Source organism: Nicotiana tabacum, chromosome 7, assembly GCF_000715075.1.
Source record: "Nicotiana tabacum cultivar K326 chromosome 7, ASM71507v2, whole genome shotgun sequence".
Classification (NCBI taxonomy): domain Eukaryota; kingdom Viridiplantae; phylum Streptophyta; class Magnoliopsida; order Solanales; family Solanaceae; genus Nicotiana; species Nicotiana tabacum.
In genome coordinates, this window is record NC_134086.1 from 17,725,152 (window position 1) to 17,797,240 (window position 72,089).

At 39.4% G+C, this 72,089-nt stretch overlaps 1 protein-coding gene and 1 non-coding gene across 9 annotated transcripts; both read right to left on the minus strand.

The window, feature by feature from the left end:
- Positions 1-20,627: 20,627 nt before the first annotated feature.
- On the minus strand, positions 20,628-20,754 carry LOC142162491 (U11 spliceosomal RNA). The gene has a single exon (XR_012693752.1). It is a non-coding gene; the product is annotated as a U11 spliceosomal RNA (small nuclear RNA).
- An 852-nt stretch (positions 20,755-21,606) lies between these two features.
- On the minus strand, positions 21,607-39,156 carry LOC107788453 (actin-related protein 9). 8 transcript variants are annotated; one of them, XR_012711511.1, is made up of 22 exons: positions 39,003-39,156; positions 38,849-38,921; positions 38,633-38,742; positions 38,147-38,206; positions 37,974-38,039; positions 37,646-37,748; positions 36,617-36,825; positions 36,228-36,348; positions 31,303-31,367; positions 29,615-29,704; positions 28,697-28,747; positions 26,641-26,772; positions 26,266-26,355; positions 25,721-25,791; positions 25,485-25,648; positions 25,363-25,406; positions 25,240-25,289; positions 24,910-24,955; positions 23,944-23,994; positions 22,834-22,980; positions 22,630-22,759; positions 21,607-22,020 (listed from the first exon to the last, which is right to left on the minus strand). XR_012711511.1 is itself a non-coding variant. In XM_075256981.1 (21 exons), the coding sequence occupies exons 1-20, from the start codon at positions 39,003-39,005 to the stop codon at positions 22,837-22,839; spliced, it is 1,743 nt and encodes a 580-aa protein (XP_075113082.1). In that variant the 5' UTR covers positions 39,006-39,156; the 3' UTR covers positions 21,607-22,020; positions 22,834-22,836. The 8 variants fall into 8 exon arrangements, 4 of the variants coding, with proteins under 4 accessions (XP_075113082.1, XP_075113081.1, XP_075113080.1 ...); XR_012711510.1 differs by having other exon boundaries at positions 36,617-36,828; XR_001648627.2 differs by having other exon boundaries at positions 36,617-36,837.
- Positions 39,157-72,089: the final 32,933 nt, after the last annotated feature.

A 72,089-nucleotide genomic window follows, 5' to 3' on the forward strand; every position in this document is an offset into this window, starting at 1 on the left:
TTAGAAGGAAAGAAAAATTGGGACTCGCTGTACAGGCGTCTATCTTGCACTAAAGCCATAAACAGTTGAAATAAAGGTGAAGTACAAGGCAAATAACGAAGAAAAGACTCAGTGTCATTGTGTGGGCTATCGCCGCTTACATATGGCCTAAGCCAATGATCACTGCCAACTCAATGCTACACTAAGGTAGGAAGAGCGGGTCGCAATAACTTTTACCCGATATGAAGGTCGGGATCGAATTCCTCAGGGAGCTAGTAGTGGAGTTGGATTGTCTGTCTATCCTAGAGATGTGTTTGTACTCCTAATGTCACTTCAAACATTTTTGGGTTTTCAAATTATAACTATTTTTGTAAAACTATTGATTAACACTAAATTATGCTACGAGAATATTGCTAAGTTGTATCTAATGGGAAGAAGGGCACTAGGGTCGTGACACTACTTAGGTGGCTAATTGACGGGTAGATGTTACTAAGGTTTGATTGACATACTTGGGGCTTATGTTATAACCGTTGCACAATTTTACCCACTCTCACACCTCTCGGTAGAGAAAGTGACTTTGCCCAATTAACTTTCTCGAGACCAAATGGGTAGGCAAATTAGACCAAGCAACTAGGATTCAAGTAGGGTAATTACTCTCTCGAGGTTTAACCCGTTAATTGGGACTATCATTTCTCATGAGTACATTCCAATTCCTTGTTGGGTCAATTTTGGGGTTGTAGACTCTCTTTCTCAAGAAGAGTTAAACCCACAAAGCTTGAATCAATGTTTGCAACCACCAATTCTAGATTAAAACATAAAATCAACCCAAATAGCAAACACCCATAGTCAATCTAACACTAGATGGCAACACCCATCAATTACCCACACTAGGGTTGAGCCACAACCCTAGCGAATGGGTTTAGCTACTTATGCTAGATAAAGAAATTGAAGAAATAGACGAAGAACTAAGCATATTAATTAATTTCTAAAATTAAATTGCAAGAATTTATCGTAAATGTAAAGTAAAAGTGCCAAAAAATGGCTACAAAATACGTTCTCACGAGTGCAGCTCTCTACTGATGTATCTGATTACCTAAAAAATGGTAAAATGTTCTATTTATACTAGGCTGGAAAAACTGGACAAAAATACCCCTGCGGGGTAAGTGCGGACCGCATTAAATGGATCGCGGCCGCACTGGGCTTACTTCTGCTTCTCTGAACTTGGACTCCGCATACCGCGTAGATCGGACCGCGGCCACGGAGGGAGCTGGCGCGGTTCGCGCAACCACGACTGCGGACTGCATGGCACTGGCTTTGCAAACTTCATCTCTCTGAATCTCATGACCGCGGACCGCACAAAAGAGTAGTGCGGCTGCGGAGCCTTCACCGCAGTCCGCGAGATGTGTACCGCGGCCGCGCTTCTTCTAGCCTGATTCACCAACTCTCTGAACCACCTAGTGCGGCGGCATTCCACTTTATGCGGTCCGCACTAGGCCTTCTTTTCTTAAATTTCTTGGTCTTTGATACTTGAGCAGGTTTCACTCCTTTTTGAGCCGATCTTTGACATTTCGTCACTTTGTTGATCAAACCTGCGATCAAGCACAACTTGTGATCCTTTTAGGACTATTTTGTAACAATATATGATCAAAGCATAGGCAAGAGGGGCATAAAACATGTTAAAATCCTAACTTATCAACTCCCCCAAACTTAAACCTTTGCTTGTCCTCAAGCAAACAAAATAAGACCCATCCCTTAAAGGAAAATCCAAGTAATTCCAGCTATTCTAAAGTAACCTCAATAAGCATCAATTGGGACTAACAATTGCCCTCAATACGAATAGATCATTAACAAAATTTAAATTTTGAAAAACTATGGATCAAGAGTGACACAAGAGCATCAAGAATTGACTCATTACATCAAAGAACTCTATCAATTACTTTGGTCGCTGTGGACCCCAAACTCACACATCCTCAACTCTCCCTAAGCAAACCTTACCTTTTTAGAGTATAAGCACGCAAACCAAGGTTAATGGGAAGTCACTCGTCTCTCCCAAGGAAAGGTCACAAGTCCGGCTCTAAGTACCATATACTTGACCCTCATGTAAGTATCCACTAATGCGAGCATCATCCAACTTAAGATCATATAGGGCTTTTGTGGAGTCAATGTGAAGGCTTTTGGTTCAAGGTAGGAAAAGTTGTTGGTCTATATGGGTTCCATCTTCCCTTAAGCACTTCTTTTGATTCATTCTGGCACAATTCTCTTTGACTCTTTGAGTATTTCACTTCTTTTCAAGGGGTTAGAGAGACACATTGTCACTCTTTCTTATGCAATTCAAAGCATTTCTCCCTTTTCTAATTTTTTCCACACCTTTTCACTTTTGTTTTTCTTGAATCCCGTTTTATTCTTTGCACATTGGGCTTTTTTTTATCTTTCTTTTTCATCGCCTTCCCTTCCTTTTGCTTTTGTTCTTTTTGCCCCTTTGTTTCCTTTCTTGTCTCTCCCCCCAAATTGGGTATGAAAAACAAAATGAAATTATAATATAAAACAAAGAAAGATGATGAAATGTTACCAGATTGTGATGATGAGATGCAATTGATCAGGCTAAACAAGAATTACTATCAGAAGAGAGAGTGAACAGTAGCTTTCAGGGGTCTGAGTGTTAAAATTTCGAAAAGTGAAAGTTGTGACCCTTGGGCTCATTTTATAGAAAAACAGTGGGACCCAGCCTTACCTACTAGCGCGGCTGCACAAAACCGACCTCAGACCGCGCTGGGTTTGTTCAGAATGAAGCTTGAGCAGACAACTTCCGCGATCCACACAAAATAGACCGCAGCCGCGGAGGTCCACCATGGTCCGCACTAAATGGAATGCGACCGCAGTGGCAAACTTCAGAGAGTACCACTTTTCACCATCACCAGTGCGGACCGCACAAAAGCAACCTTGGTCGCACTGGCAATCTTCAGAGACTGTTCAACTCTTTTTTTCAAACTATTTTGCACTGCATCAACTCAATCCCTGCAACATCTCACAATTAGTTAGCTCAAAATTCAAACCTACACTACCAAGAAAACACAGAAAACAAAAAAAAGGAAAAAAAGACATGGGTTGTCTCCCAAGCAGCGCCTGATTTAACGTCGCGGCACGACACATGTTACCAACACATCACTTTAGATGGAGAAGTGCCACCACGTGGCTATCATCAAATTTCCCCAGATAATGCTTGACCCGATGTCCATTGACTCTGAATACTTCATAATTCTTGTTCCTTAGATCAAGAGCACCAAATGGGGTCACGAACACAACTTCGAACGGCCCACTCCACTTTGACTTGAGCTTACCCGGAAACAGACGTAATTGGGAACTGAAAAAGAGAACCATATCTGCAACCTTGAACTCCTTGCCCTGAGCATATTTGTCGTGAAGGTACTTCATTTTGTCCTTGCACAAGGACGAGCTGGAGTAGCCATGGAATCTAAACTCATCAAGCTCATTAAGTTGTTCAACCCGCAGATTTGCCGCAACATCCCATTCTAAGTTCAACTTCCTCAAAGCCCACATGGCCTTGTGCTCTAATTCCACCGGAAGATGACAAGCTATCCCAAACACCAACTGATACGGTGACATACCAAACAGAGTTTTGTAAGCCGTCCGATAAGCCCAAAGAGCGTCATCCAACCTTTTCGACCAATCGGTCCTATTAGCATTGACAGTTTTAGACAAGATACTCTTAATTTCTCTGTTGGAGACTTCCACTTTTCCACTAGCTTGAGGATGATAGGGTGTCGAAACCTTATGATTGACACCGTACTTAGAAAGCAATGTGTCGAAAGCCTTGTTGCAAAAGTGAGACCCCCATCACTAATGATAGCACGAGGAGTGCCAAACCTTGTGAAGATACTCTTTTTCAAAAATGCCACAACACTCCGGGCTTCATTGATGGGCAAAGCCACGGCTTCAACCCATTTTGAGACATAGTCCACTGCCACGAGAATGTAAGTGTTCCCACAAGAGCTCACAAAAGGACCCATGAAATCGATGCCCCAAACATAAAAAATATCCACTTCGAGAATTTTATTGAGGGGCATCTCATCCCTTTTAGAAATTTCGCTGGCTCTTTGGCACTCATCATATCTCTTCACCAAATCGCCCACATCTTTAAACAAGGTAGGCCAGTAAAATCCGCAACTAAGCACTTTAGAAGTCGTTCTCCCCCCGCCATGATGGCCATCGTAGGGAGAGGAATGGCAAGCCTCCAAAATACCCAATTGTTCCTCCTCCGGGACACATCGTCGAATCACACCATCTGTACAAATCTTGAACAAGTATGGCTCATCCCAATAGAAATCCAAACTATCCCGCTTGAGCTTCTTCCTTTGGTTAGAAGAGAGCTCGCACAGGATTATTCTGGTCACAAGGTAATTGGAAACATCGGCAAACCATGGCATATCCTTCATTGACACCGCAAGGAGTTGTTCGTCGGGAAATGAATCATTGATCTCAAGGCCATCACACGGGCTCCCCTCCTCCTCCAAACGGGACAAGTGGTCCGCCACTTGATTCTCACTACCCTTCCGGTCAACAATTTCTAGATCAAACTCTTGAAGAAGTAACACCCATCTCATCAATCTCGCCTTGGAGTCTTTCTTGGTCATCAAATACCTAAGGGCGGTGTGATCGTTGTGCACTATAACTTTGGCCCCCATAAGTTAAGGTCGAAACTTTTCCATAGCAAACACAATAGCCAACAATTCTTTCTCGGTGACTGTATAATTTCTTTGAGCCTCATTCATGGTCTTGCTTGCGTAGTACACTGGATGAAATATCTTGTTGATTCTTTGGCCCAAAACAGCCCCAACCGCACGTCACTAGCATCACACATGAGCTCAAAAGGCAAGCTCCAATTTGGTGCGGTAATGATGGGGGTAGAAATCAACTTGAGCTTAAGAAGCTCGAATGCGTGCATACAACTCTCATTGAACAAGAACTTTGCATCTTTCTCTAGCAACTTGCACAACGGATGTACCACTTTAGAAAAATCGTTTATGAACCTCCGGTAGAAACCCGCGTGCCCAAGGAAACTCCTCACCCCTTTGACAGAAGTAGGGGGAGGGAGCCTCGAAATAACCTCAATCTTGGCCTTATCAACTTCAATTCCTCGCTTAGAGATCTTGTGACCTAACAGTATACCTTCTTCTACCATAAAATGGCATTTTTCCCAATTGAGAACAAGGTTGGTGTCTTCGCATCGGGCCAACACTCTATCCAAGTTTACCAAGAACTCCTCAAAAGAATCCCCAACCACGCTGAAATCATCCATGAAGACCTCCAAGATATCCTCCACCATGTCGGTGAAAATAGCCATCATGCAACGTTGGAAGATCGTCGGAGCATTACACAATCCAAATGGCATTCTAGAGAAAGCGAATGTGCCATAAGGACATGTAAAGTTTGTCTTCTCTTGGTCCTCCGTGGCAATTAGAATTTGATTGTACCCCGAGTAACCATCCAGAAAACAATAGAAAGCCCGGCCCGCAAGACGATCAAGCATTTGGTCAAGGAATGGCAATGTGAAATGATCTTTTCTAGTCACTTTGTTCAGCTTCCGGTAATCCATACAAACTCTCCACCCGGTGACCGTTCTAGTGGGAATGAGCTCATTATTGTCATTGGTCGCCACGGTCATACCACCCTCTTTTGGCATACATTGCACCGGAGAAGTCCACGAACTGTCAGAAATAGGATAAACCACCCCAACATCTAACCACTTGATAACCTCTTTCTTCGCCACCTCTTTCATCGCCTCATTTAGTCTTCTTTGATGCTCCAAGGAAGGCTTTGCATCCTCCTCTAAGATGATTTTGCGCATGCAAAATGCGGGGCTTATTCCCCGAATATCAGCTAGAGTCCATCCGATTGCTCATTTCCGCTTTTGAAGAACTGTCAAGGTGGCCTCAACCTGCATGTTAGTAAGGCAAGAAGAAAGAATAACAGGTAAAGTAGAATTTGAACCCAAGAATTCATACCTGAGGTGCGGAGGAAGTGGCTTCAACTCCAATACCGGTGGCTCCTCAATCGATGGCTTTGTTGGTGGATTTATGCGGTTTTCAAGATCCAAGGATAGCCTCCTAGGCTCATATAAATATGAACCCATACCATGCAATGCATTCACGCACTCCACTCTACTAGCATCATCATTGATATCCATATTAAGAAGCACGACCTCAAGGGGATCTTCAACATGGATCATGGAACTTGTGTCATCCACTATCATAGCTATGACAATGTCTACAAATGAACACACCTCCATGCTATTAGGTTGTCTCATTGATTTGCAAACATAGAATACCACCTTGTCATCCCCCACTCGGAACGTCAACTCACCTGCTTCAATATCAACCAATGCCTTCCCCGTATCTAGGAAAGGCCTACCAAGAATAATCGGCACTTTAAAGTCCACCTCATAATCCAATATGACAAAGTCGGCTGGCAGTATAAACTTATCCACCTGGACAAGTACATCATCGATTATGACCAAAGGTCGCTTCATCGATCGATCCGCCATTTGAATTCTCATTGAAGTGGGTCGAGGTTGTCCAATTCCCAAAGTCTTGAAGACCGAGTACGGCAGCAAATTTATGCTAGCCCCCAAGTCACAAAGGGCCTTGACAAAATTTGCACTTCCGATAGTACAAGGGATTAGTAACAGCTATGGGATCCTCAAGCTTGGGTGCCATTGAATGCACTATGGCACTCACTTTATGAGTCATTTTAATTGTTTCACACTCCATCGACCTCTTCTTTGTTACCAAATCTTTCATAAACTTAGCGTACCCCGGCATTTGCTCAAGCGCCTCCACCAAAGGCACATTGATTGTAAGGCTCTTCATCATGTCAATGAACTTTTTGAATTGATTGTCACTATTTTGCTTTGCTAACTGTTGAGGATAAGGTGGAGGTGGCCTAGGCAAAGGTGCCTTGGCCTTTTGTACAACCAGCGCGGGCATGTCAATCAGGTGTTCCTTATACGGGTTCATGGCATCTTGAGTCTCTACCTCGGCTTCATCATCAATATCAAACCGCACATCGTTGTTCACATTTTGATTAACCACATCATCAACAATCAAAGGTACATCATCATCCCGTAATTTAACATCTTCTTCCATAATTTGCTTTTGCTTTGAGGCATTCACATCACCGCCTCTCGCACTTCTTGTTGTAACCGCCATCACATGAGTATTATTCCCACCCTTCGGGTTCACTACCGTATCACTTGGTAGCGCACCCTTGGGACTAGTATTCAACGCTTGAGAGATTTGGCCTAATTGCACCTCCAAGTTCCGGATAGATGTATTATGAGAAGCTAATTGGGCATCAGAATCTTGGTTCTTTTTCATCATTTGCTTGAACATGCTTTCAATTCGCCCCATATCACTCCCGTAAGAATTAGTACCTTGAGAAGAAAAGGGGGTGGATTGTTCGGTTGTTGGTACATGGGGGCCTTTGAAAGCCTTGCCCCCGGTTTCCTTGGTTCCCGCTATTGTTCCACCCTCCTTGATTGTTGTTGTTAGCCCAATTATTGTTATTACCATTCCAATTCCCTTGGTTGCTTTGATTATCCCAATTGTTGATTTGGTTGTTATTATTCCAATTGCCACCATCTTGTTGTTGATTGTTGTTATTCCAATTACCTCTGCCTTGTTGTTGATTGCCCCAATTTCCTTGAGGACGCCATTGTTGATTCGAAGAGTTGTCTCTATTCCCTTGGTAGTTATTGACATACTGGACCTCTTCGCTTTGGTCATCATAGCACTCATTTGAATAACCACCACCATCATTGTTGTTGTCATATTGTTCAAAATTACCTTGAGGATGTTGCCCTCTTTGCCTCCTTTTCAACATAGAAACACCTTCCATTGCATTGACTTGGCGCAGGTTTTGGACTTGTTGCAATTGCACCTTTGCCAATTGATTCATAGTTGTTGTAAGCTCGGAAATAGCTTGGCCATGATCGTGCAATTCCTTGTACAAATAGATAACCGTAGGGTCACCTTGGGGCACATTTGCTCGATTTTGCCATGCCGAAGAGGTGTCGGCCATTTCATCAAGTACATCGCATGCCTCTTGGTAAGAAAGTTTCATAAAGTTCCCTCCAGTCAATTGGTTCATAATGCATTGATTCGTGGTGTTGATGCTCCGATAAAAGGTTTGTTGAATCATAACCTCGGTCATGTCATTATTAGGGCACTCTTTCACCATTGTTCTATATTTTTCCCATATCTCGTGCAAAGATTCCGTTGGCTCTTGCTTGAAGGCTAGAATTTCATCTCGAAGAGCTGCCATGGAGAAAAGAACTTGGCAATAAATTTATCCGCCAATTCATCCCTTGTTGTAATAGAATGATTGGGGAGCCTTTCTAACCAATCCAATGCTTTACCCCGAAGAGAGAACGGGAAAAGCCTCAATCTCAACGCATCCTCGGACACATTTATTCTCTTACTACCCCAGCATGTATCCACGAACCCCTTCAAGTGCTTGCAGGTATTTTGATCAGAGGCGTCCGTGAAATACTCTCTTTGCTCGAGCAAGGTCAACATAACATTTGTGATTTGAAAGTTCCCCGCCCGGATTCGGGGAGGTACAATAGCACTGGCGTATCCTTGATTTGGTAAAACTCTGGGAGCCACTCTTGGCAGTTGCGGAGGAGGGTCTGGAATATTGTTGTTCTCATTTGCATTTATATTGGCATTTCGGCCCCTCCATGGAACTTGATGTAAGACCTCATCTTGTTTTAGATCCTCTACCTCCTCCCCCACTATCACGTTGCCGAGAGGGTCATTTGCATTAAGAGCCATTTGTACCTGATTGATCGACACAAACAGAATTAGTAAACAAGAAGGAAAGAGAAGCCAAACACAAAACTAACTAAACAGATAGTCAACACAGTAAGCTCCCCGGCAATGGCACCAAAACGTGATCACTACCAACTCAACGCTACACTAAGGTAGGAAGAGCGGGTCGCAATAGCTTTTACTCGATATGAAGGTCGGGATCGAATTCCTCAGAGAGCTAGTAGTGGAGTTGGATTTTTTGTCTATCCTAGAGATGTGTTTGTACTCCTAATATCACTTCAAACATTTTTGGGTTTTCAAATTATAACTATTTTTGTAAAACTATTGATTAACACTAAATTATACTACGAGAATATTGCTAAGTTGTATCTAATGGGAAGAAGGGAACTAGGGTCATGACACTACCTAGGTGGCTAATTGACGGGTAGATGTTACTAAGGTTTGATTGACATAATTAGGGCTTATGCTATAACCGTTGCACAATTTTACCCACTCTTACACCTCTCGGTAGAGAAAGTGACTTTGCCTAATTGACTCTCTTGAAACCAAATGGATAGGCAAATTAGACCAAGAAACTAGGGTTCAAGTAGGGTAATTACTCTCTCGAGATTTAACCCGTTAATTGGGACTATCATTCTTCATGAGTCCATCCCAATTCCTTGTTGAGTCAATTTTAGGGTTGTAGACTCTCTTTCTCAAGAAGAGTTAAACCCACAAAGCTTGAATCAGTGTTTGCAACCACGAATTCTAGATTAAAACATAAAATCAACCCAAATAGCAAACACCCATAGTCAATCTAACACTAGATGGCAACACCCATCAATTACCCACACTAGGGTTGAGCCACAACCCTAGCTAATGGGTTTAGCTACTCATGCTAGATAAAGAAATTGAAGAAATAGATGAAGAACTAAGCATATTAATTAATTGCTAAAATTAAATTGCAAGAATTTATCGTAAATGTAAAGCAAAAGTGCCAAAAATGGCTACAACATACGTTCTCACGAGCGCAGCTCTCTACTGATGTATCTCCTTCCCTAAAAAATGGTAAAATATTTTATTTATACTAGGCTAGAAAAATTGGACAAAAATACCCCTGCGGGGTCAGTGCGGGCCGCATTAAATAGACCGCGGCCGCACTGGGCTTACTTCTACTTCTCTGAACTTGGACTCCGCGGACCGCGTAGAACGGACCCCAACCGCGGAGAGAGCTGGCGCAGTCCGCGCAACCATGACCGCGGACCGCATGGTACTGGCTTTGCAAACTTCATCTCTCTGAATCTCATGAATGTGAACCGCACAAAAGAGTAGTGCGGTCGCGGAGCCTTCACCGCGGTCCGCGAGATGTGTACCGCGGCCGCACTTCTTCTAGCCTGATTAACCAACTCTCTGAACCACCTAGTGCGGCCTCATTCCACTTTGCACAGTCCGCACTATGCCTTCTTTTCTTAAATTTCTTGGTCTTTGATACTTGAGCAGGTTTCACTCCTTTTTGAGCCGATCTTTGACATTTCATCACTTTGTCGATCAAACCTGCGATCAAGCACAACTTGTGAGCCTTTTAAGACTATTTTGTAACAATATATGATCAAAGCATAGGCAAGTAGGGGCATAAAACATGTTAAAATCCTAACTTATCAGCCAACCATAAAAAAAACGAACGCAAATCGAAAAACAACTGAAATAAAAAACAGACAAGGATAACATTCTTCATTCAGCGTCATCATCACCATCGCCAGCACCATCACCATCACCATCACCATCACCGTCTCCAAAAGGCTCTTCATTACCATCATCCGCACCCTCATTAGCTTCAGGCGTCACCGCGTCTTACCCACAAGTGATGCGGGCTTCCCGCGCTTTCGCTCGCGCTACTTTATAAGCAGCCTCAGTCACGGTACCCGCCTCCCACAAACTCTTATATATTTCCCGCTGGGCTTCGGCATAAACCCAGAGCTCGTGCATATGGAAGGGGACGGCAGTGGAGGATGACTCAACCTGAGCCAATAATCGCTCATTTTCTGCCTCTAGAGCCGCGACCCGATCTCCCAGAACCGATGCCTCTTAATCAATCATGCTGATGCGCTCCTCGAGCCTTACCTCCTTGAGGGTAGTTGTCGCTCTCTCCAACTCCTGTTCGGATTGGAGGACGCGGATGGTGTTCTCCAGGGCCGCCGCCCTCGCCGAAGCCTCAAACTAGGCACTCTCAATGCTCTCCAACCCAGTGACTTTGCTCTCCAGCGCAATCAATTTTCTCATCCACTCCACACTCATCGCCTCGACCTTGACCAAGTTCTAATCCATCTCCGACTGCATCGACCTCAACCTACCATGCAGATGCTCACATTCTGCGGCGACCCCCTTACCCAACTCGAGCTCCTCGTCCTTAATTCGAAGTTTCTCCTCGAGCACACTCTTGCTGTCGGTAGTTTGCATCAATTGCTGGTCCCTTTTCTCCAACTCCTCAACAAGAGCCCGATTACTGGGGTTTGTCCTCTGCCGCTCATGCATCTCGCAACACCTATCGCGGTATCGACGATACTTCTCCAGCATTTTCAAGAAAATTTTGGCCCGAATGTTGGCCCTGCGAATGCTTTCCACTTCTACCATATACGTCTAGAAAACGCAAAGAAAAGGTTAGACTAGTACTTTTGAGAAGGGCGAAGGAAGAAAGCAAAAGTAAAATGCAATATACCCTTAAGCCCATAGCGGCCACCTCGTCCATCAAGTCAGCATCGGGAACAAACCAAAGGGCCTCCTTTTTGGCTTCAAAGCATAGCAAGCTGAATTGCGGCACCAGATCCTCCCCTTACCCCTAGATATTGACGTCGGAAGGGATCTGAAGAATATGGGTCGAGCCCTCCGCATGAACCACCGAATGAGTAAGGCATTCTTCAAACATCCTGAAATCATCGGGGTCCAGGTCTGACTCAGATTCATAGTCATCAACCACCACGCTCTTTCCCCTTTCTGCTACTGAAGAGGAAGTACGACCCACTGCAGAAGATGAGGGCACATCTGAAATCATGACGGCGGCCCCAGAAGTTTGATTCTCCACCATGACAGGTTGTTGTTCACCAATAATGGTAGGGATTTCTAATTGTTGATCATAGACACCGACAATTTCGATGGTCTGTTTCGTCCCTACGGGGGGAGCCGCAACAAAGCCCTCTCTAGAGCCCGTCGGGGGAGAGTCGTCCAGATGAATTACTGTTGGGGGCGCCGTCTCAAACTCCACTCTCCATCTCTTCGACCGCCCCTCCTCTTCCCCAGTAGACGGTGATTCACCCGTTGGGCGAACGAAATCGGTCGGAACCTCGTCTGAGAAGCGGCCCTCACAGGAGTAACCAAGGCTGCAGACTCAACTGAAGCAGCCCTCAATGAAGGTCGGGTAATAGGTACCGTAATAGGGTAAGCAAATGCGGCTGGTTGACGAAAAGCTAACGGAGGGGCCCTTGCTCTCCGCACTCTCCCTAACAATGACAAACGATGCATAAAAGGCTAAGCAAAAAGAGAGAGAACAGTAGACAAAGACGTCATCTCACCTGTAAGGGGCCTGCGTAACCTCTCATGAAAGGTCAACCATGTGCGAATCCCCACTGTATGGGGAAGTATGGCATCCACCCATTCACGGAACCTTCGACAGGCGGAGAGGGCAATCTCTTAGCTGCAAAGACTTGATAAAGTCTGGTACCCACAGAAAATGGTCGAGCATTTCACCGACTAAAAGTACAAACTTACGCGCAAAGTTCCACTTATCAGGGAATCCCGTTGGGTCCGCTACAATATGCTCAGTCCGCACAAAAAAGTAATTCTCGTAGAAATGACAGTTGGTCCTATCGTCCATCTTCACCACCAGACTCCTCGACCTCCAAGGACGCATGTGAATCATCGAACAGCGAATAAGTTGAGGAGAAAAGATGCTGAGCATATGATCTAAAGTGACCTCGCGATCGGCGAGTTCCTCATACTTGAGCAACATAACGAATAACTTGTACAAATATGGCGAAAGTTGGGCGGGGCAAACTTCGTAGAAATGGTAAAAGCCCACCACCAACAGAGAAAGAGGAAGTGTGTACCCTACAATGAAGGGGTAGGCGTAGAACAAACAGTACTCGGGGCGGTCAAAATGAACTATGTCATTTCCCACTGCCGGCCGCATATCAATGTAACCAGGGATCCCCCACCTTTTTTTCAACTCTGCAATATCCCTCTCCCTCATAATAGAGTGAACAAGTTCTGGTTCAACCCCGGCGGGAGCATTGAAGTCAGTCGGCTCTCTCCTAGGGCGGGGCAAGATCTCAATCGCTAATGGGACCTCCTAATCCTCCACCGCATCTACCCCTCCGGTGACTTGGGCAGAACTTTTCGGTACCGGATTAGCAGCAGGGAGATTGTCACGAGAAGAATCACCAGCCATTCTTGTCAGAAAATACGCCAAAGAAATAACAGAAAGAAGAGATGAAAGTTTTCAATAAACAAAGGGGCACGCAGAAATTTGAGATATCGAAAAGAAAGTATATCAGCAGGATTCTCCCAAGTGAAAGATAAAGAAGTGTGTCAATCGAATGACAAGCTTCCTCTATTTATAAGATACATAAATCCCCTGAGCACGAAACCCAAGAGTCGCTAATCGAATCTGATAGGGCACGAAATATTTTAGTCCCCCAGGAATGTGTGTCATAATGGCAATAACCACAAAACAACGCTTCAATACCAAACCATGTTTTGGTTCTGAAACCACCACAACGGTTCATAGGGATCGACATGACGTCGCCACTTCGATAAAAACCCACAAAATATGACTAAGTAATGGAGAGTCGTAAGTCAGATTTCTCTCGAATTCGTGACAATCATGATCCGTCCGTCGAACCCGACATAGGACGACCCCGACAGACGGAGGGACTAACTGTATTGGTAAAAATTTGACCATCACGATCAAGTTGACCAATGCCCCGCCTAAGTAACCGGGCAGTGAAAGTTGATATAGCCCACTCCATTTATCCTCCCTGACATCCGACGAGTCGGTAAGAGCGGCGCCTAAAATTATGACTAAGACACATTGGCGGTAAGAGAACGTCGAGCCAAGAAAAGGGCAAGGATTCCATGACTATATATAGCCAGGGAAAGCTCCCACTGAGGGGGGTTGTTCCTCCGATCTCTCTCTAACGCAAAAAGCTCTCTTCTTGTATTCTTGATAGAGAAGAATTGGTCTCTAGGAAAATATGTAAATCTGCCTCCTCATCAATCAATGGGAGATACAACATTGAATCTTAATAAGATCATTTATATTTCTTTCATCCTATATGCGGTCCTAACTGCTAGCTCTTTGATCTGAAATTAATTATGTCTCAACTAAGATTTACCCCTTCATCTTTGAATGATTTGTTCAAAAAGGTTTTAATATCTTTTGAGTCAAACACAACATACACTAAAATAATCACTATGTCATCAGACTTGTTTAGTGTGAACAATGAATAGTCATGGCTGCTTTGGACAAATCCTGCATCCACCAATACATCTGTCAACTTTATGTTCCACTGCCTAGATGCTTGCTTTAGTCCATATAAGGACTTGTGCAACCTGCACACCCTTGACTCACCCTGTCTTCTGAATCCCTCAGGCATATCCATATAAACTTCCTCACATAAATCTCCTTGTAAGAAGGCATTGTACACATATATTTGCCATAAAGTCCAGCCTTTAGATACAGTAGGTGTTATGACTGACCTTACTGTAACCATTTTAACAACGGGTGAGAAGGTACCATAATAATCAAGGCCTTTATTTTGACTGTAGCTTTTTGCTACAAGTCTGGCCTTGAACATTTCAACCTCTCCATTGGCTTGGTATTTGATCGTGAACACCCATTTTGAGCCTATTGCATTTTTTCCTTTTGGAAGGTCCACCATTTCCCATAAGCCATTCTCTTCTAGTATTTTGATCTCCTGCTTCATTGCCTCAATCTACCTGGTTTTTTTAGCAGCATCTCTGTAGCACTTAGGCTCCACCAATGTAGAGAATTTTGCAATACATACTTGATATGTTGGATTAGTTTTATCATAGGATAGGTTATTAGAAATGGGATATTTATTGGTGTTTTGTTTGGTGTTATGTAATCTTTCATCCAAACAGGCTGCTTGGAATCTCTTGAAGATTTCCTGGTGACTGGATCATGAACTCCATCTTATGGAACATGACCAGGACTAGTATCAAAAGATTTTGATGCCTCATTGAGGTCATATTCCCTTTCATGCTCTAAAGCCAGGAAAGGAATTAATTCCAGGTCAAATGTATTAGAATCAAGGGCAGTAGAAGGGGATGAAGTGTCATTGATATTGGAGGTGGTTGGTGAATGGTGTGGTATGTCATGAGATACATGTGGGGAGTTTGGTGTGGTAGGATTCTATAGTGAGTTTTGTGGTGTGTTATAGGTGGTATTTGGTAGGATGTGTGATATATCATGAGGTTGGTCAAGAGGTGAGGATTGGTTTAGGCTGGTAGTTTTGGATGTAGATTGTTTCTTTGAGTATGCAATAGCAAAGGGAAATTCATCTTCTCTGAAAGTGACATCTCTGCTAGCAAACAACTGGTTTGTTTTGAGATCTAAGAGGATGTAGCATTTCTGCAACTCTAAGTATCCCATAAGAGCAATTGGCCTTGCTCTTTTTTCAAACTTGTCTTCTTTTAGGAACTGTAGTTGCAAAATACAAACATCCAAATACTCTTAAATAATGTAGTATTTCCTGCCTTTTGAACAATAACTCATAGAGACTTTTATTGCCAATTGAAATAGAATGAAGCATGTTCATAAGGTAAACTGCAGTCTTGATACACATGCCCCAATATCTGATTGGCACTTTGGATTGAAATCTAAGTGCCCTAGCTATATTGAAGATGTGCCTATGATTTCTTTCAACCACCCCATTCTGTTGGGGTGTGTGAACACAACTACTCTGATGAAGTATGCCTAAATCCTGAAGTAAAGTGTTACACTGTGAGTTAAAAATGCAGTGCCATTGTCTGTCCTAAAAACCTTAACCATGACCCCAAACTGTGTTTTTACCATGGAGAAGAAAGACTTAATGGCCATAATAGCTTCAAATTTAAGTTGCAACAAATAGATCCATGTATACCTACTGTGATCATCCACAACAGTCAAAAAATAATATTTGTTGTCAAAAGTAGCAGTTTTATAGGGGACAAAAATCTATATTTACAATGTAAAATGGTGCATCAGCTCTAGAATTACTACTGGAAACATCAATCTAGCTTGCTTTGCTAAAGGAAAATCATGCACTTATTCAATTGTGAACTATTTACATGATCATGTAAAAACTTCATAGACTTCATCACTGGTGCAAATGGATGTCCAAGCCTGTCATGCCATAAGTTGCTGTCCTTTTTTGAACTATTGATGTTATTGGATGTTGCGTGCCCTGCTTACTAATATTTGCATCTTTGTATATGTACAAATCTCCTCTTTGCCTACCAATCCCCTTCACCCTGCCACTCCAAAGCTCCTGAAAGACACAGAAGCCAGGGAAACAATTGACTGAGCATGACAACTCTTTGGTTAATTTGGACACTGACAGTAAAATCAGGGACAACCAACACATTGCTCACAGTTGTGTTACCAAACAAGGATGCACAGCCAATATGAGTGATATCTACCCTATCTCATGTGGGTAAATGTACTTTACTATTACCAGATATTTGTTAACTACGATCACTATTTATCAGACTTTTCTTAGAAGCTACATGATGAGTAGCTCCATAATCAACTATCCATTCATCATCACTTGATACCTTAGACATCATACAAATTGCATTACCTGCTACATTGATGTGGTTTGCCTCATTGCTTGCTCTTCTCCAACATCATTGCTTAGCAAATTGAGGATCTGTTTATATTGTTCTTCAATAAAATACTGAGTCTTGACTTCAGTTGGTCCTGGGTTTTTATAATGCATCTATGATAGTTGTATGTCAACATTTCTAGTCACATTGTTGACAACATTGAAGGGTTGTTTACCATATCCAGTATGTCCACCATGATTAATTTGGCTTCCAAATCCTCCAAAATCAGGCTTTAAATTCCTCTTAGACTTAAAATCAGGAGGATACCCAACCAATTTGTAATAATTTTTCTTGCTATGGCCTTTTATATTGCAATACTCACACTGCGAAAAATGTCTCTTACCTTTATAAGGTTGTCCACAAGTTAAATGCATAGCTAAAGGATCTATGTTGCTGTGACTGTGTTTAGACCAACTAAGTGTTGACTCTCATCTTCAATTATCATAGCATAGGCTTGGTTAATTGTAGGAAGGGTCAATTTCAATAGAATATGTCTCCTAGCTTGGTCTTACGAGTCATTTAGTCCACTTAAAAATTATAATAACCTGTGGTGATGAAAATGTTCTACTGATTCCTTAGATTTTGCACAGTTACAACCAGGAGGCGGTACCATGGCATTTTATTCAGCCCAGAAGTCCTTCAATTTGGTAAAATATATTGAAACAGAGTTCGTACCTTGTGAGTGATTGGCTATTTGACAGTGTACTTGAAAAATCCTCATGTGATTGACCTTGTCAAATTGCTCCTTAAGGTCCTTCCACACGATGTAGGAATCTGAGGCATACACGATTTCCCTGAGTAGACCTTCAGAAACTGTGTTGATGATCCATGAAAGGACTGTTGCATTGCATGTTTCCCATTGCTCGTGCAACTCATCTTCAAGCAGTTCCTTCTTACAGGTACCTAGCACGAACCCTAGCTTCCTCTTAGCTTAGAGAGCAATTTTCATCGATCTACTCCATAAATCATAATTTTCCGATCCGGTGAGCTTAATAGGTACGAGTAGTGAACCAGGAGTGTCATTCGAGTTCATGAACAGAGATGCATGTATGTGAGTTTTTCCGCCGCTATAGCTAGAAACCAACTCGAATACGTTGAGATTTACAGGGTACCTTGTGTAATTAGCTTGGAAAACAGGTAAAACACCAGAATCAGTTGCTCTGATACCATGCTAAAATCCATGGGAGCTGAGGCAGAAATTAGCCATTGGAGCTCCTTGAGAGCTTCTGTGGAAGAAGAGAAATGAATGCAGTGTATGGAAATGAAACTGTCTACTATTTTATCAATTTCCCAATGTATTTATACAACTACTAACTCATACTTAATCTATCACTAACTACTAATAATTAAACACAGTTGTCAACCTTTAGCTGCCTAACCACTAACTACCATGTCAATCACAAGCAAAATATACTGCTTCTCTTCACTATTACATTGGTATCTCTTAACATTTATTCATTCAGAAATGGACACGTCGCCTTATAAAATAAAGAAGTCTTTAACTTCTCTGATTTCTTGCTTTTCTGACTCCGACAACTTTTCTGGCAAACGGACAACTACCTACAAGTCTACAACAAGCAACACACCTTTTAAAACCTCCAATAGCGATGGTAAAAAAGGCAGCAACGACGGTGGTGCTGACCGTATACTCTTCGGTATTTTTTTCCGGAAATTGAAGAACCACCCCACGAGTCTACAACTATCAAATCAACACAGCTTCCGTCAACTTATACAGGCAAAATAGCTTCATTTAGCTACTATAATTTTAGCTATTAGTATATGAATTACTAGGTAAAATGGGATTCATCACCTAGCCGACAACTTATTTAGTATACTTTTTTTATGTTAATAAAAATGGGTTAAAAAGTAAAACAGAGTAGAATAAGAAAGAAATGAGAAATAGAAACAACAGAAAGTTCAATTTTCTTTGGTGTGACATGGTGGTCGAGATTGGTCAGAGATTAAAGGTGGTCGAGTTAATTTTCGAGTGTTAAAAGAAAAAGGGTTAAATTAAATGGGTCGGGTATGGATGGGTTATCATATCCGATTGGGTTCAAATTAAATGGGTTGGTATTATTTTAAAAGGCCACATGTCCATTTCTGAATGGATAAATTATCCGTCGTAAAAAAAGGACATAATTATTATTTCGTGTTTCATGTAGCCGTGCATAGCATTCTTATGAACTTGAATGCTAAAAATCTATGTTAGTCAGTATTGCTCACAGGACTGTATATGGCGGATCCACCAATTTTTAGGTCAATTGGAGTCCGTCAACCAAACTTAGGAAAATCATCATTTATATAAACTCACAAAAAATGGACATAATGACTAATTCCAGTTTTATGATTCCAAAACGTCAAAATTTGAGATTTGCCATGGTAAGTATTTCTCACAAGGTGTCACGATCCCAATTTTCCTCTGTAGGATGTCGTGATGGCACCTAGTCTCTAAGACTAGGTAAGCCTAACAATTTGCGTTATACCAATAAATTCATAAATTAGGATAATTTTCTAAGCTCATTAATTACTACATTTATTTCACTCTTTAATTTTAACTTTATCCTTTTATATAGGAATTAAGTTATATATATCGTCAACATAATGAATTTCTTTTACAATCTTCTCTGAAATAGTATGAAGACAAAAGTATTCATGCACCGATTTCTTTCTAGTATAATTCAACATATTATATTGGGTTATTTGTCATTTATTTTAGATATTCACCGATGAGTACTACTTAATAAAATGGACTGCAGTTATTGTTTAAATTGATTAGAAGGTATAAATAATTTTAACAATAGTAATACTCAAAACTTAAACTATTATGTTATGTACGTTCATTTCCTTTTTTTGTTCGTGATGATAGCCAAATCAAAATTTTCAGTTTGAGTTCTGGACCTCAACATCCGATAATCCACCACTTTATTCTTTGTATTCTTCGTTCTATATATATATTTTTTTTTAACTTGTTATTTTTGTCTTAAATGATTAATTTGTTGCTTAGAAAGCATATTTTTTGTTAGTGTACAAATTTTATAAAATAAATTTAAGAATCTCTCACAAAAAATAAGAATGCTTTCTTAAATCTACGTACTTTTGGTCGGATGTTTGGCGCTTGCATTAAAAATTCTCCTTTGTGTATTTATTGTTAATTTAACTATACTTTGCGGTTATTCACACCCTTATTATTAGTTAATTCTCCTTTGTATATTTATCTTTAATTTTAATGGAGCTGCATCATGACTTAAATGAATTCCACATATCACAATATTTCAAAAAAAAAAAAAAAACAAATTTACTCCTAAACGTTGAACTATAATTTAAATTCTCCTCAGTGATACTTCAAGTTTGAGCTACGTTAGGCAAATGAAAACACGAGACATTTGCTAACTGCTTTTGTCCGTTTGGTAACTGCTTTCGTCCCATTCTATATACTGCAATTTAACAAAAAAGACACTTAATAAATTTATGATGTAAAATTATTTACTTATATGACTATAATTAATCGCATTAATAAAAAAAATAAAGTTTATAAAATATTCTAAATATAAGAAAATAAGACTAAAAAAATAAGTGGCGGACTTCTATACAGTATCACTTGATAGTTACATAATATTTTACACAAAGTAGCACAGAACTCATCAGAAATTTTAGTAATAAAGTTCAAGAAAAGCTCATTAGACGAAAGAGTCATATTTCACACAAAGGAGCGCTTGTTCCCCTCCCTCCGTTTACTTTTTGACTTTAAGAAAATAAAGTATATTTTCAAAATATTACCTACAATAATAATAGTATTTCTAAAAGTCTTGAAAAATAATTTAAGAAATAAATAAATAACAAAAAAATATAAGCTCATTAGACGAAAGAATCAATATTTTACACAAAGTAGCGCAGAACACATAAAAAATAAAAAATATTACTAAAGTTTAAGAGAGAAGCAATGGAGGGTCGGCCAGCGAGCCAACCCTATAAAAATTCCACAAATTATGTCGGCCATATGTCTTGATATCCATACGGCACTCACCACTCGGGCGAGTGTGGCATATTTAGCCAACCGACCCTTTTTAAGTTTACAACGTTCTTCACTCTTCCCTTTTAATACTCACCTCGTGGCTTTTATACTTACTAAGTTAACGATGTGGGATAACTTGAGACTTTTCCTTTTCTTCTCTTCTTTTCAAGTCAAGCAGTTTTGGTTTCTTTCCGCTGCATTTTATGTGAAATCAGTTGATAGAGCACGACATTTAATATAGAGGAATTTTCACAGACCATTATAGTTTAGATCCTAGTAAAATTATAATTTTCTCAATTACTATTCGTAGATACTATTCAATTGTTACTAATTTGTATCACTTGTATTCAAATGCTCAGCGAATACAGCATGTGTTAATTGTATTTGTTCGCGCAACGAATACAAAGTGTATCAACTCTATTTGTTCACGCAATTGTATTCGTTGCACGAATGATACATTCTTGTATACAAAGGATACAATTGTATCAACTGTATACGGGGATGTATACAAAGGATACAATTGATGTATTGACTGTATTCGTTCACGCAACAAATACAACTAAGGAGAAATACATAAATACAAGAAATAAGATGTTGAAAGTCGAACTCAAGACCTCCGCTGACTAAACTTGTTCTTTAACCAACTAAGATCAAAACATTTAATCTCTTATTTCATGAATTTGTTATAAAATTCAAATAAGCTATGAATGGTAAATTTACCGAAAGTATAGCTACGAACGATAAATACGGTATAAATGTTTGTTGTGACACATAATTTTCCCTTTAATATATTTGCTGGACTAGTAATTAAAAATATGTTGAAAGTCAAAAGGTTGATTAAAAAAGGGAATTGGAAAACAAATCTGGATGGAGTGAGTGAATATGTCGGCTGCAGAACAGCAATGGTACATAGTAACTAGCATGAACAACGACGTGCAACTAATAGGATTTTGAATCATTTATCAAATTGATATTCAGTTGAATGACATTGAGTTCGGCAATAGGCTCAATATGTCAACTACTAGAAAACAATGGTTAGCAAGATTTAAATTACCCGTTACAGTGACTTAGTTACCCAGAATGTACTCCAGATTGGACTCTTAACTTGTCTTGACTGATTTTCAGGACTGTCGATGTCCTCTTTCACAAGTGCTACTATGTACTCCAGAATGAGATGATAACAAACATTAATTGAATGAGTCGGGAGGGAGGAGTCAAGCGCTCAGTTCCTCTGTCTTCAATAGAAGCCACAAAGACCGAAGAAAATGTGGCCCTCAAGCCCCAGTTTCCGTCTTCTCAATCTCATAACCCTGCAGGAAGCTGAACAATAAAGGAATTGAGAAAGAAATGTTAATAAGCAATAACATCACACAACCTACAGAAACCATGCACACTTTTCAAAGGCTACTACTGTATGACCCAGTAGGCGTGTATTCGACATATCTGACCCAGTAGCTTGATGTTTACATGACCAACTCTCTCTTTCTCTCTCTTCATTTTCATTTTATATGAGAAGCAAGGTGTAAACCACCTCTAAGAACTTTTAAGAGCATCCAAAATCCAAACAAGGAAAAGCAAGATGAAGAAGCAGAAGAGGATATCAAACATTAAGTACCTAAAAAAACTATCTACTGCATACTTGTTTTTATTGAAATAATAATGTACATAAATGTGATCATGTTTTCTAAATGTGTCAGTCGAGTACTCCTTCTATCTCCAAAAATTCCGGATACATGTGCATGACACAAAATTATGATGACCAAAACTTGCTTATTTTTTATACTTCCGATTATGATCTCTCAAAATAATTGCCACAATATGAAAGCATATCATCACAACCCCAGCAATATATCAAGAACAAGACAAAACCAGATGGCAAGGACAAGAATCATGTTTTGACAAGATAAAAAGGAAAGATAATAATCCTACCCTCCCATAGCCTCATCATTTCTAGATCAATTTCTGCCCCCTTCCCATTCTCTTTGCCCATCCCATTCAATCTGAGAGAGAGAGAGAGAGAGAAAGAAAGAGAAGAAAAAGAAAAGCCAACACATAATACCTGCAGAGATTTTTATTAAACTGTGATGTAGTCTCAACTGAATATACTACGGGATGAGCAACACTCATTTATACCTATCATGAATTTATATAACACATTGCCTGTGCTTGAAGATAATATGAATCCTTGTACTTTCTCCCACTGCGAATGTGGATCCCATTTTTAATCCAGTCCTCTCGATGAATCCATGCATCCCTACTAATATCAAGAATGCCGAGGATCTGCAAAGAAATATTTAGACGGTAAAAGTGAAACTAACTTTAAGGAGTCCTCAATCACACTTAAAATGAAGTATGATACTGGGATTTGGTTGAACAGGTGTCACCTTATGCATGATTAAAAGAAATTCGTTTCATTTTTTGTGTGCTATATATTTTTTAGCTTGCTGGACATAACGAAGACAATTAAACTGGTGGTCATTCGAAAAGAAGAATTCCACTAATTATAATATTGTACTACTGAGTTATTTTAAGGAACTACAGTTAAAAGCACAGAGGATGACACAATACAATGCTTGTCCCTCTAAGGCTCCTAATCTTGAACTGAGAGATATTATTAATAAATTATGCACCAGAGTAGTTTCAATGTCCGTAGCATCAATTGTTCTTTAAACTATATAGCTGGAGTAATACAGGTCAATTGATGCAATTAACAGCTTCATTACTCGTTAAGAGAAATACTCTTCAGTGACCTTTTATTTCCTTGGTGGCAAAGACACACCATCAGGTAATGCTACAATAGATACCACTCCCTACGTTATATTTTTATGTGGCACTATTTCCTAATTAGTCTATTACAAAAGGAGAGACACCTGTCTATAATTAGAAATAATTTATTGTTAAACTTCCTATTTTACCCACAATGGTATGCTTTTATAGCCACAGAAATCTAATGGCATATTTAAAATTATAAGTTCCAAAAATCTTTCATAAACTTTGTACCCAGTCAAACTATGCCACATAACTTGAAATGGACGAAGTATTATTCATAACTCCTTTTTCTTATTTGATTACTGCAGTGTGGAGGCCAGTTTCGTATTATTTATCATCTCCTTACAACTCACCTTATTATACAAGGTTCATAATTGTATCACAGCCATATTACCAGAATGGTATGATTTAGCAACTAAAAAATAGTGTGATGAACATAAAGCAGAACTTCTTATAAAAATAGCATCTACTCACTGCTCCGCCTTTCCATGACACAAAAGCTGGATTCGTTCTTGATTGCAAGACCTAATATGTACACAAAATGTAAATTGCAAATTCCTGTCAGAAACTTACTATAGAAAGAGGGGGGAAAATAAGAAAACAGAATGACGAAAGTCAACAAGGACAGTGTGAATCCAAAAAAAAAAAGATGGACATACATACATACATAATAGTTTCTATTGCACTTATTCAATATTTACCCGCACACGTTCCAATTTAAATTGTACACCAACAATTTTAAATCCCCGCAATACCCTTTTAAACAAAACTTCTAACTCCCTCTCCGTTCCATTTTTTCACCGTTCATCCTTCTCCTTTTTGCACTAACGTCCTACTGTATTTATCACAAAATAATTTATATCAATTTGCAGAGAATCTTTCAATAACCAACCCTGTTTTCATTTAAACAACTTTCAAAAGATTTAAGTCATTTTTAACTGAAAAAAGTGTTTATCATCCCTTTTCACCAAACACATCAATTGCTTAAGATCAGTTTAAGCACTTTTATCCAAATGCACAAGTGCTGCTTATTAATAGTTGATGCTTTTTAGCTACTTTCGGTCAACTGGCCCCAGCGGGCTCTAAATAGGCTAAAATCGCATTTCATACCATGCTTCCTAAGAAAATGTCATGGAATTATCATATATTCGTTTTCACTTCTCCTTTCCCTTTTCCATCCGTTTTCCCCATTTATTGTCCTCGGCATGCTAAAACAACTTAATCATCTGCAGGATACTTTTGAGAAGGCCAAACACATAATGAAACTTCAGGATGATAATGGGGGGAGGACTGATATAAAGTCTATTTGGTCAAATGAAGAAGCTGACACATGTATCTCACAAAGAGAAGATAAAGGTCCACAAGATTGTTCAGAAATGCATACAGAAGAAAGAACAACTAGAATAGAAAATAATCAGAATTCAGAAGCTCAAAACTCACCTCCACAGTATCAATTGCTTCATGTGAAGGGATTGCATGTAATACTCTGCATAAGAAAGAAAACAGTTACCATAAGAGCACCAAAGCAAACTAGTGATCCCCTGAAGTAATTAGCCATAGCTTAGGAAATTGTGAACTATATTCTACTTGTGAACACTTACCTGATAATATACCAAAATGCAGTCATCTAGTTATGATTTAACATTCTTCCAAACCGAGGGTGACATATTCATTAATTATATGTATATATTATTATGTCCAATTTCTAGTAACAGGGCCATTGTTTCTTTTTCCCTTTAATGTTTAAGCAAAACTGGACTTGAAACAAACCTTTCCTCCACAGCAGGAATGAGACCGTCACTCAGTGCAGCTCCACCAATCTGGAGAATCGAAAAATGTCATGTTTTCGAACCACGGCAAAAGAAGTCTAGGTTGAGTGTTGAAATAACTAACCAGTTGCATGCTGCAAAACAATTTTCTCTGCAGGTCAATACGCCCTGTCAATTGTATAAAACAAGGTTCAGGAACTGTATATTCAAATTCTACCACATTATAGAAGATATTTCCATAATCACCTGTCAAAAGAATGCTCTTTGTAATAGCTTCAGCTAGACCAATATTATCTTCTTTCTTTGGCTTTGTTTGAAAAATTGGGTAGCTCTCCCACATCGGAAATGCACTACCACCAGGGAAGTCCATGTGCCATGTGTCCTCAAGCATATCATCATAATCATTAAACCTATTTAGATGGAATTATTGAGCATAGAAGGAGGGAGAAAGGATTTAGTGATATCATATGTACTTAACTTACCAAGAACGTGGTGGCGGAGGATAGATGTCTGGAACCAAAAGCGTTGGGTAAAATAAACCCATTGGAGGAACCTGTAATAACAAACTATCAGACAAAAACACTTAATATCACACCTCATCGTTTCAACGGGTCATCAGCGGCAAGTACCAAATCTTCCTCTTTATATTGAAATACAGATGGAATTTGATACACTGTAAAAGATTGCACTTTGGCCAATGGTTAACATGGATCTCATAATCAACAGCAAAAGTGCGTCCCAATTTTTCACGTGAAATCCTAGCTTAAATTGCAAAAGCATGTCATGATATAATTTTTCAATTTTCTTTGAATTACCATGACAAAAAAAGCACTAGCTGCACTCCCTTGTTAGCAATAAACATGCAATCTATTGCAATTGAAACTCTTGTTCCAGAAAGTTATGAGGCATAAGCAGAACCTATTTCCGGAAGTTAGAATGTGAAAGTAAAAGAAAAGGCATCAAACACACATCATATTCAACAAAAGCAAAATATATAACAGGAGTATTTTGAAGTTAAAATGAATACATTAAGAGCAGTCAGCCTTGTCTTATGAGATCCAGGCGGCACTCCATCTTCATATGATTGTACCATAGCAACAGCTTCTACTTCCCCCTCCTGGACAGAGGAATAAATTAAACATTTAGGCCTTCCTGGCGGATGCATCAATTCATAACTAGGGTTATTATAAATGGTGGTAAGATTAAAATAGACTAAAGATCATCCACTAATCGTCTCTGTTCAGCAGAAGACATTTCTGGATATACATTCCCCGCTTCATACTTTGATTACCAACGCGAGGAATATCCAGTAATGGGCTATACCTTAATAGCATAAAAATGTTAAAAACCTCGAGTTTATATTTCCCAAAAAAAAAAAAAAAAAAAAAAAAAGGAAACCCACTTTGATCTGACAGTAGGACTCCTTAAGCCTGTTAAGCATTAGCAAATCTACAGGCTTTGACAGGGCATCAGTCCGAATTGGTGGCCATGTTTGATGATGCCTCTGCGTCCAGAGAAGGCATCTTGATATATCCTGTTATAATTCAAAAAGAATAAGAAATTATTTTCATTAAGAAAGACAAAAGCCAATTAAAATATCATTGAGAAAAAAATTGAAGAGTGAACTGAATACATTGCTTTAAGCTCGAAAATAGAGACACAGGTTTTTCCAAAAAAATCATTAGAGCTTTCCTACTCCCATTGATTATGATACATCAAACAGAAAAAAGTACTTATTCCATTTTCCTACCAAATCTCTCTGTCTATTTTGGCACATAAATGAAGGGATCGAAGAGATTATGACTTGCTTTATTGTTGTGTCAGCTGGTTCTCGACTCCGGAAGAAAAGAATGACGGTTCAACAAGCAACCTCTTTTTTATTAAACAAATATCCGAGGTAGGTCTACAGACCTAGATGGTGAAATGAGGAGGTGCAAACTGACAGTCCTTTTGGTGAGCGCATAGAAGAAAGAAACGCATAAAAAATATTTATATCTCACTAAGGATATGTATGTATGAGAGAGCGGTTACAAGTGTGAGAATTGTGAAAGGAGATACAAAGGAATCATATGACCGTGAGTTTATACTTTACACTAGGAATCGCCTTGAGCCCGTAGAACCCTAGTTATGGATGAGTTAACCAATAGCATACATATCGAGGTTTCATGGTACATGAGATTTGCAGATGAAACTAGCAAATGAGCCAACCAGAAGTTGGAATAATCAACCATGGAGAAGCAATTTGGAGAGTAAAAATTTATGGATATGTAGATACAAGACAGAATAAATGTACTGCAGTTTTAAAACCCTATAGTAACATTGCAGGTGAAGTGAGATTGGACGAGACTGTAATATTTAAATGCACTCAATCTTCTACGAGAATAGCATGATAGATAACGATGTAACACATTAAACTAAAATGAGATGGTTGAAAAGGAAGATTGCTATGGGAGCAACTCTGGGATAAAAAGATGCCTAACAAAGTGAAAGACAAATAGTATAGAATTATTATGATACCAACAATGTCATTTAGGTGTTGGAGAAATACAAATGTTAAGATAGACACACAATCATACAGAATTGGACAAGAGTAATTAAAAATAATCAAATCTGACAAAAGATACAAGTAACACACAGAGGATAAACTGATGCTGCTTGAAATAGTTTGTCCATGTCCTTTGTAGACCTACAATCTCTCGGTATCAATATAGACTTGTCTAAGAACATAACAGAATGGAAGCAAAGGATCCATATAGGTGATACCAATTAGTTGGAGTTTTTTGTTATTGTTGTTACAGTTACATATTAGTACAGTATATGTCTGAACTTTTCGTTATCTGGTCAGAGACTTGTATGCAAGTATAGGGATACGTGTGAGATTTAGATAATATCTAGGTTTGAGAACCCCTAATTTGCTTTACAAGATGAACAATTTAGTATTGGAATAAAAGGGTCCAAAGAGAGAGGAATGGGTATAAGGAATTCATAAACATAAGCCTAACTAGTTTGGCATTGAGGCATAATTTATGTTGCTCGAACTCTCCAAAAATGTTGCCGCATTCATACCGGATCCTTCAAAACTGCACTACTTTTAGAGGATTGACACGCGCCCGAACATTTTTGAAGAGTCCTGTGACATAGGGCATAATCGATTGACTGATTGAACAAGGATAAAACACGTATGTTGAAGTCAGTAATTTTAAGGTACCCTGAGATTCTTGATCTTTGAGCTCAGTTTATTTTCTCTGCCCTCTTGAGTTTATCAAGCATAAGCAGCCTATTGACAACAAAACTAATCAACAAAAACTTCATTTAACAAGTTCTTTGTCAATTATATGGTTTACCCTAATAAAAAAATCAGACGACTTCTCCAAGAATAGAAGTGAAAATAACTTTCTAGTATAAGCAAGCATAAAAGATACAAAGAATTATATCCATAGTTTCCACAGAATTCTCACCTCTCCGCCGAAACGTAAAGATATCTGTGTCGTGGGTATAGTCACTCCATCCTGTCCAACAGCATCAACTATTAACATAACGAGACACATGGACGATCAAAATTGGTCAAATAGAAACTTTCAGGATGGTCTTTGTTAAAAAGCATAAGAATGTCACAGGATTCTCTCCGCTTCATGATTTAAGTAACAGCACATGTATAAACTGTATGTCATTCGCAAAGTATTTGGGGAAACTAAGGCGTGGTTGCCCCTGATATTTTTGCTCAAGTGCAAGGACTCATGTTGAAGCAGTAACCACAGTGAAGCAATGATTCTACTGAAAGATATCATCGCAATGATAGAATAGCTATCTCGCAATCCCAATTCATTTGTATAATTTAACCTAGTATCGAGACAATGGGTAATGAGAAATTTAGGTATATTTGGGTGTGCATCACTAGCATTGATGGTGTTGGATGTATTAATCATGACAAGTCAATTTCCTTTTTTTAAAAAATATTAATCATGACTGTCATAATTGGACAAGAACATGAAGACAAGCGCATGAATGGGGTTAACAAGATTCTCACTGTCCGTCTGTCCCCGCCTACTATCCAGTGAAACCACAGCCAAGAGTAGTTTGGGAAATCTATTATAGAAATAAAGAGGAACGTTATCATTACTATAACACGTTAGTAACAAGAATTATTTTCGGAATGTTATCATGTCATATAACCCATCCCCCCCCCCCCCACCACCACTCTCACTCTCTCTCACACACACACACAGAAAAAACTCTTGCAGTATCAAAGTCACTAGAATCCTTATCCTGGATCCCGTTTTTGATACTGGGGTGCTATAAAACAAAGCCGTAATAGAAAAGGGGGTCTTAAGTGCTACTTTCCAACTATATAGCAGGCAGAAATAAAACGACCATACCTCAACACAGATAACAGATGTCACTTGAGCACCAATATTGACAATGCATGCCGTTGATAAACCATTTCCAAAAACTGCAGCAAGACCTTCCTGGTTCAACCAATTTAAACAGAACATGAATAACAAAATGATTTAACCTACATTTTCATCCCTACTGTTTGATTACACAAGGTACAGTTAGCACTTCTTTATAGTTGTTTCAGTAGTCTACATTTCCAAGAGCAGGTGACTACATATTCAAGAATAAAGTTTTCCACATTTCACCAAACCCTTTAACATCCCCATCTTCCCGAACGTTTCTTCATTAGCCCTCGGGTAAATAAGAATATTTCATCAATAAGGACAATGGAAGGTAAGAGAGTCTCCACGATCCAAAAAGACAGACGAAATAGGAAACTTTTTACAATGGATGGTAAGAGAGTCTCCACGATCCAAAAAGACAGATGAAATAGGAACTCCAGAAAAGTTTCTAACATGTGTAAAATTACCTTCGTAAATAAAAATAAAGAAAGTTTCTAACCTCTGCAATTATAGTTGTGCAACCAAAACTTTCATAACCATGAAAGATCCAGGTTTTCAAATCGTCACATGAGTAATGGACTTCGAAAATTAATAAAGCTATCCGAAAAGCAAGCCTTGTCTTCTTGTTAATTTGGAAGACATAAATTTATTTGAAACAAAAGCAATTCTTAATACTAAAAATGGCTCCCTCTGTCTCATTTTATGTGAGATGTGACACACTTTCCTTTAGTCTGTCGCAAAAAGAATGACACATTACTCTATTTTAGAAACTATTTAATCTTACCAATCCCATGGTACAAGATAACAACAACAACTACGCCTCACTCCCAAACAAAGTTGGGGTCGGCGATATGAATCCTCAATTCTTTCTTCAAGCTCAACTCATATTATAATCATGCCAAAATAAAATAATAGTAGTGAAAATAAGTTTTACTACTACAAAGAGCGATCTTTTTCTTCCATTGTGCCCTATCTTTAGTTAAATCTGCATTGATTCTAAGGATTTGTAGGTCTTCGAGACAATTTTTTTCCGTGTGAGTTTAGGTCTACCTCGCCCCCTTATAACGCCTTCATTCACCATAGTTTCATACCTACAGACCGGTTCATCTTTAGGGCGATACAGGACATGACTAAATCATGTCTCCTATTTAAAGAAAAGTTGGATTTTTTTTAAGAAAGGTTAAAGAAAAGGAAAATTGGATGTATTAACTTTGATTGATATTAAATAGCCCAAAAACAACTTCTAAATAGTAGCTTAATTTCCCTTAAAGCCAGACGTAACTCCCATTTAGAAAGTGCAGCAAGCCTATCTAGAAAATTGCAATTAAGGTAGTAATATGTAAGGTCTTCTACGATTAGAGCTACTAAATGGCACTGTGTGACGATACGTACCTATACACACAAGTGTTCTAATAGCATTTTTAATTTAAAAAAGTGGATTGTGTTGTTTAAAATGCAAAGGACAAGTTTACCAGATCTTCCTAGAAATAGAATGAAGAAGCAATGTCATGTAGGACGGTAGTAAAAGAGTTCTGCACGGGTAAATAAAAGGTCGGCATTTAAACTATTTATGCGTATATTTCAAGCAAGAATGAAGGTTTAGATCTGACTTGTGTACATGGAATCATTTTATTTTAAAATTAAAAAGTTCAGGAACATAACATCACCTGGTGGACTACTGCTGAGCTGAAGCTCAAGTCACGCAACACGATAGAAAGCATTTCTTTAATTTCTGCTTGCATAAACAACAAAGAAGTGTTATGTCAAAGAAGAAATGGTGTGATCATATGTTAAAGCGACATAACAGATCAGAAACATCTTATATAGTCTACAGTCTTTGACACCTCTTTTACTTTGTTGGGCATGGATCTAGGAAGCCTCCAGTGAGCTTTTATGAAAGACAGAGCACTCTCAAGGAAATGGACACAAAGCAAGCAAGATATAAAACATAAAAGATCCAGTGACCAGTTAGCGACTAGATTCCTTGTGAATGTACTAAGAGGATAATGGATGGTTTGATTGACGAGTCATTGAAGGTGCTGAAATTTGAAAATATTTCCAGGCGAAGAAACTAAAATGCAGAAACATTTTTGACACCTCCAGCAGAGGCAAGTTAGCAAAGATTGACATGAAATTAAAGTCTTATTCTTCTTCTTTATTCAATTTGATGAAATTAAAATTTTTTAAAATGTTGTTACTGCTGAAGTCCAGCCTGGGTCCATCAATCTGAAGATTAGTCACGTACAAGCATGTAACGACCCGACCGGTCGTTTTGAGCTTTTGCACTTTGCTCGCCAGTTCTTGGGTATGACTTGCCTTGCCCCGTGTGATGTATTATGACTTATGTAAATCGTTGGTTTTGGTTTTCAGGGTAATCGGAATGAATTTGGAATAACATTTCTCAATTTGAAGCTTGAAATTTGAAAGGTTCGACCAAGATTTGACTTGTTGGTATATGATCTCGAATAGGAATTTTCATGATTTGGTTAGCTCCGTTAGGTGATTTGGGACTTAGGAGCGTGATCGGAATGCATTTTGGAGGTCCGTGGAAGGTTTAGGCTTGAATTGGCGAATTTAGATTTTGGAGTTTTCCGGCTGATAGGTGAGATTTTGATATAGGGGTCGGAATGGAATTCCAGAAGTTGCAGTAGTTCCGTTGTGGCATTTGGGATGTGTGTGCAAAATTTCAGGTCATTCGGACGTGGTTTGATATACTTTTTGATCGAAAGCGTAATTCGGAAGATTTTGGAAGCTTAGGGCGAATCCGATGTGTTTTGGTTGATTCGATGTTATTTGAAGTGTTTTGAAGATTGGTATAAGTTCGAACAAGGTTATGGGATATGTTTGTGCTTTTGGTCGAGGTCGGGGTGATTTCGGATGGTTGACGGAGAAGTTTGGAATTTTGGTGAGCTGCAGATTTTCTGCTTCTGTTGTTTCCGCACTTGCAGATTGGGGACCGCAGGTGCGATGCAGCAAATGCGAGGTAGAAGGCCGCAGAAGCAGAAGAAGGTGAGGTAGGTTGTGACCGCAGAAGTGGTTGGGTAACCGCACCTGCGGTGGCGCGGGTGCGGAGATAGCATTGCAGATGCGGAAAGTTGGAATAAGTGAAAAACCGCAGAAGCGGCTCTTGGACCGCAGATGCGGTGGATTGACCGCAGATGGGAAAATGCCTGGGTCAGAAAGTATAAAAAGGTTCCCTTCGCGATTTTGAGTGGGTTTTCACCATATTTCATTCGGGCTAAAGCTTTGGAGAGCTAATTGAAGAGGGAATTCAAGAGGATTTCATGGAGGTAAGATATTTGGACCCTAAACTTGTTTCTACGATGAATTTTAACATTTGTAAGCTTGAAATCTATGGAAAATCAGTAGCAAAAATGGGTAATTAGGGCTTGAGATTAAGGGACCTTTGAGTGGGGATTTGAGGGGCCATTTGAGGTCCGATTTTGATGTTCTTGATATGTATAGACTCGTGGGAGGATGAGAATTATATTGTGTGATTTTTGTCGGATTCCGAGACGTGGGCCCGGGGGCCGGATTTGAGCAATTTCGGAATTTTTTATGTAAATTGGATATTTTCGAGTGGGCTTTGTTCCCTTAGCATATTTTAATGATTATCTACTGATTGTGGAGAGATTTGGAGCATCCGGAGGTTGATTCGTGAGGGAAAAGGCATCGCGGGCTAGAGTTTGGACCGGATCGAGGTGAGTAATGATCGTAAATGATGTCCTGAGGGTATGAAACCCCGGATTGCACATCGTGGTGCTATATTGAGGTGACGCACACGCTTGATGACGAGCGTGGGGTCGTGCACTGTTGGGGATTGTGACTTAGTCCGTCCCAAATAACTATTTTACCGCGTATTTGACTGAAATCTATTTGCTATCATCATGTTTTGGGTTGTGCCATATTTGGGCTTCGTGCCAACTATTTGAACCCTTAGGGGATTTTTATTGATATTCCTCACTGTTTTGACTTTATACTTGAACTCAGTCATGTTATATTTTACTATTTTCATAACTCATCCATGTTTACTCTGTTTTAATATATCAAATGATATTTCAAATAATATTTTGGGTTGAACATCATGTTTTACTGTTGCCCGAGTGGCTTATGTGATTTTGACTGAGTAAGGCTGAGGGCCTGTGTTGTGAGGATACTTTTGGGTCGGGCTGCACACCGCAGCGGTGATACGCTGGTACTATATTGAGGTGACGCACACGCTTGATGACGAGCGTGGGGTCGTGCACTGTTGGGGATTGTGACTTAGTCCGTCCCGAATGACTATTTAACCGCGTATTTGACTAAAATCTATTTGTTATCATCATGTTTTGGGTTGTGCCATATTTGAGCTTCGTGCCAACTATTTGAACCCTTAGGGGATTTTTATTGATATTCCTCACTGTTTTGACTTTATACTTGAACTCAGTCATGCTATATTTTACTGTTTTCATAACTCAGCCATGTTTACTCTGTTTTAATATATCAAATGATATTTCAAATACTATTTTGCGCTGAGCATCATGTTTTACTGTTGCCCGAGTGGCTTATGTGATTTTGACTGAGTAAGGCTGAGGGCCTGTGTTGTGAGGATACTTTTGGGTCGGGCTGCACACCGCAGCGGTGATACGCTGATTATGATTATGAGGACAAGGGCCTAAATTTGTACGCCAAGAGGTGGCTTGTTGATATGAGGCCGAGAGCCTATGTGATTAGGCCACGAGATGGCTTGATATTGTGCTTAGGCCGTAAGGGGCCCCTCCAAGAGTCTGCACACCCCCAGTGAGTGCAGGTACCCATAGTGATGTGAGATATTGCCCGAGGGGCTGGTATTATTATGAGATATTGCCCGAGGGGCGGATTTGTTGACATTGTGCCCGAGGGGCGAACCTTTATGTGTTTATCTTTCTTATTTGTCTGTCATTTACCTGTTTAATTGTTGAAAAGGTATTTCCTGAAGTTTAAACTGGACTAAAATGATTTTTCACATATCTTTACCGATTCACTATTTTACTGCTTCATTATAACCTGTAATGTGTCTTACGTGATTTCATATTTCTCAGTCTTTATTTATGGTTATTACTCACTGAGTTGGAGTACTCACTTTACTTCCTGCACCCCGTGTGCAGATTCATGCATTGTTGATCCTGCTAGCGAGAGTTGAGAGCTCCCGGCAGACTTCGAAGTTCACGAGGTGGTTGTTTGGCGTCCGCAGTCCCGTGTTTTCTCCCCCTTATCTCCTTTCTTTTCCCTTGTCAGTGACTTTGTAATAGCTTTGTAGACTTTATCAGACTTGTGTTAGAATTGATAGATGCTCATGACTAGTGACACCCCGATGTCGGGCTGTGTTGGGTTTTATTTCCGCAAACTGTACGGTTAACTTCTTATTATTTGGGATTTTATTGAGTTTAAGGTTTAATTCTTGTTGTTTAATTGCTTAAAAACTGAAATGGGTAAGTGTCGGTTGGCCTTGTCTTCATGAGAGGCGCCATCACAACCAGGTCCGGGTATAGGGTCGTGACAAAGCAATACCTAAGAAATCTTGCCAAAGAAATTAAATGACAATCTGAGGAAGCGGTAGGGAAATTTCCTCTTCATCAAATGTTGGGCATCTCCATGGTTGACAACACCCACTTTCAAAGCTCTTGTTCGGAATTCTGGTTTTTCCATTTCAAATTCCTCGTAATGGGTGAGTAGTGAAGTTACTTCGAGAGACCTTTTTATGATGGGTCACTATCTTCGGCATTAGGAGTGGCAAGGAAATTTCAATGCTAGGAAAAATAGGGAAGACAAGAGAAAGGAAAAGGAAAGAAAATGGATATTTCCATTTCGTTGTTTGGTGTTAACAATATGAATAGGAAAGAAAATGGAGATATAATTTTCTTTCGAGCCAACTAATTATAATTTCCCTTTCCTCTTTGATTCTCTCTTTTAATACTTCTGCCTTCCTTTGCCTTACCTTTCATGTTTCTAAAATCAGAAGCAACTACACCAGAACAGCTCTTTGCATTCAGCTCGATTTATTGTCAACTAAACTGACTGTCCTCATTTCTCAGTCCAACAGGACAGCGCATGTGTAAGAGGTTACACTGTCACATTCTTTATTTATATTATGGTGGTGTTGGCCAACTTGAGAAAACCTTAACTAATCCACCAGGTAGCCCACTACAGCACACAAGGACAAACGTGGGGTATCCCTGCCCACTAAGGCTGGAGCAGCTGGGTAATCATACTGTCACACACTCAAATATCTCTCTTGATAATTTAGTTAGTGGAGAATTTTTTTTCCGTAGAACACTGAAACTTCACATTTCTTCATGAATGAAAACAAGTGTACAGATGACACAATGGCATTAATAAACCAACCCCGGGAGAATGCTCCCAAGAGAGACCTCATGCAGAAGAGAAATAGCAAACTTAGCTAGCCTATGAGCAGCTTAATTCCAAGATCTAGTGGAGTATGCACCTTTTCATTTATCTCCCAAATATTGCAAACTTAACCAGAATAACAACATTCTAGCCTAAAGATAAATTTACCAGAGTTATGTTTCAGACACAGAAAAGAATAAATAGGGAAAAAATAAAGTACATGTACCACGACTGTCGAATGTCTCTGGAAGAACAAGGATTGCAGAATACATGTTTCTCATGCTATGAGGAATATGCAATTTCTCAAGCAAAATCCAATCCCAGATGGTATGCAGGTCTTCAAGAACCTAAAAGATTTCCCCAACTATTATATTATAAATAATGAACACTGGAACTCTAGTTAATATGAACAAGTTACATTGATATACCTTTACTGGAAAATCAATAAACAACATTTCCAAAGAAATGTCAATGCTCAATGCAAAACATGGAATTCACAATCCAAAAACATTAATTTCAAAAGTAAAATTACTAACTTGTGAGTAACAACGGGAAGAAACAGATGTACATCAAATTTTTCGTGCATCGAAAGGAAACTTTGAAACAAGATATTACCTGCTGCGTAGGGTAAAGTTGAGATATATTAAGATGACCTCGGCGTATAGGACGGCGCAAGCAATATGGTTCAGTTGGGGATATTCGTAGAGCTTCCTCTCCACATATGTACTCTCTATATTTACGTTCACTGGAATTAGATTCAACCTTAATCTTGCTTTCCTTCAGAGTGGGGTCCTCGCTGGTACCACCCTCGTTTGGTTCGGCTTCTACTGCTACAGCTAAACATAATTACTCATTCTTGAAATAAAGAGAAAAAAACTAACATAATAAGCAAATTTAGCATGCTCTTGTATCGTCTACTATTAAAAATCAAAGAAAAGCTGAACTAATAAGAAAGTATCATCTCTCCGACATGGACGTTCTGATCAATTAGAAGTCTTCCCACTGAGTATAAGCATTGAATGTTTTAATAACAGAACTGATAAAACCTAAATTTCCAGTAGAGATATAATCAAACAAGAGTCCTTAGTATTCAGAACAAAATGTCGAAAAGAAAAACAACATTTTCAAGTCCACAATTTAAGATTAGGTAATCAACTATGCAAAAAGACAAATAAATTTTAAAACAGGACTGTCATACAATATCCTTATCATAATGTTCATCCAAGAAGCTTGACAGAGGAATATCAGATAATAGTTAAATGCAGAAAGATCTGCCATACATACTAAGGTATTAGAACAGCCACAGCAGCTTATGCAGTATTATTCAGAAGGCACGACTCGGCTGCTTTAGACATTAACAGCAGTGAATATTGTCATGCCAACTGAAACATAGGGCTACTTGCCAATCAGCTAACTGGCTAGGACATCACTAGCAAGCAAAGAAGAACGAGCAGGCTATGTATGTAGACCCCAAAGAGTAATCAAATGCAACACAAAGATTTGTGAATCTGTACATATCATAATTGGTTTATAACAAAACTATACAACACTAACATTCAGCATCGAGAGCACAAGAGCCAAACCTAAACGAAATTGTCAATATGATAATGTTTCACTCAAGAATGAACAGGTTACAGTTCTCACCCTTTGTTGAAGAATGAGGGACATTTTTTTCTAAAACATCAGTCCAAGTGAACTCTGGCTCTTTCGTGTTATTCTGCGGAGGATATGCATCCACACGTCCCATCTGTAGAGATACACACAAAAGACTGTCAATAGATATATTTGGAAAAGCATGACTATAGATACTTTAGTTGCACAAGTTTCGATTCCAAGAAATTGTTCCCGAAAAAATCGAGTTTCCATAGCTCAAACAACTAGCTCTCATCACACATGTACATGAAGATCTCACAGAATCCAAAAGACAAATTTCGCATTATATTTAAAAAGCATAAAGAATTCTCCCAGGTACCTTGCGTGGATAAGAACTGTTAGCTACCTCCTCATCCAAGAACGGAATTCTCAACAGCGAAGCAATCTGATGATTAAAAGGTTCATGCTCACACAAATGATTAAACTTCTGTTTTTCAAATTCAGAGAAACAAATCAAATTGAACATTGTTTACTAATAATTCATGTACAAACCATGTCATACGCTCTTTCCCGCTCCATATGTTGTGCAGTTGTAACCTGAGAATTCACCATCTAAACACCAAAAAAAAAAAAAAACACTTTCAAAAAAGATATCATCAAAACAAAATAATCACATAAAATTACAAACTTGAAATCTGAATAAAAAATAAAAATAAATTAAAATCAAGCTCAAGTTAGAGAAAAATCATAAGAAATTGCAAACTTTAGTTAGAACTTTTTAAAACTCCTCTCTCCGTCCCAATTATGTGGCACTGTCCGATTAGGCACGGAGTTTCAAGAGAAAAAAAAAAAGTTATAACAAGTCATAAACATTTGTATGCCCGTAAATCATCTTCGTAACAGTAAAATGAAAATTTTAAAGTTAAATTATTTTCAAATATGGCACCGTGTCATTCTTTTATGGATGAACTAAAAAAAGGAAAATATGTCCCATAAAATAGGATAGAGCGAGTATAAAAATTCAAAATTTGGCCTTACTTGATCTTGAACATGTCGTTTAGGTAATTGAGTAGTGCGACGGGAAATGCAATGAGGTATATTGAATGGAGTATCCTGATTAGCCAATCCAATTCTGATATTTGCGGAACCTAAATTTACAGTGCAAATTTTTTTCGACATAATTTACCAACTGATTAAGCAATTAATTAACACACACAAAAGGTCAAAATTGAGAGGAGTTAGGGTTTTTAGAACCTGGATTAATGACGACGATATTGGAGCCACGCTCGGTAAAGAGGTTCGTAGGGACTACTGTTTTCATGTAATCCTGTGTACCATGCCATTAACGAAAATTGTTAGATTTTTTTATGTGTGTGTGTGTGTGTTTAGCAATGGAGAAAGTGAGTACCATGGCGAAAAGAAGCTTATGTTGGTGCCGAGGGAGCAGGAGCTACTGAACTGAAGAAGAAAACGAGAAGTTAAGCGGGTTGCCTTATATATAGTCCTTGAAATTGACTCAAATTGAATTGCTCCACCCTTCTCTATAAATTGATTTTGACTATGTGCGAGATTCTATCTATATTATTACTATTATAAAGGCGTGAATATAATGTCGGTTTACAAAAATAACCATATAACATTAAATATAATAACCCATAATAAAAGAATATAATTAAAAAATTTGAATATAACATTAAATACAAAGGCGTGAATATAATGTCGGTTTACAAAAATAACCATATAACATTAAATATAATAACCCATAATAAAAGAATATAATTGAAAATTTTGATATTAGCCATGTAATTTTATTAATTTTAGGACATAATACTACACGTTAAAAATCCTATATGATTCCTGAAATTGAGCTTATCTTCTTAATAAAGAATATAATTAATATCACAAAGGTCATTCCAACAACCAAAATACGCTAACTTTAATATGGATGAATATACTAGAATGATGGCACCTAAAATCTGTTTAAGCTCCAAAAACCAAAAGATATTTACTTTCCTTCAATCGTATATATGAGACATAATTCTTAATGAGGGGAAAAAATAAAAATAAAAAATGAGGCAAGTTAGTTAGCCAGTGGTATATTGGAAAATTTGACTCTCATATGACAAACGACCCTTCATTTTCCTTAGGACGGTGTATTACAATATGTGTAATAAGCTTCACTATAAATTTCAGCGTCATCTAAGAAATCTATATTAGATTTATTCACACAGACTCTTATCCAGATAAAACCTAAAAAGAGATCATTTTACGGAAAAACTATCAGTTATGTCCTTTTATTGTGAGTTATTATGCTTAATATTATAAAGTTATTTTTGTAAACTGACATACGTATGGAGAAAATTAACTATCGATTATGTCCTTTTATTATGGTTATTATGCTTAATGTTATAAGGTTATTTTTGTAAACCGACATTGTATTCATGTGTAGATAGATAGAGACAGACAGAGAGACAGACAGACAGACAGACAGACACATAGAGGGATCGATAGATAGAGGGATAGATAGATAGAGAGAGCGATAGAGAGAGGGATAGAGAGATAGAGAGAGAGAGAGAGAGAGAGAGAGAGAGAGAGAGAGAGAGAGAGAGAGAGAGAGAGACAGACAGAGAGACAGACAGATAGATAGACAGATAGATAGATAGAGAGATAAATAGATAGACAGACAGAGAGACAGATAGAGAGACAGACAGACAGACAAATAGATATAGATTAAATATGTAGGAAGGTTTAATAAAATTAATTTCATAAGAATCCTCCGTATTGGAAATACATAACCACCCCATAATGTCCAATCCAAGAAAAATAAAAGTAATATCAAATGGGCTGCATAAAGTGTTGAAATTGAGAAAAAAATATCCCCATGATAATATATATTTATATTGTATTTGAATTATTTCCTATGAATATTGAAAAATATCCAATTATTAAACAACAACTAAGAAAATAAATGTGTGAGAGGTCATCACTTGTTTTAAAAAGGAATTCTGCATTCCGATGCTTTAAAACCCTCTTTTAGCATCACCTCGATTTGCGTGCGTAGTCAGGGCGCGTAACCGAAAAGCCTAAATATGAAAATCTATGAAAAATGATAAATTTTGACTATAAAATGAATTAATTTGACTTCGGTCAATATTTTGGGTAAACGAATTCGAACCCGTGATTGGACGGTTCCGGAGGGTCCGTAGGAAAATATGGGACTTGGGCGTATGCCCGAAATCGAATTCGGAGGTCCCAAGCCCGGGAAATGAATTTTTGGAGAAAATTGTTTTCTGAAATTGTTTAAATGATTTGGAAATGAATTTTGATTAGAACGTGTTGGTATCGGGCCCGTATTTTGGTTTCGGTGCCCGGTACAGGTCTTATATATGATTTAAGATAATTCTGTGAAGTTTGGTAAGAAACAGAGTCCGTTTGACGTGATTCGGACCTTAATTGGAAAGTTTGGTGTTTAAAGAAGTTTTGAGAAATTTCATTGATATTGAGGTTTAATAAGAGGTTTCTGATGTTATTTTGGTGATATGAGTACACGAATAAGTCTGTGAGATATTTTTGAGATTGTGTGTATATTTGGTTTGGAGCCCCGAGAGCTCGGATGAGTTTTGGATAGGCCACGGGGTGGATTTTTAGACATAGAAAGTTGCAGAAATTTTTGCTGGTATGATCAGGTCTGCAGGCTTTGCATTTGCGAAGCCTGGCTCGCAAATGCGAAGGCTGGATCGCAAATGCGAGGCTTTGATCGCAAATGCGATTAGTCATGTTTCAGCCTTGAGTCGCAAATGCGACTCCCCTCTCGCAATTTCCAACTCGCAAATGCGAGGGTCCCTTTCGCAAATGCGAAAGTCCAGCTTCCCTGAAGGGTTCGCAAATGTGAACCCTGTTTCGCATTTCCCAACATAGAAGAGGTTGGGGTTCGCAATTCCCACATCTGAGACCTACAACATTTATACTTAGACGATTTTAAACTCATTTTTCACATCTTTTCAAAACACAAACACCTTTGGGCGATTTTCCAAGAACAACTCTTCTTCCAAATTGATTGTAAGTTAATTTCAACTCATTTCCTTCAATCATTAACATCTTTTAACATGATTTCAACTCAAAATCAATGATTTTCATGGGGGAAATTGGGTGTTTTGGGTAGAACCTAAGTTTTTTCAAAAATTGGAGATTTGGACCTTAATTTGAGGTCCGCTTTCAAAATAAATTATATATTTGGGTTCGTGGGGGAATGGGTAATCGGGTTTTGGTTCGAACCTCGGATTTTGACCATGTGAGCCCGGGGCAATTTTTGACTTTTGGGTAAAACTTTAGAAAACTCATTTTCATGCATTGGAGTTGATTCATTTAGCGTTTATTATGTAATTAAGTAACTTGTGACTAGATACGAGCGAATTGGTGGTGGAATCAAGGGGTAAAGCTATAGTTGAATCATGAATTTTGTTCGCGGTATCAAGGTAAGTGTTTTGTCTAACCTTAGCTTGAGGGATAGGAGTTGTGTCTTATTTGCTACATATTAATTGTGGAGTAAGACGTATAGGCATGGTGACGAGTATCTATACATTGGTGGCAAGCATGTCCGTGAGTCTTGTATTATAATTGTTATGACTCCGTTGTGGTTTATTTCGCTTCATATGTTATTATCACCATTGTTCCCTTACCGGGATGTTTGTTTGATATTAATGATCCCTTGCCGGGATGTTTGTTTTGATAGTATTGTTCCCTTGCCGGAATGTTTGTTTTGATATTATTGTTCCCTTGCCGGGATGTTGTTGAAATATCATTGTTCCCTTGCTGGAAAGTTGTTATATTGCTCATGTTCCCTTGTCGGGATTCCTTATGATTATTGTTGGCTTGTAAATGGGAGCGGGTGGTATGCCTACCACAAGATATAATGAAATGGGAACGAATGGTACACCTACTACAAGATATAATGAAATGGGAGCGGGTGGTACGCCTACCATAAGATAAATGAAATGGGAGCGGGTGGTACGCCTACCACAAGATAAATGAAATGGGAGCGGGTGGTACGCCTACCAAGAGATAAATGAAATGGGAGCGGGTGACATGCCTGCCACGAGATACATGAAATGGGAGTGGGTGGCACGCCTGCCATGAGATACAGGAAATGGGATCGGGTTGCACGCCTGCAATAAGATGTGAAAAGAAAGTGAAATCTGCCTTTGTTTTCCTTATTCTTGTTAGTGGTTGGATTTTGATTCCTTTATAGTTCTCTTGATATTCTGTTTTACCTGTTTTCCCCGAAACATGTTTCCCCCTCCCATCTTTACTTGTTTATTCCTGCTTTACTTTCCGATGTATATTATATAACTGCATAGGTTTATTTGGTGGTCTGGTCCTAGCCTCGTCACTACTTCGCCGAGGTTAGGCTAGACACTTACCAGTACATAGGGTCGGTTGTGCTAATATTATACTCTACACTATGTGCAGATCCCGGAGCAGCTCTTGGACCGTAGTTGGAGGCTACCTTCAGTCCACGCGGAGATCCAAGGTAGACATGCAGGCGTCCGCAGGCCCTGGCGTCTCCTCTATCTTTTATTTTATGTTTCATCTTTTTCGCTTCCGAAAAAGTGTATTGATTTTTTCTTCAGACTTTGTATGTAGTAAATCTTAGACCGTATGTGACACTGTGACACCAGGTTTTAGGTGATTAAGGCTTGAGTAATTGTATTAGACATAGATTTCAGATATTTTATTGATGTCTTCCGCTTTAATTTAAAGTTCCGCTATTTGTACGTTATCACCTTATATTTGTTAAAAAGAAATAATTGGACAATGAAGTAAGTAGTTAAAGGATTGGCTTGTCTAGCTCACGTTAGTAGGTGCCATTACGACTCCCGAGGGTGAAAAATTCGGGTCGTGACAAGTTGGTATCAGAGCTCTAGGTTACATGGGTCTCACAGTTCACAGACAAGCTTAGTAGAGTTTGAGCGATCGGTACAGAGACGTCTATATTTATCTCCTGAGGCTACAGAGTTTGGAAAAACTTCGCATTTATTCTTTCCTATCGTGCGGCTTGGTTTCTCAATGCTAATTGAAATTCTACTATGTTCTTTAACAGATGGCGAGAACATGCGCTTCCTCATCCACCGATCAACAGCCCGAGCCCCCAGCAGCAGCTCCAACGAGGGGCAGAGGCGGTGCTAGAGGCCTAGGTGGGGGTAGAGCTCAGCCCCGAGCAGCAGCACCAGTAGCGGAGCCTCAGGTTGATTTTGATGATGAGGATCAGGGCTCAACAGTTCCGGTGGGCCCAGCTCAGGTCCTAGAAGGGTTTATTGCTACCCCAATCCTTTAGGATGCTCTGGTCCGTCTAGTGGGCCTTATGGAGAGTGTCACCCGAGCAAGTTTGCTTCCTGTAGCCCTAGCCATCTCTCAGGCTGGAGGAGGAGCCCAAACTCCTACTACTCACACTCCGGAGCAGGTAGCTCCCCAGATTCAGACTCCAGCGATTCAGCCAGTTGGAGCAGTTCAGCCGGGTGTGGTAGCTCAGACCGGTAATGAAGCAGCTATGTCTACCGATGCTTTGTGGAGGTTGGATAGGTTCACCAAGCTCTTCACTACTACTTTCAGCGGTGCATCTACTGAGGATACCCAGGATTATCTAGACAGTTGTCACAAGGTTCTCCAGAACATGGGCATAGTTGAGACCAATGAGGTCGATTTTGCTACTTTTTGCTTGTCGGGATCCGCCAAAACTTAGTGGAGGGATTTCTGTTTGGCTAGACCAGCCGGATCGCCAGCTTTGACTTGGGAGCAATTTACTCAGCTATTTCTGGAGAAGTTTCTCCCCATCACTCAGAGAGAGGCCTATCAAAGGCAGTTTGAGCGTCTCCAGCAGGGTTCTATCTGTTATCCAGTATGAGACCAGATTTATCGACCTAGCTCGTCATGCTCTTGTCATACTTCCCACCGAGAGAGAGAGGGTAAGGAGGTTCATTGATGGACTTATTCAGCTGATTTTTCTTCAGATGGCTAGGGAGACTGGGATGAGATATCTTTTCAGGAGGCGGCTAATATGGCTAGGAGAGTGGAGATGGTTTTGTCGCAGGGAGGTGGTCATAGGTCAGACAAGAGGCCCCGTGATTCAGGCAGATTCAGTGGTACTTTGCCTGTAGGTAGGGATTCATATGGTAGAGGCCATCCTCCTAGGCCTTTTCAGTCAGCACTTCAGGTTTCTTATGATGCTTCAGGTGGCCGTGGTGCTCAGATGCAGTATTCTAATCAGCAGTCCTACAGTGCACCACTAGCTCCTATCAGTGCACCGCCACTTCAGAGTTTCCTGGGCCGTCAGTCCCAGCAACCGAGGGCTTGTTTTACTTGTGGTGACACGAGGCACATTGCTAGGTATTGCCCTCGAGCACCGAGTAGCTCTCAGCATCAGGGTTCTTGTGCTATAGTTCAGGTACCAAGTGTTCCACAACCCACTTAGCCAGCTAGAGGTGGAGGTAGAGGTGCTAGAGGTGGAGGTTGAGTTATTAGAGGTGGAGCTCAGGCTGCTAGAGGTGGAGTCCAGCCAGCAGCAGGCCGTCCTAGAGATGTAGTTCAGGGTGGTGGGGCCCAGCCCCGATGTTATGCTCTTCTAGCTAGGCCCGAGGCTGAGGCTTCTGATGCAGTTATTACAGGTACGATTCTGGTTTGTGATAGAGATGCTTCAGTGTTGTTTGATCCAGGGTCTACATACTTGTATATGTCATCTTATTTTGCACCGTATTTGGTCATGCCTAGTGATTCTTTGAGTGTTCCTGTTTATGTGTCTACACTGGTGGGTGACTCTATTATGGTAGATCAAGTCCATCGTTTATGTATAGTTGCGATTGGAGGTCTTGAGACTCGTGTAGATTTGCTTCTTTTGGACATGGTCGATTTTGATGTCATATTAGGGATGGACTGGTTATCACCTTACCGTGCTATCTTGGACTGTCATGCCAAGACTATGACCTTAGACTTACCGAGTTTACCTCGTTTAGAGTGGAGAGGGACTCCTAGTCATTCTACCATCGGTGTATGGTCGAGAAGGGGTGTTTGGCCTATTTGGCATATGTTCGTGATTCTAGTGCTGAGGTTCCTTCTATTGATTCTATGCCCGTTGTTCGTGAGTTTCCTGAGGTATTTCCTTCAGACCTGCCGGGTATGCCACCCGATAAGGATATTGAATTTTGCATTGATTTGACTCCGGGCACCCAGCCCATTTCTATCCCGCCGTATCGTATGGCCCGCCTGAGTTGAAAGAGTTGAAGGAGCAGCTGCAAGACTTGCTTAAAAAGGGTTTCATTAGACTCAGTGTTTCGCCTTGGGGTGCGCCAGTGTTGTTTGTTAAGAAGAAGGACAGATCGATGAGAATGTGTATTGATTACCGGTAGTTGAACAAGGTTACAATCAAGAATAAGTATCCATTGCCGAGGATTGATGATTTGTTTGATCAGCTTCAGGGTTCCAAGGTATTTTCGAAGATTGACTTGAGATCTGGCTACCATCAATTGAGGATTAGGGCATCTGATGTCCCTAAGACAACTTTTCGCACTCGGTATGGGCATTATAAGTTCTTAGTTATGTCATTCTAGTTAACAAATGCACCAGCAGCTTTTATGGATCTGATAAACCATGTGTTTAGGCCTTACTTGGATTCGTTCGTGATAGTCTTCATTGATGATATCTTGATTTATTCCCGCAGCCGGAAGGAGCACGAGAAGCATTTTAGAGTAGTTGTTCAGACCTTGAGGGATAGTTAGTTATATGCTAAGTTCTCGAATTATGAGTTCTGGTTGAGTTCAGTTGCATTTCTGGGTCATGTTGTATCAGCAGAGGGTATTCAGGTTGACCCGAAGAAGATTGAGGTAGTCAAGAACCGGCCTAGACCAGCATTAGCTATAGAAATTTGGAGTTTCTTGGGATTGGCAGGCTACTATCGTTGGTTCGTGGAGGGGTTTTCATCTATCGCAACCTTGATGACCAGGTTGACCTAGAAGGGTGTCCAGTTTAGATGGTCAGATGAGTGTGAGGCGAGCTTTCAGAAGCTCAAGACAGCTCTGACTACGGTACCGGTGTTGGTTTTACCCACAGGTTCAGGGTCTTATACAGTTTATTATGATGCATCTCGTATTGGACTTGGTGTAGTGTTGATGCATGATGGCAAGGTCATTGCCTATGCTTCGCGGCAGTTGAAGATTCATAAGAAGAACTATCCGGTTCATGATTTGGAGTTGGCAGCCATTGTTCACGCGTTGAAGATTTGGAGGCATTATCTGTATGGCATGTGAGGTGTTCACGGATCACAAAAGTCTTCAGTATTTGTTCAAGCAAAAGGAGCTGAATTGGAGGCAGAGGAGGTGGTTGGAGTTGTTGAAGGATTATGATATCACCATCTTATATCATCCGGGAAAGGCCAATGTGGTGGCCGATGCTTTAAGTAGGAAGTCAGCCAGTATAGGCAGTCTTGCTTATATTCCTGTCAGTGAGAGACCGCTTGCTTTGGATATTCAGGCTTTGGCCAATCAATTCGTGAGGCTGGATGTTTCTGAGCCCAGTCGCGTGTTATCTTGCACGGTCGCCCGTTCTTCTTTATAAGAGCGTATCCAATATCGCCAGTATGATGATCCCCATTTGCATGTCCTTAGAGACACGGTGCAGCACGGAGGTGCTAAGCAGGTTACCTTAGGTGATGATGGAGTTTTAAGATTGCAGAGTCGAGTTTGTGTGCCTAATGTGGATGGGCTTCGAGAGTTGATTTTAGAGGAGGCCCATAGTTCTCGGTACTCTATTCATCCGGGCGCCGCTAAGATGTATCAACATTTACGACAGCATTATTGGTGGCGGAGAATGAAGAAGGATATCGTTGCATATGTGGCTCGGTGTTTGAATTGTCAGCAGGTTAAGTATGAGCATCAGAGTCCCGGTGGTTCATTTCAGAGGATTGAGCTTCTCGAGTGGAAGTGGGAGCGGATCACTATAGATTTCATCGTTGGTCTCCCACAGACTCAGAGGAAGTTCGATGCAGTATGGGTTATTGTTGATAGGCTCACCAAGTCAGCGCATTTCATTCATGTGGCAGTCTCCTATTCTTTCGAGAGGTTAGCTGAGATTTATATCCGGGAGATTGTTCGTCTTCATGGTGTGCCCGAGTCTATCATTTCGGACCGAGGTACGCAGTTTACCTCACGTTTCTGGAGAGCAGTCCAGCGAAAGTTGGGCACGCGGGTTGAGTTGAGCATAGCATTTCATCTTCAGACGGACGGGCAGTCCGAGCGAACCATTTAGATTTTGGAGGATATGCTCCGAGCTTGTGTCATTGACTTTGTAGGCTCATGGGATTAGTTTTTACCTTTAGTAGAGTTTTTCTACAGCAACAGCTACCAGTCGAGTAGCTATATGGCTCCTTATGAGGCTTTATATGGTAGGTTGTGTCAGTCTCCGGTTGGATGGTTTGAGCCGGGAGAGGCTCGGTTGTTGGGTACGGATCTGGTTCAGGAGGCCTTGGGCAAGGTCAGGATTATTCAGGATAGGCTTTGTATTGCTCAGTCCAGGCAAAAGAGTTATGCAAACCGCAAGGTTCGTGATTTGGCATTCATGGTCGGTGAACGAGTATTGCTTCGAGTGTCGCCTATGAAGGGCGTGATGAGATTTAGGAAGAAGGGCAAGCTTAGCCCTAGGTTCATTGGCCCGTTTGATATTCTTGATCGAGTGGGAGAGGTGGCTTATAGACTTGCATTGCCGCCGAGCTTATCAATCGTGCATCCAGTGTTTCATGTGTCCATGCTTTGGAAATATTATGGCGATCCATCCCATGTGTTAGATTCCAGCACTGTCTAGTTGGACAAGAACTTGTCTTATGAGGAGGAACATGTGGCTATTCTAGACCGGCAGGTTCGTCAGTTGAGATCAAAGAGTTTTCCTTCTATTCGTGTTCAGTGGGGAGGTCAGCCTCCTGAGGCATCGACTTGGGAGTCCGAGTTTGATATGTGGAGCCGTTATCCCCATCTTTTCCCCGACTCATGTACTTCCTTCTTCTGTCCGTTCGAGACGAATGATTGTTTTAGAGGTGGAGAATGTGATGACTTAGGTCATCACTTGTTTTTAAAAGAAATTTTGCATTTCGAGGCTTTAAAGACCTCTTTTAGCATCACCTCGATTTGCATGCGCAGTACGGGCGCGTAGCCGAAAAGCCTAAATGTAAAAATCTGTGAAAAATGATAAATTTTGACTATAAAATGAATTAATTTGACCTCGGTCTACTTTTTGGGTAAACGGATTTAGACCCGTGATTGGACGGTCCCGAAGGGTCCGTAGGAAAATATGGGACTTAGGCGTATGCCCGAAATTAAATTCCGAGGTCCCAAGCGCGGGAAACGAATTTTTGGAGAAAATTGTTTTCTAAAATTGTTTAAATAATTTGGAAATAAATTTTGATTAGAACGTGTTGGTATCAGGCCCGTATTTTAGTTCCGGCGCCTGGTACAAGTCTTATATATTATTTAAGATAATTCTGTGAAGTTTGGTAAGAAACGGAGTCCGTTTGACGTGATACGGACCTTAATTGGAAAGTTTGGTGTTTAAAGAAGTTTTGAGAAATTTCATTGATATTAAGGTTTAATACGAGGTTTCTAATGTTATTTTGGTGATATGAGTACACGAATAAGTCCGTGAGATGTTTTTGAGGTTGTGTGTATATTTGGTTTGGAGCCCCGAGGGCTCGGGTGAGTTTTGGATAGGCCATAGGGTGGATTTTTAGACTTAGAAAGTTGCAAAAAATTTTGCTGGTATGATCAGGCCTGCAGGCTTCGCATTTGCGAAGCCTGGCTCGTAAATGCGAAGGCTGGATCGCAAATGCGAAACCAGCCCAGGCCTGTCTTGCTCGCAAATGCGAGGCTTTGATCGCAAATGCGATTAGTCCTGTTTCAGCCTTGAGTCGCAAATGCGACTCCCCTCTCGAAATTTCCAACTCGCAAATGCGAGGTCCCTTTTGCAAATGCGAATGTCCATCTTCCCTGAAGGGTTCACAAATGCGAATCCTATTTTGCATTTCCCAACACAGCAGAGGTCGGGGTTCGCAATTGCGAACCCCTGTTCGCAATTCCCACATCTGAGATCTGCAACTTTTATACTTAGACGATTTTAAACTCATTTTTCACATCTTTTCAAAACACAAACTCCTTTGGGCGATTTTCCAAGAACAACTCTTCTTCCAAATTGATTTTAAGTTAATTTCAACTCATTTCCTTCAATCATTAACATCTTTTAACATGATTTCAACTCAAAATCAATGATTTTCATGGGGGAAATTGGGTATTTTGGGTAGAACCTAGTTTTTTTCAAAAATTGGGGATTTGGACCTCGATTTGTGGTTCGATTTCAAAACAAATTATATATTTGGGTTCGTAGGGGAATGGGTAATCGGGTTTTGGTTCTAACGTCGGGTTTTGACCATGTGGGCCCAGGGGCAATTTTTGACTTTTTGGGTAAAACTTTAGAAAACTCATTTTCATGCATTGGGGTTGATTCATTTAGCGTTTATTGATGTAATTAAGTAACTTGTGACTAGATACGAGCGAATTGGTGGTGGAATCAAGGGGTAAAGCTATAGTTGAATCGTGAATTGTGTTCGTAGCATCGAGGTAAGTGTTTGGTCTAACCTTAGCTTGAGGGATTAGGAGTTGTGTCTTATTTTCTATATGTTAATTTGTGAGTACGACGTATAGGCATGGTGACAAGTATCTATACGTTGGTGTCAAGCATACCTGTGAGTCTTGTATTATAATTGTTATGACTCTGTTGTGGTTTATTGTGCTTTATATGTTATTATCATCGTTGTTCCCTTGCCGGGATGTTTGTTTGATATTAATGATCCCTTGCCGGGATGTTTGTTTTGATAGTATTGTTCCCTTGCCAGAATGTTTGTGTTTGATATTATTGTTCCCTTGCCGGAAAGTTGTTATATTGCTCTTGTTCCCTTGCCGGGATTCCTTGTGATTATTGTTGGCTTGTAAATGGGAGCGGGTGGTACGCCTACCACAAATATAATGAAATGGGAGCAGGTGGTACGCCTACCACAAGATATAATGAAATGGGAGCGGGTGGTACGCCTACCACAAGATAAATGAAATGGGAGCGGGTGGTACACCTACCATGAGATAAATAAAATTGGAGCGGGTGGCACGCTTGCCAAGAGATACATGAAATGGGAGAGGGTGGCACGCCTGCCACGAGATACAAGAAATGGGATCGGATTGCACGCCTGCGACAAGATGTTTAAAGAAAGTGAAATCTGCCTTTGTTTTCCTTATTCTTGTTAGTGGTTGGATTTTGATTCCTTTATAGTTCTCTTGATATTTTGTTTTACCTGTTTTCACCGAAGCATGTTTCCCCTCCCATCTTTACTTGTTTATTCCTGCTTTACTTTCCGCTGTATATTATATAACTGCACAGGTTTATTTGTTGGTTTGGTCCTTGCCTTGTCACTACTTCGCCGATGTTAGGCTAGACACTTACCAGCACATGGGGTCGGTTGTGCTGATACTACACTCTGCACTATGTGCAGACCCCGGAGCAGCTCTTGGACCGTAGTTGGAGGTTACCTTCAGTCCACGCGGAGATCCAAAGTAGACCTGCAGGCGTCCGTAGGCCCTGGCGTCTCCTCTATCTTTTATTTTCTGTTTCATTTTTTTCGCTTCCGAAACAGTGTATTGATCTTTTCTTCAGACTTTGTATGAAGTAAATCTTAGACCGTCTGTGACACTGTGACACCAGGTTTTGGGTGATTAAGGCTTGAGTAATTGTATTAGACATAGATTTCAGATATTTTATTGATGTTTTCCGCTTTAATTTAAAGTTCCGTTGTTTATACGTTATCGCCTTATATTTGTTAAAAATAAATAATTGGACAATGAAGTAAGTAGTTAAAGGATTGTCTTGTCTATCTTGCGTTAGTAGGTGCTATCACGACTTCTGAGGGTGGGAAATTCGGATCGTAACAGCGAGAAAGAGAAAGAAAAAGGATTGGTAAGAGTCAATATCACTAATGATTTACAAACATAAATATCTAAAAGTGAAATGTGAGATCAATTTTTTACTCTTGGAAACTAAAATTCATGGTGGATAAAATTATAATTAAGATTAAATATTCAAAACAAGAGATGAACTAGTATTAAGATCTGAATCAACATAAAATAAATTATTTTTTAAGTTAAAACCAAATAATTAAATCCTTCGATTACTTATTTATCAAGAGAATCCAATTCAATTATTTTTTAAATTCATCATATGAGTAATTATTTTTCAAGTTAAAAATAATCTTAGGGTACATAAATTTATTCCATAAAAAAGTGTTTTAGATTAAAAAAAAACTAAAATACAAACTAAAAAGGTTAGTATATTATTAAGAATCAAAATGCTATACAAGTGTTTGAGAAAGCACAATCAAAGCTAGATCCTGAACAAGAACAAGTTTTCAAGACTATATTAGAAGAGTCGACTCTGGTATAGCGGGATTATTCTTTGTAGATGCCTCCGGCGGGATTGAAATAATATTTCTATGTCATGCATTACTTGCAAATATCATATCAAGAGGCATAATACTGTTAGCAATAATAACAAACGGTGTACCAACAACGATTTTATTATGAGACCACCTACTTTAGATTTGATACCTCTTCAAACAATTGAAATAACCATCACAAATATATCCAAGCAGAGCAATGATACTAAATTTATAAGGAAAGCAAAATTGATAGTATGTGATGGCGCACTTATAGCTAAGTGTCAAATGATCAAAACAATTGCCAGAGTTCTAGAGATATATTGGATATTAATGAACTGTTTGATGGAAAATTAATGGTTTGGAAGGTGATTTCTATCAAGTACTACCAGTAGTTTCAAAATCACTAAAAGCAGAGACTATAAAAGCTAGCTTGCCAAAGTTATACTTTTGGCCTCAATAAAAAAGATTCAATTGACAAGAAAGATAACGTACGAACATATCCAATATTCAGTGGCTTCTTGTTTCGTGTCGGAGACGAAGAAGAGTATTCAATAAAAGATTATTTGGTTATTCCAGAATAAGGGTGGCAAAATGGTTCAAAGAAAACAGTTAATCACCCATAATATCCATTAAAAAATGGGTTGGATAATGAACTATTTAAAAACTGGTCAAATATGGATAAGAACCATATTATCTATTTAGAAAATGGATAACTAATGGTTAACCAATGGATAACCAATGGGACTAACTTTTACATTTGTAAAGCCTCAAATTGGGGGTTCCTCAAGTTAGGGAGACTAAGAATTCTCCCAAAAGTGATCATATGTAAGAAGTCATGGATAATATGGTTATCCATATTATCCGCCCGCTAATCCATTTTTTATCCGTATTAAATATGAGTCGGGTCGGATAATTTACCCATTTTTTCATTACCCGTTTTCAACCGGAACCATATTCGACCCGACCCGCCCGTTTGTCACTCCTATTCCAGAACACTTGGTTATCAACCCCAATAACAATAGTAGTGTATTTAATAGGGTAAATATTTCTATCATTAGATTAAAACACAATTTGTACATTGCATGATAGAAATTAAAAATTAATCTTAGTTAGCAGAAATGAATATGTTGATCAAATAAATAAAAGATTAACTGCAAAATTTTATAGTAAAATAAAATATCTTTCAATTTTTGACTCAGCATAAAATGATACCAATAATTACTACCAAGAAGAATACTTAAATATTTAAATACCAAATGACCTTCTACCATACATGTGTGTTGTCAAGTTTATTATTTTCTTATGTTAGTGTCACCGCATATATCACAGACTAAGTTAAAATTTATCTTCCATTGTATATAGGTTGATTTTGAAGAAAAATATGTCTGTCATACTACTGAAAAATTAAGATACGCCGAATAAGTTAAGTAATAACACACAGATGGTATATAGAAGTCTTAACAATAATGTCATACAGCAAAAATTATGATACTAGTCTATTTGCTTCTAAGTATATTCTTATTCCTGAAGTCAACTTTCGTCTTCCGAAACTAAAGAATATCCTTTTACATTTTTGTGAAAATAATTTTCATATGATTTCTTGCACGAACAATTATATGTTGCACTCTCAAGAGGGATATTAAGATCGACAACAAGAGTTCTGGTTAAGGCAGAACAACCAAAGTATTTGGAGGAAACATACATACAAGAAAACATCGTCTACAAAGAAGTGTTCGGTAAGATACCATTACACTAAATACTTTTAAAATATAATACATAAGTATCCAACTAACATGACAAAATTGATTATTTGTGTAAGTTTTGATGATATCCTTTTATGTTGAATTCATGTATTATGCTAATGTGATAATATTTTTCGGTATTTAGATGATTTTTGTATTATTATACATAAAATTTCTCTCATAAATTTTGTTGTTCCTTTATATAAATAAACGTTTAAATCATCACGTGTCATTATTAACGTGCAACGCACGTTCATAGATACTAGTTATTGTAAAAGCATGAATACAATGTCGGTTTACCAAAATAACTTTATAATATTAAGCATAATAACTCATAATAAAAGGACATAACCGGAATTCTAGATATTAACCTTATAATCCTATTAGTTTTAGGACATAATACTACACGTTAGGAATCATGCGTGATTACCTTTAGCAATCCTATTAATATAATTACTTTCGGGCTGTCTAATTCATATAAAATTAAACAGATACTTAATTACTTTGTACACACTTGACAGACACAAAAATCTTTCATCGCACTACATTAAATTTGTAATACTTTAGATCCTAACTCTCTAAATACTTAAAGAGTTCTTATTCAACTGGGAATCATTGCAGATTTTAGTTTGTATAGATCACCGTATGCCTTCTTTGTCTTTCATCTAACCATAGTTCGTAAGTGTTTTAAAGCCAATAGTAAAAAATAAGCTTTACTAAAATTTTAATTTTTTTTGACAACTAAATTCCTTTAGTTTTTTTTACATGGTTTTGGATTACTCTATGGCTTTGTGATGCATTAATTTTTTTAATTGGTTACTACTTTAACCGAAGAGTTGAAGATATCTTATTAATTTAAAATGGGATTGATCTTCCTTGTATATAAGTTAATTTTGAAGAAAAGTGTCACGACCCAAAAAACGACCCAGTCGTGATGACGTCTATCGTGAAATTGGGCCAGCCGACGCAACTCCCGAATCAACCATTTTCCAATAAAAATTATTTTTATACCATTTATAAATCAATAATCTCATAATGAAATTTAAAAAAAAAAGAAAAATATGGAATAATTACACAATCCCGACATTGAGGTGTCACTAGTCATGAGCATCCACCAAGGTCTGAATATAACAAGAGTCTAAAAATGTACTAAGTACAGTAATGAAAATGAGGGGAAGGAAAGCAATGTTGCGAACGCCGTGCAACCACCTTGCTAACTCCGATGACTCCGCCTCTGAGCAATCAACACCCGCTACCGGGTTCCGAAATACCTGAATCTACACACGAGGTGCAGGGAGTAATGTGAGTACTCCAACCCAGTAAATAAAGACTGAGCAGTAGGAAACGATGAATCCACATTTATGATAAACTCAATAAGCACAACAGGCTTTCAAATCAGATTATGAGTCAATCGTCTCATTTAAAATTCAGCTTTTGGTAAAAATTACTTGAAAATACTTTCCAACAGTTTCAGTAGGGGTTCAATACCATTTATAATAAAAGAGATAAAAATCATAATCGGCCCCTCGGGCAAAACATAGTTCGTATACAGCCCCTCGGGCAAAACATGAATCATAAACACCTCATAACATAAAAATCTTAGCGGAAATAACAAAACCAAATCAGTGATCGAATTCCGAACATCTCATAAAAACTCCAGCTTAAATGAAAGTTGTTTAAAAGTATTTGTTCAACATTTTCAACAGAGGCTCAGTATAAAGAGGAGTGGAAATAGCAATTACATAAAAACAAGCCCCTCGGGCAAAACATCACTCATATATGTATACAACCCATCGGGCAAGCCTCTCAATCACTCGAGACTCAACTCTCATCAATCAACGCTCACACTCAGCACTCACACTCAATAAGTACCATATAGTAACGGCTACGGCGTGCAACCCAATCTATATACCGCTGCGGCGTGCAGCCCGATCCATATATATAGTCGACTGCACTCACTGGAGGTGTGCAGACTCCGGAGGGGCTCTTATAGCCCAAGCACTATATCGTTGCGGCGTGCAGCCTGATCCATATACATATATAGTACCATATAGTAGCGACTGCAGCGTGCAACCTCGATCCATATATCGCTGCGGTGTGCAGCCCGATCCATATATATAGTCGACTGCGCTCACTGAGGGTGTGCAGACTCCGGAGAGGCTCCTATATCCCAAGCGCTATATCGCTGCGGCGTGCAGCCGATCCATATATATATATATATATATATATATATATATATATATATATTGCTGCGGCGTGCAGCCCGATCCATAAATATATAATCCTCACAACCAGGCCCTCAGCCTCTCTCAATCATTAACCTCACCATCAGACCCTCAATCTATCTCAGTCATTAACCTCACAATCAGACCCTCGATCTATCTCAGCCAATACCCTCACAATCAGACCCTCGATCTATCTCAGTCATCAACCTCACAATCACTCGGACCATCAGTAAAACACGAAACTCAGCCCAAACAGTTTTCACATTTTAAGAATTAAAGTGATAAAGCCAGATTTAAACAATAAACAGGTAAATCATGACTGAAGATATGCTTTCAAAATGAACATGGTGAGAAAAAATAGTAAAAATACCCCTAATGGTCTCAACAGGTCGACACAAGGCCCCAAACATGGCATACAACCCAAAATATAATATCAATCTCAAAACTATGGAATATCATAAGATTTCAAATCAAATACGCGACTTAACAGTCGTACGGGATGGACCAAGTCACAATCCCCAACGGTGCACGACTCCACGCTCATCATCTAGCATGTGCATCACCTCAAAGTAGCACAATCATTACTTACCTCGATCCGGTCCAAACTCTAGCCCGCAATGCCTTTGCCCTCACGAATCGACCTCCGGATGCTCCAAATCTAGCCATAATCAGTACATAACCATTAAAATATGCTAAGGGAACAAAGCTCACTCGAAAATATCCAATTTATATAAAAAATCTCGAAATTGCTCAAACCTGGCCCCCCGGGACCACGTCTCGAAATCCGATGAAATTAACATCAATGGAATTCTTATCCTCTCACGAGTCTTTACATACCAAGAACATCAAAATCGGACCTCAATTGCCCCCTCAAATTCCCAATTTACACTCTCCAAATTCAAGCCCTAATTCCCCAATTTTAGGCTTTTATTTCCACATATTTCATGATTAAACAAGTAAGAATCAACATAGGATCGAGTATAGAGTTCAAAAATCTTACCTCCAAGTGTTACCCTTCGATTCCCTCTTCAATTTTTCTCAAAAGCTCCAAAAATCGTTCAACAATGGAGAAAATAGACCAAAGCTCACGAAACTCACTTTTAAACATTCTGCCCCAGGTAAAATTACCTTCTTCGCGAATGCGACCGGTCTCTCGCGTTCGCGTAGACCAAATTCACTGCCTCTCCATTTTAATTTCGCGAACACGGACAATTTCCACGTGAACGCGATGCTTCGCCTTATCAGGCTTTCGCAAACGCGGTTCAACTCTCGTGAACGCATAGCACATGGGCTGGGATGCCCAACGACCTTACTCCTCTTCGCGAACACGACCCCAGTCTCGCGTCCGCGATGCACACGAAGCCTCTACCTTCGCATGTGCGTCCCCTTCCTCGTGAACGCGTAGAACAAAAATATCAACATATAAAAACACCCTTAGCAAACGCGAGTCCCTGACCGCGAACGCGAAGAACAATTTGTCTGCAACACAAAACCAGCAAAAACTGCCAAGTCCAAAGTCCAAAATTGATCCGTTTAACCATCCGAAACTCACCCGAGACCCTCGGGACCTCAACAAAACATGTAAACATATCCCATAACCTCATTCAAACTTGTTACAACGTTCTGAACGCTCAAAACAACATTAAACACCAAAATCACATCGGATTCAAGCCTAAGAATTTCAAGAGCTTCCAAATTACGTTTTTGATCAAAAACCCAACCAAACCACGTCTGAATGACCTGAAATTTTGTGCACACATCAAAAATGATACAACGGAGCTACTACAACTTCCGGAATTCCATTCCGACCCCTATATCAAAATCTCACTTATCAACCTGAAAACTCCAAAATCTCAATTTCGCCAATTCAAGCCTAAACATTCCACAGACTTCCAAAATGCATTCTGATCACGCTCCTAAGTCCCAAATCTCCTAACAGAACTAACCAAATCGTAAAAATTCCAATCCGAGATCATATACTAACAAGTCAAATCTTGGTCAAACCTTTCAAATTTTAAGCTTCAAACTGAGAACTGTTCTTCCAAATTCATTCTGATTACCCTGAGAACCAAAACCAACAATTTACATAGGTCATAATACATCATACGGGGCAAGTCATGCCCGAGAACTGACGAGCAAAGTGCAAAAGCTTAAAATGACCAGTCGGGTTGTTACAAAAAGTGAGCCCATAATGCTACCGAAAAAATAACATTCATCAAATGACTTATGTAATGGTAACTAGAAAAGTAAATATCTTTATCCATGTAATCCTATACTTTTAGGATATACTTCTTAAAAATTTCTATTACTAATTAATTTAAAAACGTATTATAATGTCCTATTACTAATTTAATTTGAGAATGGATTATATTGTCCAAATCCATTTAGAAAAAGGAGAGCCTATATTATTATAAAAGCATAAATACATTAATATACCAAAATAACTCTAAAATATTAAAAGGAAAAACTCATAGGTAAATGACATAACTGCAATAACCTATTTTTTGGACTACAATACCTTCTATTCTAATTTTTAATATTTAGGATTTTAAATTTAATAAAATTTTGTCTATTAAATTCTTATTAAAAATATGTAGGAATGTTTAATAAAATCAATCTCATAAGAATCCTCCATATTGGCAATACATTATCACTCTATAATGTCCAATAACAGGAAAAAATAAAAGTAATATTAAATGAACTGCATAAAGAGTAAACATTGAGGAGAAAAAAAATACCCCCACGATAATATATTTTTATATTATATTTGAACTATTTTCCTACTCAAATAATATTTTTTAATTAATTTCATGTAATATTTAAAAATACCCAATTATTAAACAACAACTAAAAAAATATTTAAGAATATAAATGTGTGAGAAAGAGAAAAAAAATGGTTGGTAAGAGTCAATAAGTCAAAGTGCTTATAAGAAAGGTGCTTATAAGCTAAAATTAGCCATAAGTCATAAGTTGGTCACCCCCAACTTATCGCTTTTTAGATTATAAGAACTTTTAGTTTGACCAAGGCTTTTACTAGTTTATCCTAAATAATATTTTCTAATTCACAAATATTTTTCCAAAATAAATTTTCTAACTTTCTTTTCATTTCATATTCGTTTTTCATCTTTTTCTTTACAAAGAAACTTTTAATTTATAATTAAGTTTGTAAGGATATTTAGTCATTTTAATAAAAAAATAACTTATCAGCACTTTTCTACGAAACTCATCAACTGCTTATTATCAATTGCAGCACGTTTATCCAAACACGTAAATACTTATTTGAAAAATCAGTTTCAGCACTTAAAAATGCTTTTCAACACTTCAAGCTTATCAGTTATTTACAATCAGCTAATCCAAATGGGCTCTAAGTTAGAAAAAACTGTACAAGTTTATGTTTGTATAAGCATTTCACTTGAAAATTAATTTCGCATAAATAAAGAATTGTGATGGAAGCTTATAGCTCTTTGATATAAAAAGTTTAATATAAAGTATAAGTTAGAAAAAATTGTAAAAGTTTATGTTTGGATAAGAATTTCACTTGAAAATTAATTTTGTATAAGTAAAGAATCGTGATGGAAGCTTATAGCTCTTTGAACATAAAATATGTGAACTTTTGCATTTGCATACCCGTGGTGAGTATTTGTATGTACTAAATTTTAATTTTTAAGTGAAATATTGAAATAGTGGCTTAAAAGAATATTTCAAAGTAAAATAATTATTTTCACTCACAAATTTTTAGCATTCGCAAACTTCTTGGGTAAACAAGCTTTTTTCCAAGATCAACTTGGCTATGAAAATTAGTATTTCATTATTTCAACTTCAACTTAGAATTAAGAATTTTTACTTGAAAATTTTGATTTGATGAGTATTTAAAATGGAATAATTATTTTCGTTCATAAATATTTCATTTTTATTTTTAAAATTCATCTCCAACGCAACTGCAATTTCCAAATACTCTTATCCAACTAATTTCAAATACTCTTTTTTTTAAACTTCAAAAAAATATCCCATATACATAAATATATATATATATATATATATATATATATAGGCATCGAGATTATAACCAACTTAAAGTTGCTATTAGGAAGTTTTTGTTATAGGTTAGCCAAAATTGGTTATAATCTCCATGCCTGTAAGGGCATATGTATGGAAAGTACAGTGCCAATGGAATGTACCGTAACTGAACCACCCTACTTTGCTATTATATGAATAAAAGTTACAAAAGTTTATATATTTAAAAAAAAAAGGAAGGCTAAATATATGGGCAATCCCCTAAAGTTGAGACCACTTTTCACTTTATTACTTATTCTTTAGTCCGTTCCATTTAAACACTTTAGTCAGCCCTTTAATGTTCCACTTAAACATTAAAATTCTGACCCATATTAAAACAAAAGCGTGTGTGCAAGCGTTGTCCATGTGTAATTTCAGCCAAATAAATGTACGACATGTGGATATGTTGTCCATGTAATTTACTTGGGTACTGGGTTGACCCGTCACAAAGTTATTATACCTAATAACTAATAACCCATCCCCATTTTTTACCTCCATCAATCCGTTAAAAAAAAGTACCCTAACTCGACGATTTTCATCGGCTGAATCGCTTGTTCATGCTCCCAAATCCGTCGTCTTCCATTCGTTTGTCTTCCTTTTGATACTGGTAAGAAACATTTGTTGTTTATCCTCAGTTATTTGTTATTTATTTTGGGTGCATTGTCACGACCCATTTCCATAATAGGTCATGATGACGCCCAACACCATTGACGGGCAAGCCAGCGCGGAAAATACTAAATAAGTTCTAATTTTACTTTTACCCAAAATAATTGCAATAATTCCTTGAGTTAAGATTAGAGCAGGTAATAACCAGTAATATACCAAAAAATAATAATTATACAATCTTCAAAAGAATAGTCTACTAATGTGTGTGCCAAGACCTGTTGTCACAAATTGTGGGCAACTAGTAGAATATACAAAAGGATCAATCTATCCTACTGTCCGAAATACAATAGACAGCAAAAATAAATAAGAGAGACTCCATCAAGCTGCTGAACGACACAGGAAGGGAAGCAGCTCACCGTAGAAGCCCCGAAATTTGCTCAGGGATGCGCCCTAGACTAATAGCTAGAGGTAGGGGTGTCAATGGATATTCGAAAACCGACCGAACCGTACCGCACCGAACCGATTTTTAGGTTTCTTTTTAAGAAACCGTAGGTTTTTATATAAATATATAACCGCACCGATAATTAGGGTAGGTTTTTTATTTTATAAAAATAAACCGAAAAAAAACCGAACCGTACCAAATAAATTTTACATGTAGAAAATATATTTATTTAGTAAGTTTAAAAATAATTATGCATTAAATTTTCTTTGAGCCTTGGAATTATGAAAACTATTACAAGCCAACAAGTAATTAAACTCAAAATACTAATTCCTAAAACCTATTATGCTACTTCTACTTAAACTAAGTTATTTCAAGTATCTTTATTAGCAAGACACAAAGTATTCTAGCAATTATGAGTAGCAAACTACAATGTATTGAATATGTTTCCTTTCATATAATTTAGATTTATCTTTTTGAATATTTAATCTTCTATAGACTTTATTCTTGAGTCCCAGCTTGGTATATCTTTTAACTCGTGTGATTAATATTTTCTTTGCCTTTGTTTGATTTCTTTTACGCTGTTGTAGAATAGTTGATGGATCTATACTCTAGCCATATTTCTTTTTTTTTAATTCATCACCCTTTAAACAGTAAAAATGTCTAGAGAGTTTTGCTAAGTCCTATAAAAGAACGTACGTTATTGCAATCCTACTTCTACTGGTGAATTTTACATGATATTAAAAAATACCGAAAATTAATCGAACTGTACCGATACCGAAGAGAAACCGACATGATTGGGATGGTCTTGAAAAGTCTAATTTTGGTTATACATAATAGAATAACCGAAAAATTGGTATGGTACAAATTTTATAAAATAACCGACCGAACTGAACCATTGACACCTCTAGCCAGAGGTACCTGCCTCAGATCTTGTACAATTAAGTACAGAGGTGTAGTATGAGTACATAGACAATATGTACCCAGTAAATATCCCATCTAATCTCGAAAAAGTAGAGACGAGAGGTCGACTTGGTACTTACTAGGGTCAAATAATATGAGAAAGAATTTACACTAAACATGGATAGTACAATTAATTAGTATTTCATGGCCAGAAATAACAGTTCCTTTTTCCAAATAATATCATAGCTAACCATTTACATTTCAAGGCTTATACAAATTTAAGTCCACAGGAAAATACTAAGTAAAGCATGCGCAAGTAATGTCGAGGGTCGTACGACCCGATCCAACTGAAAATAAATTGTGCACTGCCGAGGGTTGAACGACACGAACCATAGATGCATCTATTACCCCGCTCGCGAATCACACGTGCGACGCGGTCAAATATAAATAAACTCAACAGCAAGTAGACAATAGTGTATATCTGAGAAGCAGTTATTTACAGAAATATTCAATTTCTCTTTAAAAGGCCAAGGAAGATAAGGTTCCTCCTACTAGTCTCATTTACCTTAATCAACATGATTTATACGAATCCGAATTGAACATTAAGTTACAAGAATATCACATAGAGCATGTTTTTGGGTCCTAGACTACCCGGACTTAGCATAATAGTAGCTACGCACAGACTCTCGTCACCTAGTGCGTACGTAGCCCCCTCCCCCCACATATAGTAGTAATTTATTCAATTATTACACCTATGGGGACAATTCCCTCTTACAAGGTTAGAAAGGAGACTTACCTCGCTCCAAGTATACTTCCAAATGTCGAGAACGAGCCCAAACTCTCAATTTGGAGTCGAATGATCCAAAACTAGTTAAATGAGGTAGGAACTAGTCAATATAAGCTTACAATATCGTACTCTAGCAATTTAAGCAATTTCCCAACCCTCAACACAAATTTCCTAAAATCCGACCCCGGACCCACGTGCCCGGATTCAAAAAATTTTCGAAGGAAATTGTTCTCTATAACCTAAGGATCAATAATATATGATTTCTAAGTCATTTCATAACAAATTTTGTGGTTAAATCTAACTTTTCTCACAACCCTAGGTTTTGCTCTAACCCCATGATTTTACCTTAATCCTAGTGTTTAATCTACTTAGGACACAAGTATTAAACTAGGAATAAGTGGGATAAACTTATCTAAAGATGCTAGGTGGAAGTTTTCTCTCAAAAGCTCCAAAAATTGCCAATGGAGGAGTGAAAAGTGGCAAAAATGACTTAGAACCCGTATTAAATGAAGCTCACTACTTCAGCAATTTTCGCATCTGCAGTTGGGGGACCGCATTTGCGGTCCCGCTTCTGCGAGAAATTGGGCGCATCTACGGAACCGGCCAAGCGGGCTGCAACCGCTTTTGCGGTCTTGAAGCCGCTTCTGCGGCTTGGGAGCTGCTTCTGCGGTTCTGGGCTTGGCCTACCTTGGCCACATCTGCGATAGGCAGACCGTGTCTACAGTCTCGCACCTGCGGTCGACCAACCGCAGGTGCGGTTATGACAGAAGCAGATGCTTCAGCACTTCTCAACATTTCCAACTTCACTCGAGCCTCGTCCGCTTGACGCTCGGGGCTTCCGGGCCCCACCCGAACATACCGACAAGTCTGAAATCATGAAACAGAACTACGCAAACCTTTGGAATGCCCCAAACAATGCGACATCTAAGAATCATCCCCTAAAACAAATTGAATCAAACTTATGAACTTCAAGTTCTTAATTTTCCTCTAACGAGCCGAAACGCCCTTAAACTACTCGGATTGACACCAAATTTTGCGGGCAAGTCTTAAATGTTATTTCAGACCTGTACTGGGCTCCGGAACCAACATACGAGCCTGATACCAACGCGATCAATCATTAATTAGTTTCTTTAAATCCTTAGAATTTCAGTTTAACTATTTCTAATAAAAATTCATTACTCGGGCTAGGGACCACAGAATTCGATTTCGGGCATATGCTCAGGTCCCATATTTTCCTACGAACCCTTTGGACCATCAAAATACGAATCCGGGTCCATTTGCTAAAAATGTTGACCAAAGTCAAACTTAGCCTTTTAAGAAAATCTTAAGGAATCAAATGAGCATCTTTCAACCCAAACTCTTCCAAATCCCGAACCAACCATCCCCGCAGGTCGTGAATTAGTTAAAGCAAGCACGAGAAGTTTTATTTAAGGGAACGATATTCTAAAAGGCAAAACGACCAGTCGGGTCGTTACATTCTCTACCTCTTAAACAAACATTTCTCCTTGAACGGACATAGAAAAGTATGTGAACTGCTGAATAAATGTGGATATCTGCTCCGCATGTATTCCTCGGACTCTCAGGTCGCCTCCTCGACTGGTTGACCCCTCCTCTGAACCCTCACCGCAGAAATCCTCTTGGACCTCAACTGGCAATCCTGTCTATCAATAATGGCAACTAGCTCCTCCTCATAACCCAAACTCTCATCTAGCTGAATAGTACTAAGTCCAACACATGGGAGAAGTCGACATGATACTTCCGAAGCATCGATACATGAAAAACCGAATGAACTCCCGATAAGCTGGGGGGTAAAGGAAGCTTGTAAGCAACCTCCCCAACTCGTCTCAACACCTCAAATGGGCCAATAAACCTTGGGCTCAACTTGACCTTCTTCCCGAACCTCAAAATGCCTCTCATTGGCGAGACTTTCAAGAGAAACTTCTCGCCGACCATGAATGATGCATCACACGCCTTCTGATCCGCGTAACTCTTCTATCTGGACTGAGTTGTACGAAGCCTCTCCTAGATCAACTTTACCTTGTCCAAGGAATCCCTTACCAAATCTGTACCGTATAACTTAACCTCACCAGGCACAAACCACCCGATAGGAGAACGACAACGTCGACCATATAAAGCCTCGTATGGAGCCATCTCTATGCTGGATTGATAGTTGTTATTGTACGCAAACTCCGCTAAGGGCAAGAACTGATCTCACTGCTCTCCAAAGTCAATCACACATGCTCTAAGCATGTCTTCTAGGATCTAAACTGTCTACTCCGACTGCCCGTCGGTCTGAGGATGGAATGTTGTGCTGAGCTCTACACGGGTCCCCAACTCACTCTGAATAGCTCTCCAGAAATAGGAAGCGAACTGAGGGCTGTAGACATGTGATTTTTTTAATTTAGGCCTAATATCTTTATTTAAATTAATTTTGACTCTTTTACTTTATTTTATTACAAGAAAATAAAAATTACAAAAAAAATAGTTTCGATGATGTGTTGTAGTCATTTTTAATCTTGAAAAAATACCAAAAAATAGTTTTGTTTTAACGGTCAGTCTTATTTTAACAGTTATTTTACTTAAGTAGGACTAATTAATAAATGAGATCGTATTTTAGTCTCATTCATGGGGAAAGAATAAAATTCGGGCTCAAACAACCTATTTTTAGGCCTAATTTTTTGACCTAGCCCATAATTCCTAGGCCCATACCCTTTAATAAATATAACCCTAAAACTCTAAACCTATAAAAAGGAGATAACCTAAAATGTTGAGGAGACAAAAAAGCAAAATCCCATCCGCCGTCCAACACAAAAAACGACCCCCCTCCCCCGAACTTGTCTCCTTCGAGACACCCATTATCTTTTTCACTGGAAAAACTCAAAAAACCCAACCAAGAAAATCAGCCGCTGAACACAGAGATGACCCCAGCATTGCTTCTTCTTCAGGCACCCGAAGCAGTCATGTGAGAAGCTTAACGCCACCAACCAGCAGCCTAACGCCGTCACCACCACACCCCTGCACACAGTCAGATGGCAATTCAACCCAAACTCACCGGAAATCAACCTCTCACAAGCAGTTAACCTTGCCTGAACTGAAATAAAAATGAAAAAATTGAACCGGAGAAAATAGTAGCGAAACGAAGAGAGGAACATAGGAGTGGAAGAGCTAAGATTGTAGTGTTGATTCTCGACCTTTTCCCACTGATTTTCAGTTTTTTTGTTCCCCTAATTTTGGATTTTAATTCCTTCTGATTTTCAACTTGGATTTGTTCTCTATTAGTGTTGGTCAGTGGAGTGTTCGGAAGCGAGGTTATCGTCGAGTTTATTATCGAGGTTCTCCGGTCAAAATCGCGTCTGATCTGGGTCGAGTTGGTTGTCGTATTTGTTTTGGTGTTATAGCAGAAATTTATTTTGAATGAAAGTTCAGAAGATTTTCTTTGCCAAAGTCTGCTAGTCTCGTCCGATTTAGTTCACGATTTGGGTGTATTGCTGTTTCCACTTTCTATTACTTTATTAAAAGGAGCTTCAACTTTTCTTGCAATTACTGTTATTGTTTATATCCAAGATCATTTTGGTTGGCAAGTTGGATTCGATGTCCCTACTGTGCTCATGGTTTTATCTGTTTCCATTTTCTTAATAGGATCTCCTCTTTATATCAAAGTTAAAGCTAAAGGGAGTTTGTTCAGGATTGTTTCAAGTAGCAATGACAGCCTTTCGAAAAAGACATATAAATGTTCAGTTGAATTATAATGATGTCCACTACTATAGGGCACCTGAATCAAAGCTTTTGGAACCGTCAACTGACTTCAAATACATGTTGTTTAGCAATTTTTTAGTGTGTTGAAGGATCTACTTTGACCCATCTCTTACTCATTAGACGTGAGCTCGTTTGGATCTGAATCCGAATTTGTTTGAGTTTTGCGGTGCTAATTCGAGTTCCGTCCATTGTTCGTTATATCTCGAGTTCAAAGTAGTGAAATAATCAATTGTCCGGCTATATTGAGGTTCAACTCTTTCATCCTCTATTCGTTTTATGCAAGCTTAATATTAATTATTTGTTTGGTGATATGATCCCGCTGATTCTGTGATTGTTCTCTGTGATTTTGAATTTGCTCACTCGGTTATCTGCTCATGTTACTTGAATTGGTTATAGCTGAACATGATTTTGTCACAATATAGAAATTGGTTTGCTATTTTTCAACTGAACTATGTCAAATTAGATTAAAGGGGCTTGGGTGTGCATTTCATGTGACCCTGCCATAATTTTGAATGTTAATAAAAAATAAACATGCTAAAGTACGGGTGTACATTTCATGTGACCCAGTTCTAATTTCCAACAGGGTTAAATAGAACGTGTCATGAATCACGAGTGCATTTCATGTAGCGTGGCTTGCGACGTATTTTAAATAACCTTGAATTAATTTTTTAAACAAATAAAAGCGGTTACAAAGTTAAAAAATGCACATAGGTTTAATATTTTTAAAATCAAATAAATAGGCCAATAATAACAGTTGAGCGACCTTGCTAAAACCACAGAACCCAGGAATGCCTAACACCTTCTTCCAGGTTAACAGAATTCCTTACCCGAATTTCTGTGTTTGCGGACTATGAAAAAGAGTCAATCTTCTTCGATTCGGGATTTTAAACCGGTGACTTGGGACACCATTAATTATCCCAAGTGGCGACTCTAAATAAATAAATAAGTCCCATTTCGATTGTCACTTAAATTGGAAAAAACTCTCTTATACCCCTTCGGGGTGTAGGAAAAAGGAGGTGTGACAAGGGCATCTATCTGATATGATGGAAACAGGCAAACTGTGCAACTGGACTATCTCCCGAATGTAAATCTGAGCATACCTCTCTGATGTATAAGTTGTCACCACTGGAATAAAGTGGGCCGACTTGGTCAACCTGTCAACAATGACCCATACTGAATCAAACTTCCGCAAAGTCCGCGGCAACCCAACTACGAAATCCATGGTAATGCACTCCCTCTTCCACTCTGGTATAGGCATCTGCTGAAGTAGGCCACCCGGCCTCTGGTGTTCATACTTGACCTGCTGGCAATTCAAACACCTAACCACATATTCCACTATGTCTTTATTCATCCTCCGCCACCAATAATGCCGCCTCAAGTCATGATACATCTTTGTAGCTCCCGGATGAATGGAATACCACGAACTGTGTGCCTCCTCTAGAATCCTCTCCCTCAGACCATCAACATTAGGAACACATAGACGACCCTGGAGTCGCAAAACACCATCCTCGCCAATAGAAACCTCTTTGGCACCTCCCTGAAGCACTGTCTCTCTGAGGACCGCCAAATGTGGATCATTGAACTGCTGGGCCTTGATCTGCCCCAACAATGAAGACTGAGCAACAACACATGCAAGAACTCGGCTAGGCTCTGAAATATCCAACCTCACAAGTCCGTTAGCCAAGGAGAATATCCAAAGCTAGTGGCCTCTCCTCTGCTGGAATGAATGCTAAGCTACCCATACTCTCTACCTTCCTGCTTAAGGCATCCGCGACCACATTTACCTTGCCCGGATGATAAAGAATGGTGATGTTATAATCCTTTAATAACTCAAGCCACCTACACTGCCTCAAATTAAAATCCCTCTACTTGAACAAATGCTATAAGCTGCGATGATCAGTATAAACCTCACATGACAACCCATACAGATAATGCCTCCATATTTTAAGAGCATGAACAATCGCGGCCAACTCTAGATCGTGCACAAGATAATTCTTCTCATGAACCTTCAGCTGATGCGAAGCATATGCAATAACTCGCCCCTCCTACATCAATACACATCCCAAGCCAACGCGTGAAGCGTCACAATATACCGTATACATCCCTGAGCCGGAAGGCAATACAAGAACTAGTGCCGTGGTCAAAGCTGTCTTAAGCTTCTAAAAGCTCTCCTCACAATCATCAGACCAACGGAAAGGAGCACCCTTCTGGGTCAATTTAGTCAGAGGTGATGCAATAGATGAAAAGCCCTGCACGAATCGTCTATAATAACCTGCTAACCCCAGAAAACTCATGATCTCGGTCACTAAGGTAGGGCGTGGCCAACTTTGAACTGCCTCAATCTTCTTGGGATCCACCTTAATACCCTCTCCTGACACAACATGCCCCAAGAATGCCACTTACTCTAGACAAAACTCACACTTGGAGAACTTAGCATATAGCTTCTGCTCTCGCAAGGTCTGAAGCACTATTCTCAAATGCTGCTCGTGCTCCCCCAGGCTACGTGAGTATATCAAGATGTCATCAATGAAGATGATGACAAATAAATCAATATAAGGCCTGAACACCATGTTCATCAAGTCCATAAATGCTGCTGGGGCATTATCAAGCCAAAAGACATCACCAAAAACTCATAATGGCCATATCTAGTCCAGAATGCAGTCTTCGGAACATCAGAGTCCCTCAAGTTGATCTTAGAGAACACCCTAGCACCCTGCAACTGGTCGAATAAATCATTGATACGAGGCAGTGGATACTTGTTTTTGATGGTGACTTTGTTCAACTGGCGGTAATCAATGCACATCCGCATAGTCCGATCCTTCTTCTTTACAAATAATACTGGTGCACCCCAAGGTGATACACTGGGTCTAACAAACCCCTTTGCTAAGAACTCCTCAAACTGCTCATTCAACTCTTTAGGAGCCATGCTGTATGGTAGAATAGATATAGGTTGGGTGCTTGGAGCCAAATCAATACAAAAATCAATATCACGATCCGGTGGCATGCTAGGAAGATCAGAAGAAAACACATTGGAGAACTCTCGAACTACTGGAACTGAATCAATCGTCAAAGACTCTGCAGTGGTGTCCCGAACATAAGCTAGATAAGACAAACACCCCTTCTCGACCATATGCCGAGCCTTCAGGAAAGAAATAACCCGACCAAATGTATTAACTGTGGAACCCTTCCACTCTAACCTCGTTAACCCTGGCATCGTCAGTGAAACAGTCTTAGCATGGCAATCTAGGCCGGTGTGATATGGAGATAACCAATCCATGCCCAAGATGACCTCAAAGTCGAGCATATCAAGTAACAGGAGATCCACTCTAGTCTCAAAACCACAGAATATGACCATACAGGACCGGTAGACTCGATCCACAACCAAAAAATTGCCCACAAGAATGGATACATGAATAGGAGTGCCCAAAGGCTCAGGAGAAATAACCAGGAAACGAGCAAATAGAGATGATGCATATGAATAAGTAGACCCTGGATCAAATAATACCAAATCATCTCTACCGCCGACGGAAATAATACCTCTAATGACGGCATCTAAGGCCAATGCATCTGGCCTAGCCGAAATGATATAGAATCTGGCTGGAGCATTGGCTGGCTGGCCTCCACCTGACTGTGTAGTAGCTGGCTGACCTCTCCCTGCCTGACCTCCACCTCTAGGATGACCTCTACCCATCTGTCCCCCACCTCTGGGAGGCTGGGTATCCGATGCTAGAATCATGAGCTGTTGACCCTACTGTACTGCCTTGACCCAAAGTCTGGGGTAGGTCCTCTTCATGTGACCCGGATCTCCACACTCATAGCACCCTATCGGTACCATAGCCTACTGCCCTGAAGTCTGAGCCTGCTGACCCGAGTACCCACTAGAAGGACCTTGGATGGCTGGTGGGCGATATGAACTCTTTGGCATGACACTAAAGTGAGCACTGGAAGAACCCTGATGACCAGAATACCCGTCGGAGGAACCCTGAATAGCTGGTAGGCGGTAATAACTCTCCGGCGTTGCACTGAAATAAGGTCTTGCTGGAGCACCTCAGGGAAGTGGTGGTGGTGTTGAATACGGGGGTCTGCTGGGCTGACCCCTCTCGAAGTGACCTCTACCCCTAGCCGAGGCACCTCTGAACTCTCCCGAAAACCAGGCCCTCTTGTCCTGCTGAATCTGCTCTTTACCCCTCTGGCGATACCCCTCAATCCTCCGAGCAATCTCTACCACTAGCTGATACTCAATACCCATCTCCATCTCTCGGTCCATGCTAGCTCGAATACCGGGGTGTAACCCCGCAACAAATCTCCGCACTCTCTCTGCATCTGTGGGAAGTATCATGAGTGCATGGTGAGACAACTCAGAAAACCTCGCCTCATAATCGGTCACGGACATCTGACCCTGCTCAAGATGCTCAAACTGATATCGCAGCTCTTCCCTCTTAGAGGGTGGAATATAATTATCCAAGAATAACTGTGTGAACTGACCCTAAGTGAGGGGAGGAGAACTTGCTGGGCTGCCAAGAACATAGGACTGCCACCATCTACGGTCCCTGCCCTCCAATTGAAAAGTAGTGAAGTTGACTCCATGCAACTCCAATATCCTCATGTTATGCAGTCTGTCCCAGCACCTATCAATGAAATCTTGGGCATCCTCATGATGCTCACCCCCGAAGATAGGGGTGAAGTCTAGCCCATCTATCCAATAACTTCTGCGGGTCACCGTTCGCAACTGGTCTGGGCCGGGGCACCGCCGTAGCAACTGGCTGGGCCCCATCTGCGGGTAGTGCACCCGAAGTCTGATACACTGCAGTTGCATATCCAGGAGCCTGAGCAGTAGGGGTCTGTGCTCCCCCTGCCTGTGATGTCTGGATCCGCTGGAAATAAACCAGCCTAAGTCATGGAATCCATGAACTGTAGCATATGGCCCATGACCTCCTGGAAGCACGGTGCTGTCATAAAGTCCACTGGGGTAGGTTCAGCTGCGGGAACCTCGCCCTGCTCCTCGATAATAGGGTCTCCCATAGGATCTACTGGTGGTGCTACTGGGATAACTCTGGGATGCCCTCGTCCCCTACCTCAGGCCGGTGCCCTACCCCGGTCTCTACCTCGGCCTTTAGCAATGGGGGGAGCAGCTTCTCCTGAGTTTGAAACATCAGCCGTGCGTGTTCTCACCATCTATGAGAGAATAGAAGAGGGAAATTTAGTATATCAACCACTGCACGATAGGAAATGAATAAAGAGTAGTTTTCCTAACATCCTATAGCCTTTCGACGATAAATACAAACGTCTCTGTACCGATCCGCAAGACTTTATTGGGTTTGTCCATGACTTGTGAGACCTACGTGAACCTAGTGCTCTGATACCATGTTGTCACGACCCATTTCCATAATAGGTCATGATGGCACCTAACACCATTGCCGGGAAAGCCAGCGCGAAAAATACTAAATAAGTTCTCATTTTACTTTTACCCAAAAT

What these genes read in the sequence shown, in the direction of transcription:
- LOC107788453 (XM_016610132.2), bottom strand. An exon ending in AACTTTACCCTACGCAGCAG is followed by an intron (nt 36,349 to 36,616) that starts GTAATATCTTGT and finishes GAAATCTTTTAG; the next exon opens with GTTCTTGAAGACCTGCATAC. An exon ending in TGTTTTGCAGCATGCAACTG is followed by an intron (nt 25,290 to 25,362) that starts GTTAGTTATTTC and finishes TCGATTCTCCAG; the next exon opens with ATTGGTGGAGCTGCACTGAG.